General features: G+C 58.5%; 1 protein-coding gene across 2 annotated transcripts; it reads left to right on the top strand.

Annotated features, from left to right (window-relative positions):
• The first annotated feature begins 20721 nt into the window (after positions 1–20721).
• TSC22D3 (TSC22 domain family member 3) lies at positions 20722–37352 on the top strand. 2 transcript variants are annotated; one of them, XM_075106447.1, is made up of 3 exons: positions 20722–21189; positions 35421–35472; positions 36069–37352. In XM_075106447.1, the coding sequence occupies exons 1-3, from the start codon at positions 20867–20869 to the stop codon at positions 36312–36314; spliced, it is 621 nt and encodes a 206-aa protein (XP_074962548.1). In that variant the 5' UTR covers positions 20722–20866; the 3' UTR covers positions 36315–37352. The 2 variants fall into 2 exon arrangements, with proteins under 2 accessions (XP_074962548.1, XP_074962547.1); XM_075106446.1 differs by lacking the exon at positions 20722–21189 and adding an exon at positions 34873–35067.
• The last annotated feature ends 32104 nt before the right edge of the window (positions 37353–69456 follow it).

Raw genomic sequence — 69456 nt, forward strand, 5'->3', positions numbered from 1 at the left:
ATCAGTGTTGCCTGCTAGAGGGTAAAAGCCACCCATAACAAACCCGGTGTGTTGGGAACGGCCAGGCTGGTTTGCAGAGCCCCCAGGGGAGCCGTGCCCCGCAGCTGGACGCACTCGTCCCTGTGCCCAGCAGCACGTGAACGTCCCTGGCACCAGGCATGGTAGGTCACAGCACAAATCCTTGCGTGTGTGTGCATGTGTGTGTATGTGGGTGCAAATCCCTCCCTGCTCCCTGTTCTGGCTGGAGACTAAACCCCAGTATTAGCCTCAAAAGTGCCCAGTCATCCCCAGGGCAGCGACAAGAGCGGGGTTCTCCCCATCTCCCTCCTGGGATACAGATGGAGAGGTACCCTAGGCCCCAAGGAAGATTGGGTGGCAGTCCCTAGCTCTCACTGTGAACACTAGCAGGACTGAAGTGGCTCGGGGGTACCAGACAGGCCAATTTAATGGCATTTTGAAGATGACAGCCCGCACTGTCCATACCTCCCAGTGCCTGTGGGCTGAAGCCAGCAAAAGGTAGCATCCAGCCCAGCTCAGCAGGGCTGTGTCAGGACACTGGGCTGTGGGAAAGTGATCACAGCCTGGTTTGCTGCAGGAGAAGTAGGTAGCTGAGGGCCTAGCCTCTTAGCCAGCCCTCTCTAGAGCTTCTTCACTGATCCCCATGACTTGTACAGAGCTGAGAGTAGTTTGGTCACTCCACAACCTTCAAGCAATGATGGACACAATCACAACGGTGCATGGAGATGGGCCTCCTGCATCCTGATGGACTCCACAGGCCTCCTTTGTCCCGAAACAGGCTGGCATGGACAGGTTGTAAGGCAGTGAAACCCCTGCCTTGGTACGCTCTGAAAACCTGGATGGGGCCTTGGGACGACATCTACAGGTGGAAAAGCTGAGCTGGGGCGTATGTCCCACAATAGCTGTGCAGCAGTGCAAGCCTCCTCCACCGCCCGGGCTGTAAGCAGCTTCATCTGGCATCCCGGGGCAGGGGACAAACCATCCTTAATGATCATTTCTGCCGCGTTACTGCGTCCATTTTGCAGGTGTGATTGCTGAGTGCATTGCTGGTTGCTGCTCTGCTGGGCTATCTTGAAGATATGAGTGCAAATAAACCTGCTCTGAGAGGAGACTGAGGGGCAGGAGGTTCAGGGCTGGGTTTTCTTCCTCCCCATTGTAGGGACATTAACATCTGGCTCCAGCTGCAGTCTGCGGTATCTACTGCTCTGATCTGCTCCATGTTTCTTCCTTGCATTGCTCAGATGCTAAAGGCAGCTCTGAATATCTTTCTAGGTCAATACATTCCACTATTTGCCAGTGACTTCTCGCTCCTTTTTTGCAGGCTCTGTCAATGTTGACCCAAGGGTCGGTGGATGCAAGGTAACCCTCTGGGAACTCTCTGTAAATACCAGTGAGGCATTACGAGTAAATGGCACAAATATCACGATGTGGTTGCTCCCAGGAGCTGGGCAGGGCATCCAGAGCCCTGAGCAAGGCAAAGCCTTGGTGCTGGGGCGGGACTGCAGGAGCTCGATTCCCACCTGCTGGGGCAGGAGGAGCACACCCTGGGCAGCTTTACCTAGGGGAAATGCTTGTTGCTGATGTGACAAGGAGCAGCAACGGTGCCACAGCCGTGGTGACGTTAACAACCTGCCGTGGTCCTCCATCTCTCCCAATGCTCCGGAAAGGAATTTTCAAGTGGCGTTTGTGGGGATTTACTGTGATGTGCAAGTGCCCAGGCTCTTTGCAATCGGTGTGTTTCCACTACAACCCCCCAAGGACAGCACAAGTCCCAACCTTCCTTTGGTATACAAGGCATGGGGAAGAAGATAGATGGCTCATGGCCACAGCAAACCCAGATCTGGGCAGGATGGGGACTCAGGGATCCTGCATCCCACTCCTGAAGCCTGTGCTGTCCAGAGGACACCTAACCAACCTCGTTCCAGCACCCCATGCTTCAGAAGGGATACAAGCATTAACCTACACCTTGCCCAGACTGGTCCCAGCAGGAACCAGTGCACTACAGCGTGGAGCATTGAGTCTATTGATGTTTTGCTCTGCAAGGCCTGAAGCACAAACCAGCCCTCTGTGGCCTCTGTGTCTGCTCCTTTTCCCTCCCACCCAGCTGGCATGGTGGGGGAGCACCTGCTCCCCTCTGAAAGACTCTCTTTGCTGCCAGCCACCCCCCGAAGTGGCCCAGTCCCCACCTCCTGCTGTGCAAGGCTGGCCTTGGCAAGATTTTATGACAGCCAAAGCAAGCTCAGTTTACAGAATGATAATGCTACTCTTGTGGGTGTTTAGACATTTTCAGGCCTATAAATAAATATTTATTATTAATTTTATTCCCTCCCTGGTGCCATGGTGCACAGTATAAATCATTGCCGCCCTGTGATAAAGGGTCCAGGAGCCAATCTTTAGCCTTGCCTGAGATTTATGCCCCTTTAAAAACAAAGATCCTGACAAAGAGAGAGATTTCCTGGCACAGAGCAACTCTGTTTAATTAGAGAGATGATTCATGTTTTCAATCACAGTTTAATACCAGGCCTTTTACAGTCAGCAGTAAAGCAGGAGCCTGCAGGTCTGCCAGGCCTTTGAAAACAAGCCCATCTTGAGTTCCTCCGGTGCAGGCACCATTGGGCATGATGCACTGCAGGGAGAGGGTCGCAGTGCCGAGAAGCTCAGCTGGACCCCAACACCTGCAGACCCTCACCGGAGCCACCTGTAACCCCTTCCCAGCAGATCCGGTGCACAGGAGAGACAGACCCGACCCACCATGCCCCAGGGACGGTGTCAGCTCCAGCAGGGAAATATCCCTCTTCCCCAACCCCACCAACATGCTTCAGTCTGGGGCTGCTCCAGGCAAGGGCTTTGCTCTCCACGTCCCACACTTTAGTTGCCAGCATCCCTGCAGCAAGTGGCCAGGGGCTGTGCCAGGGGCCACTGCCCTCCCACGGCAGCCCCCAGCAACAGGGCTTAGCAGGCTGAGGGAGCGGGTGGAGGCTGGCTCCCACGCTGGTGCTCTCCAGACTGGGGCAAGCATTAGCAACACCCCGGGGATGGGAAAGTCAGGGTAGACTAGTCTGAGCATCCCCACCTGAGAAAATGCTGCTGAAAGAGCTCCGCCAAGCTTCCACAGCCGTGGGGGTCTTTGCAGTGGAGCTGGGTGTCTCGTGGAGGCCAGCACTGGAAAGCAAAGTTTCGGCCCTAACTCTGCTCCAAAGTGGGAGGAAAAAGTCCTTGCAAAGGAGACAAACTCATGATGAGGCAATGTCACAGGGAGCTGGTCCCTGAGAAACAGGGACACCACTGTGGAGCAGACCCCGTTCCTGGCACGTGGTACATGGACTTGGGTTCATCTGGTGCAGGACCAGGGCACAACCCAGCCAGGACAGGGGCCCAACCCAGCACCCTTCCCTTTTCCCACTTGCTCAACTGGGCATCTTGCTGGAGGAGTGACAGCGAGCCTGTTGAGAAGGTAAGCGAGCTACCAGCCTCGCACACAGCCACTAGATGCATTTATGAGCCGTGACTGTCTAGGCATTTTCCAAGAGTCGGTGGCTGCCTTGCTCACTGCGCTCCCTACCATCACATCCCAGGCATCAATTCAGAAATAAAACAGACGCGGCAAACGCCCATAAAATTAATTAGCTCTCACTTTAAATTAAGCATCTCAAATGGATGTTTCATGGAGATTTAATTAAAAGCCTGAAAGTTGTACTGTGAGCAATGGCTGGATCTGAAACGGAGAGGATGGGGTGCAGGCACGGGGCTGGAAACTGGCACCACGTCCCTGGCTGTGCCAAGCAGTCAGACAGGCAGCGTGCACAGCGGTGCCTGCTGGGTGTGATGGCTGTGGATGAGCTGGTACCTCCCTCGCAGTGTCACTGTCCCCACCCTCCTAAGCCTGTCCTTACGGGACATCTGCACCCAGAGCGGGTCACAGCTGGGTCACACGGGCACGCAGGAAGGAGACCTGAGGTGGGTGGCACCTAATAGGCTAATAGGGAGGGACTTCTCTGAGGCAGAGGGGATTTGGGGTCTGTCCCCATGCTTTTACATGGCCCTGGCAACCCTGCCTCAGCACCAGAGGATGTAGCACCTGGAGGAGCCGGGGAGGAGTCCCAGACAGGGCAGGGTACACCCAAAGCATGCACTAACATCACCAAGGTTGAGAGGGGTCAGGTTGGGTTCAGCTCGCGCTGTCAGCCAGCGCGAGACATCGGGCATCACCTGAGGTCCCCCTGTGTGGGACAGCTCATGCTGGGTGTGCCTTGGTTATGCACTGGCAATTAATGGTCAAAGCATCCCGTGCTGAACAAACATTGGCCAAGGGCAGCCCTCACCCCAGAGAGACGAGTGCTGTCACACCGTGTCCCTCTCCTCATGCTCTGCCAGCAGGTTCCCTCCAGCTTAGCCTTGGCAGGGCTCCATGTGGCCACAGTAGCATCCCAGACTGCAGCAGGATAATGTTCATGGTCCCAGAACATGGCTTAAGCTTGATGCTAATGAAGAGGAAGAACTGAAGAAAGAAAAGGTTATTTCCATCCATGAAGAGCCCTGCAGTTGCTTAGCAGTGTATCCAAGCAACACCCCTTTCTGATTATAGAGTTGACTTCTGCCCTTCTCCACCACTCCTGCCTCTAGATCCTTGGTGAATCCAGGACACGAGACTGGAGCACACGGCAGCAGGAACACACTGCAGGAAAAAACATCTTCACTTCCTAGGCAGGCACACTTCTCCCCAGGTACTCTACCCAGGTACCCCCCACCAAACACTCACAGAGGTGCTAAGGACTGGAGTGCCAAAGAATTTCCTTCTACTGGTGAATGGGCAGATCTTAAAACCCAGCAGCTCTGAAGCATGAGAGCAAAGGCTCCCTCTCTGAACCTCACCAGCTCTGCCACCTTTGCTGTAGCCTGGCAGTCCCCAGGGACAGGGGCCTTCTTGTTCAGCTTGCTCCTGTCGGCAATAGCGGTGCTAGGTCCAGACCAAACCCCAGGGCAACCACAGCCCTGCTACCAACCTGGGACTGAAGGCTTCATCATCCCGTGGAGGGCACCGCCCACCTACAAGACAGTCCTGTTCCGTGCTGTCCTTGGAGCCCACACTCCAGAGGAGACAGGCATGTTGCTGGATGGCTGCACGGCCGCTCAGCTGTGGTCTTTGCTTTGGTGCCATACTCTCATCAGAGGTCCCTCATTGTTTGCATTGAAGCCCTGCAAGATGTCAAGCAAAACCAGGGCTGCGGCAGGCAGCCAGGGCTATTTTTACCCAGGGGAGCAAGCAGGCACCGGGCGGGCTGTCCTTCCCTGGTTGTGCTGAGCACCACTGGCTCACGTGCCTCCCAAAGCAGTGCCCAAGGAAACCAGCCCTTTGGGGTAAGAAAGGGCCTCTCCCGGCTTCCCGAGGCTGCCCAGCTGGGTGCTGGCAGTACCTTGAGGGTGCACCGCCTTAACCAAGCATCCTCGCGTCACTCTGGCCAGCCTGGCAAACAGCAGCACAGAAGCAAGGGAGACTGTTACACCGAATCCCAAACAGAAAGGGGTGCTAGCTTTCATGATGTGCTGCTAACACTGAAACTGCCTCTCCAAGGCCTCCCAGCTCCCTCAGCTTCCAAGGGGCTCTTTCTGCCACCTGGGGTTTGTCTCCTTAGACAAAACCCTGCATTGGGTGAAGATATTTGGGCTGGGGGAGGGGAGAGGCACATTTGAAGTCTGCCTGGTGATGGTAGTCAAAGCACAAACAACCACAAGGCTTTCCTGTATTACCTAAATTTTATGCTTAAGATACCACTTTTAACATTTCTCCCAGGAGAGTGCTGGTGCTGGAGTCTTGCTGTTTCTTGACATACTGTTTTCTGGAGAGGGAAGAGGAGCTTGAATTTGAATTATCAGGCTTTGACAGGAAAGCATCCTGCCTTGCTTTTCTGCTTTGTGCCGAAGACTATTCCTTACCCCGAGGAGCAGGCAGACCCAGCCTGGCTGCCAGAGGGTGGAGAAGACAAGCTAGAGAGACCACGCTCAGGAACACAAGTCCAACAGGTCGCAGTGCAAGTGATCCCCCACTGCTGCCCACCTCCCTACACCCGCCTGCACTGTAGATGTGATCCCAGCAGCTCTTACTCATAAAGGCCACACACATAAGACAGGCCCAAAGGGCATTGGTAAATGTGCGTCTCACCATTATGTAATGGCTAATTTACCTTAAACTTAGAACAAACTTTTATTTTATCTCATTCGTAAACTATTAATGCTGGTTATTTTTTTGCTCTGCCCCAACTTTCTGATGAGCAATTCTCAGCTGTTCAAACAGAGGCCTGTTCACAGCACAGCCTGTTGCTACCTGGTTTATTTCACACTGGAAATCTTAATCCCCATACTGCTACTGATGTGCTGATGCTGCCAGTGCCCCGGTTACTTCGTCAGCATTTTGGGGGGATTTGTGAATCCTGCACAGCTGTAGCCAGGTGGGACTGCACCGGCTCTCCCACCCTCCCGCCTTCCCTCAGCCACTCGTGCATCTGGGATGCACGTGAGCTGTTAAAGGTGACATTCTCCCCAGCTTTCTCTAATCCCCTCAGACTTGCATTCAGTTCATGAGAGCCCATTAATTTGTGTCTGAAGCTTAGAGATATCCCCAGAGGAATACCACCAAAGCATCTACCCAAGCTCAAGCGGGTTGGGAGCATGAGGTTCTTTGCAAAGCTGTACTGGCATCAGGCTCCCGTGGCTCAGACAGCTCCTTCCTCCTGGATTTCCTCCCCCACCATCTCCCTGGGGTCTGGCTTCCTGACCCTAGAAATGTGGAAACAAGTGGCCCTGGCTTCAGGCAGGACCATGCTGCCCTAGATCCTCCTAGTCCTTGCAGTCCTCGGCTCTGACTGCCCTGCGTCGTCTCCCAACCCTTCTTCTTCCACTGGGTCTGGATAAGTGAGCAGCGTTGCAGGCTTTAAATCCCTCCCTGCCTGTGTGTGCTCAGTACCCTGTTCTCCCCTTGCCCCTCTCCTCATGTGTTGTACTGTGGAGCTAATACCCAGTACATCTTTGGGACATTTCACTGGATGCAAAGGCATTTGCAGACTTCATCCTCTCAGGACAAAGTCCTCTGGGTTTTGCCTCCTCTGCAACTGGAACAGCACATTCTGCATCCACTGGAAACGCTTCCAGAGAAGCTCTGGGTTCATCTGGGTTTCTGCAGCCAGTGGGCTGAGACCTGCTTTTCTCTTGCAAAGTCCAAAAGTGGCAGAGAGGGATGAAATGCCTGGGATCAGGTAAAGGTGTCATGCTAACACCTGTGCAAATACACATGTCAGTGCAAGGTGTACCTTTATGATGAGAAAGCATTTGCTGCCTGAAATATACTCGGTTTTAAGGGCTGTTCTCCCCACTATGTTTATACAAGCAGCCACTACAGGGACTGCAGCCAGTGTGCTTTCATTAGGTCTACAAAAATTATCATCAAAGGCTCGAGAGGATGCTTGACGGGCCAAACAGGAGCATCATTTTGCTCTACGGTATATTGACCACTTGCATTTCTGCAGGCTGCCACTGTGCCCACCACTCCTGGGGGAGCTTTTAGCACGGCTGGGCTGTCTGCAGCAGGATCTGCCCTGTCCCCTGCTGACCTGGCTTCACGGCTGCCCTCCATCTCTGCCATTTCATTTGCTCCCCAAGTAGTCATCCTTCATGTTAAGATCTGACTGGGCTCGGCAAAGGGCACCCTGGCTCCAGCCACCCTGTACCACAAGGAAACCCCTCCTCCCTGCCGGTGCATCCGCCTGCCCCCGGGGCACTCCAGGGAGCACGTCCCCTTGTCTGCTCCCCACAAGTTCCCCAGACCCTCTGCCCCTCTGCTTGGCACAAGGCAGCCCAGCTCCCCTCTCCTGGTGGCACTGGTGGCTCAGCACTGGGGACTTGCTGCCACCCAGTGGCTGCTGCAGACAGTGATGGGGACCCGCTCTCGCCCAGCACCGGGTGCCAGCCCCGCTCCTGCCTGCCCCAGCGTGAAAAGGACTCGCAGAACTGTATGTGAGTGTGTTCACACGTGTGTCAGTGTTTGCACACAGACAGGTGTCTGCCAGTGCGTGTGTTAGTGTGCGCCTGCATTCACAAGCATCTGCCCATGTGCACGCGTGGTCGGGGCACGTGTGTGAGCAAGGACACGGTCTAGTGCAGGAGGATGTGCAAGTGGCCAGTGCAGCCAGTGTGCATGCATGAGAGAGCATGTGATTGCGTGTGTGCACAGGCATGTGCGTGACTGGGTGGGCTGTGCATGTGTTGCAGCTCCGAGAGCTGATAGCATGAGCAGGTCGCTTGGCCCAGCCGCACTCATAGCATGTCCCTGTCCCTAGCTGTGTGGCTCAGCTCACAGGCTCACACAGAGCCCAGCAAACGAGAGCAGGCAGCAGGGCAGGCTCTGGAGAGAGCTGGCACCTCTGCTCCAGGCGGCAGAGCCAGCAGCAAGGAAAGGGCAGCCAGGACACACTCCCAGTGCGCTGGGCTGGATGTACAGCAGCATCCTCTCCTGGCTGGTGTAGCCTTTGGTTTTGGCTGTTTCCTGGGGCATCTCGGGGTGGTTCTTGCAAGGTCTGCAGAGCCAGAAGCAGCAGACTGTGGGGATGTGTGTTGCCTGGCCCAGCACATCACGCCGAGAAAAATGGGAGAGCCAGCTCTGCTCCAGCTGCTGCTGAACTGTGCACCTGCTCCCGAGCATATGGCTCTGCTGGTGCTGATAAATCTTCACTCACTCTCAAGGCTTCATGTAATTGATGGCAGAGCTGAACTGTATTTAATGAAAGCCTTTTCTATTTGGCAATGTGCATCTACCACCCAGCTGCAGGCACGTGAGATGGGGAAGAGGGAGGTCTCTCCAGCACAGCACTCCTCCTTGGGCACAGAAGAGCTCCGAGGTGCCCCACTCCAAACAGCTCTCCCTGACCTGCCGCAAGCTGCTAGTGTGCTGGGTGGCCTCCATCACCCAGGACAATCTGCCCCATCAGCAGCGAGTACAAGGCAGAAGGAGCCTTAACTTTGCCTGCCAACCCCAGCTGGGCATTAAAGGTCCCAGCTCATCCCACTGCCTGCAGCTGGGAGCCCCAAGTGAGATGCAGAGGCACGTGTCAGCCAAAGCAGCAGGACACCTTCTCCCAGAGGATCCGCAAGCATGTGCCAGGTGGGGGACAGAACACGGGTCAGCCATGTAGGTGTCACTGGACTGCAGCTGGTCCCACGGCAGCTGGATGCAGGGTTTTGGGGTGCAGCATCCCCATGGCACCCTCCAGAAAAGAACTCAGTGTGTCATGTTCCAGCCCCCCACTTCCTTTCCCTTTCCCAGGGCATGAACCCTGGTGTCACAGCCACGGGGGTGGCAGCAAGCTCCTGGTCCCAGCCATGACTGTGGGCATCGCCAAGGTGGGAGTCTCCCCCTGCACAAATCAGGGACACGGCAGCCCCTTTCCTCCCCAAAGGCAGTACATGGAGGTCCCTGCCACCAGAGTCATTAATTCGTACAACCCATTCCCTGCGTAACTTCTAATGGCTGTTCAACCTTGCTGCTGCTGTGACCTCCCCTGACCACCCCCTAATGCAGCCAGGCGAGGCCCCATGGCCCCGTTCCGCCAGCTGCGTGGTCCCACGGCACCCAGCCCGACGTGGAAGGACCCAGCGGCGACAGGTCTGCTTTCCCCAGGCAGTCTGTGAGCAGGACTGGCCCCATGGACCCTCATCACCTGGGGACATCTGAGTGGGCAGCTGGAGCCACAGGTCCCTATTTGATCCTCTGCACCCGGAACAGGCATAGCTTATTTCAGGAATGCCCACAATTTGGACAACCTTCATCTTCATCCTCTGACCATGGGAAAACTTGGCAAGAACGAGACTTTGTCCATCAGTTTTGGCACTGATTGGACAAGCATTGAGCATGATTAAATTAGTTTCCACACTCAACTGAACATAATGCAACTTCATTCATATTAATAAAGACCTGATTTCCATGGTCACTCAGATGAGTGTCTTAGGCAGGGATTTACTATGTGGCAGCTCCTGGCAGTGCCACAGCTGGGCAACCCATCACCAGTGTTAATTAAAGGAATAATTATAAATTATAACCACAGATGTGCTGTTTCTGTCTTTTTGGTAAGTTACAATACCTCCCATAAATTAACAAGGGTAGGGAAGAAACGATTCCATAACTGGAGGGGCTTTCCAGGGAAGTGAATTGCTTTGCCGGGCTGATTGTTTTTTAATATCTCAAATGACGTGTTTTCCGAAGTGCCGCTGCTCCGTCACGCCTCCTCCACCAGCGACTGTAAACAACAGTGGCCCTTTTGCCTTCATGGGAGAGACTAGCGAGGGACCAGGGCACTCACCAGTCCCAGGACAAGGGAGGTGGAGGATTCCTTGCGGGTGAGCTTGTCTGGAGCAAACACTGGTCTCTGGCTAGAGCCAGGCAGGTGGCTGGAGGAGAGGCCCCTTTGGCTGCCGGAGCGGCCAAGGCACCTGGCTCCCAACACCCCACGGCTGTGTCACAATGGCGAGCTGGAGAGCCATGGCATGGAGCTGGGATCGCTTGGGAATGACATCTGGGGGCATGAAGCCACGAGCAGGGGTCTCTGCCACCCAAGGGGCAAAGGACGTTGGATAGTGGGATGGGTCTTCCATGGGACTCGTGGCTGACTCAGGGTTTGGCCCAAGGCTCTGCTGCTGGGATGCCCCAAGCTGGGTGTGCAGGACCTGAAGTGGACCCAATACAAGCAGTCTGCACCCAGCCCAGATAGCCCAGCATCAGGAAAGCCTTCGTCCGGCCATGTCTGCCCTGAAAAGCCCCCGTTAGCCTCAGTGATGTGACCTCCTAAGGCAGAAGCAAGAGCTCGTCCATCCTTCACCCACCCAGCCCTCTCCTCACAGGCCAGTGCTGCAGGGAGGAAGGACTGGCTTACCTTCCCTGCATGCGGCTGACCTGCTGCCAGGTCTCAGATCTGTGCACAGGGAATTTACTGTCCTCAGCCTCTGAGCCATTCCTCCCTGTGCCCATCCCTGTTCCCGCTCCACAGGGCTTCCACATCCGTACCTGGGAAATCAAACACTTTTAACAGGCCATAACTCACCCTCCTTCCTCTTGTTTTGTGGCTGCAGGGAAACAGAACCGGAAAGCCTATGTTAAAAAATGCTAACACGACCCATGGGGCTGGGATAGGTGACAAGGGATGGGGTAAGTCCTCCTCCTTGGTCAGGTTGGGGGGATCATTCCCCAGGCGCTGCCCAGGGCTCTCGCAGTATCCCTAAGGCAACTGAGTGATTTTGTACGGGGCTGGCACCGCTGAAGACGGGGTGAGTCCATGGGATCCCAGCAGGTTCCTGGGCTCAGTGCGGTGGCTGTGGCTTTTTCAGCTGTCCCCGAAGAGGTGATGGCCCCAAGCCACAGTCACCCATTTCATCAGAACCAGGGGATGCTGCCATTGCCAGCTGCCTGCTCATCAGCTCCCTGCAAAAACTGGCCATGCCATGGGCAGGGCAGGTCCTTATGCAGGAGGATTAACTCCCTCGCATGCACTGGCATGCAGAGCCCTTTTCTCATGTGCAATCCCAACAAGGTCGAGTAGCTCCTACCACTTCACAGCTGTGCAAACAAGAGCCTCCCTGGGGAGGATTAGCCTTGCTGCAGGAGACAGCAACTGCTCAGATTGGCATTGGGTGCAGTCGCCTACAATTCACCTCACAGAAACTTATTGAGCTTTGGAAATAGAGACTGTTGCCTCCTGCACCTTGCCCCACTCCTCAGGGCCCCGAAGGCAAGGCCTGTTCCCCCCACACTGGCATTGGCTCTGTACAGAAGGCAGGGAGCCCCTTAAGCTAATTTTGTGCACACTGCAATCACCCCAGCACTGTGTGCCTTCGTTAGACGGGAGTCACCCAGCCCTGCTCAGCTTGGCACCGGCGCTGGCACCTCCCTTCTGATTAGGGACAGGGAAGACAAGGGACATTAGGAGCATGGAGGAAGGAGATATCCAGGAGCTAGCATCATTCTCTGTTGCCTGAGCTGAACTAGCAAAGCACTGAGCTGGGCTTTGGGGGTTGGAGAGGATGGGAAATAAGGCTGCGATGCCTGAAAGGAACAGAGAAGCTGGATCACCTTTTACTTCTGAAGTCTGGGCTCCAGGGTGGGAGAAATCCTCATCAGGCACTCTGGAGAGGACATGCTGGGGGCAGGGTGCCCAAGGCTCCCGAAACAGCTCTTGTCTCTTCCGCCAGGTACTCTGTGCCAAGTCTTCCTCTTTTGCATGTACTGATGCACAGGGACCCTGGGCACACGTGCAGCTCCTCTTCCTACAGAGCTGGTGTGTGCATCTGGGCTGGCTGAGAAGGGTCAGCTGGACTTTCCCAGTGGTCCCTCACCCTCTGCCAGCTGCCCGACCCCATGGGTGAGGGCCAAATCAGGACACTGCTCCTTGGGACACTGCAAGAGATACTGCAGCAAGGAGGTCTTCAAGGCTGCCTGCCTGCTGCACGCCCACAGCAGGGATTTAAAGGCAGGTGTAGGAGGCTAGGCAGAGGAAATGTGCTGGGGAAGGTGCCTGAATGGGGTGGTACCCCCAAAAAACCTCTCTGGACAAGGCTCAGAGAATGAGGACCTGCTTTGTACCCAGCCAGGATGAGGCAGGAGACCCCCCAATATGCTCTTGGGCCACTCCAGACATAATACATCTGCAACCCCCCGTGTTCCTACCAGATGAACATTCAGCCCCCAGAGATGAGCCTGGAGGGGAATATATCTCCTGTATCTCCAGCAGCACCCCAGAGGGCCCTGCCAGAGGACTGGGACATCAGCATCAGGTCTGCAGTGACACCCGTTATTTATCACCAGGATCTATCTGCAACACCAGAAGTTGCTAGGCAATAGGATGTCAGGCTAATGCCACCACTGCTGCTCCAAGCTGGCGAAGGAGATGGCAGCGTGGGCGTGCGGGCATCCCCTGGGGCAGCACCCGCACATCCTGCTCCCTCTTCCCAAGGAGTATTTGGTGTGATGGCCTCCCTCCAGCCCCAGAGAATTTTCTGAGATTATTTCCCTGTAAAGGGAGGCCATTACCTGGCACGTCCTTAGGAGCCAAGGTCAGGGCACTTGTCTGCTTCCCTCAGACGGGTCCTGCAAGACCTTGGCTCTCCTGGTGCTCCCAAGGGGTGGATTTCCAAACGGCAAGCTCACATCAGCCACAGAGACTGAAGGGGATGTCCAGTCACACTCCACACCTTCATTGTCCACATAGGGACCATAAAATCCCAGTCCAGGTGCTGGGACTTGCTGCCCTGTAAATGAGCAGGTGCTTTCGAATCAAGGGTACGTAACGAAGAGCCTTTGGCCGTCTCCTCCCTTGCATCAACATGTTGCATTGAACTACAAAGTCAGGATGGTCCTGGCGGGCCTGGTTTATCCTCCACCAGCGGAGAGGAGGAGAAACAACAGCACTGATGGGGCTGTCCCATAGGTTATTACAAAGCTGCCTCTCAGTGTGTACAAACCTTCTACTTGGGCCTTTCTACCTAGAAAAGGGTTTTCCTCCAAAAGGGCTGGAAAGATGGATTCACAGCCAAAAGCATTGCTCATAATTCAAAATGCTCAAAACTGGAGTTTATTGCCATGGGGAAACAGCTAGCAAGTCCCAAGAGAAAGACATAAATGTCTTGTTGAATATTTGTACTTTCTTCCAAATGCAACCAAAAATAAGACATTCCTGGTACTTGCTGTGGCTGCCAAAATGACTGGAGAATAGAGAAGACCCACAGAGAGGATGAGGATGAGGAGGGGAAGTGCACACAAGCGTGTGCATGTGTGGAGGCACACACGTGCCTGGGAGAAGCCTGGGGCTTGCAGTGTTTGCATTCCCCTCCAAACCACTGCCTGCCGCTGCCACGCTGATGTGGGGAGATGGGACGGCTCCTACCGTCTTCTGTGTCCCCTGCAACACCTCAGCTGCCCCGTGTCCCCTCCTAACCTAGGACAATCCTGGCGTGGTCTAGCGTCACCTGTGTTGCGTGTCCCGCCGTGCCCACCGTCTCCCCAGCCCCCAGCGATGCCCCAAGTCCTCTTTGTTCCACCTGCCAGCTGGGCAAGAGCCACCATCTCCTGCATGTTGCACCAGGGTCTGTTTCACCTGGAGCCGGCCGAGGGGGAATGGGGTGGCACTCCTAAAGCATGGAAATGCCAGCAGGTGAGAGGGAGGGAATAACCTCCCCAGGCGCATGGGAGCAAGGCAGGAGCTGCAGGTGCCGTGGTTCAGCCCCGGTCAGAAACTCAGCCCCAAGCAGCTGCTTACTCGCTCCCCCCCAGTGGGATGGGGGAGAGAATCAGAAGATTAAAAGTGAGAAAACTCGTGGGTTGAGATAAAGACAGTTTAATAGGTAAAGCAAAAGCCGCATGTGCAAGCAAAGCAAAGCAAGGAACTTATTCCCTCCTTCCCCCAGGAGGCTCAGCCGTCTCCAGGAAAGCAGAGCTCCATCACGCATAATGGTGACTCGGGAAGGCAAACGCCATCACTTTGCACATCCCTCCCTTCCTCCTTCTCCCACCAGCTTTATATACTGACCATGACCCCATATGGTGTGGGACATCCCTGGGGTCAGCTGGGATCAGCCGTCCCAGCTGTGTCCCCTCCCAGCTCCTCGTGCCCCTGGCAGAGCTGAAAAAGTCCTTGACTAGTGTAAGCACTACGTAGCTACAACTAATACATCAGTTATCAACATTATTCGCATACCAAATCCAAAACACAGCACTATACCAGCTACAGTGAAGAAAATTAACTCTATCCCAGCTGAAACCAGCTGGAAATTAAGGCAGAGGAGAGAATAAGTGAGAAACTCTGGGCAGAGGAGAGAGGGGCACCTGCCTGTGGTGTGGCGCTGCTGGGTGACTTGTCACCCACATCTACTCTGAGAAGGAGCAGGCACCCTGGGAAGTGTTTTTCACTGTGGTATGATGTGTCTAATTGCAGCCACTACCTTTATACCCCTGGCGAAACCAATTCTTTCTCACCAGAGGAAAGTGCAGACTATTTTACATTTTTTTAAAAAAAAAAAAAAACCAAAACACAAAACACCACCACTGAAAACTGCCAAAACCACCACTGTGGCTTCATCACTCCTCAGCCTCTAGGCAAAAACTCACCTGGGGTTTTCAGAAGCTTTCCTCAGGTTCAGGCCATGGGCAGTAGTCAGTCAACTCCAAAACCTGATTTCTAGACTGGAGGAGCAGCACAGAACTGTGCCCTGCTGCCTGCCCTCGGCTTGCTCCGTGCTCTGCCAGACTGGCCAGCAGCAAACCCACACCCCTGGGTGGCCATAATTATTTCAAGACCCCACCCCTCAGTGCATCCCTGAAGCTCCCACCACCCTTTTGCTGTGCCCCTCACAGATCCTGAGGGTAGTTTATTGATGCCAGTGGGTGCTCGCCCCAGCAGATGCAGCACGAAGTCGCTGTGCTGTAGTTTTACCCCTTCACTGACAAACTTCATTCCCAGGCTTGCACCGACCCTGTGGGAAAGCCAATTTGACTTTAACCCCTTCCAAATGAGCTGAAAAGTCTTGCATTGAAATAACGCATCACCCTCTGGCCCAGCTGGGAGAACCCTTCCACGACCGGCATTCAGCCCAGGAGTCGCTCCCCGGGGCTGCCCAAGTCCTCACGCCGGAGGATGGGCAGCACATGGAAACCCACGTGCCAAGAAGCTCCTCGGCCGGGGCCTGTCAGGGCATTCTAAATGATTTGCTGGAGTGTTACACAAAGAGAAAAACATCCGAGACTCGCGGCAGGCTGCATGACTCACCATCGCCTGGGGAGGAAGGGCTCCGTTGCCGCTTATGCAAGTGCTGGCAGCTGCTGGGGCTGTGTTAGCCCTTGGTGAAAGCGTTCTGTCCCAGCAAAACCCACACATTTTAGGGCACGGTCTGGGTGCTGTTCTGCTTTCTGCTGGCCCAGCCTTGGGAACGGCAGGGCTGTGCCATGGTTGCCACGCCATGGGCACCCAAACTGGGTGTGGGGCAGGTGGTCCCCTAGCCAGACCCGGGAGAGGAGGAGGTGTCTGGATAAGGAGTTTGCAGGGTGGGGGCAGAAGAGATGACCTGGGCTGGGTGTGGGAAAAGCTTGGGAAAAGCTTGGCAAGGGGAAGGATTGGGGATTTTTTTTCCCCCCTGCAAAGTCCTGTTTTCTCACCATCTGGATTGCTGCCTTCAGGAGAGCAGGCATGAGGACGGCCACACCGAGGTGAGACCCTCTCACTCGGTGCAACTGGGAGAGAAGCAGCTGGCAAGTAGGCAGGGCAGAGCTGGGCAGAGCTCTGGGGAGTAGTCTGTCCCCCCCAGCACAAGGGAAGGCAGAGCAAGAGGCTGGGGAGGGGGGCATCACGCCCATATTTGCAGTCAGTGGGGCAGGGTCCTCTCTCTTGACTTGCCCCATCCCTGTCTGACCCCATCCCTAGGGCAGCTGGGTTTCAGGAGAGCATGGGCTTGATGGCACCCTCCAAAACAGGGTGGCAGCAGCTGGGGCCACCCACAGCCCCACTCCTCTGCCAGCTGCAGAGCTGGGGTTCAGGCAGACATGAAGCCCAGAGGAAAGCTGCATCAGTCCATGCAAAGGGCTGCTCAGGTATCCAGGGAAGCTGCCCCACACACCACCCTGAACCACAATGAGCAGCTCCAGGATGTCTCATCGCCCTGGACGGAGGAGACCCCTTGCCAGGAAACAGAGCCCAGCTGGGTTCCCATCCCCCTGCAATTCTCTGGCTCTGTTGGCAGCTGTGAAGCAGGGCCCAGGCAGGAAAGCAGAGCTATGGTCACCCAGCCCTGGAGGCTTCTCTCATCTCCTGGGGGTCCTGCAGAGCTCAGGATAAGGCATCTGTTTGTGGGACACCAGGAAAAGCAGGACAAGGTGGGCCAGCAGCTCACCAGGTCCCCATGAGGAGTACAAGGATGCAGGCAGCAATCCCCATGTCCCACCATAGCATTCATGCTCCTGCTTAGGCAGGAAGGGGGATGAGGCCCCCTCTCACCAGCCACACGTGGTCCCCCCCAGACTGCCCACCTCGTCCCCCCCCGCGTGGCTGGCGGCTGACGTCAGGCAGCAGATGCATCCTGTGCCCAGCAGGCTGGAGTGGGGGTGGCACCGGCGGGCGCCTGCAAATATCACGGCTGCTGACGGCTCTGGTTATTCTTAGCACCCCGCGGAGGCGCAGGGGGTCTGCCTGGCAGCGTGGCCAGGAACCAGCGGGCTCCCCTGGAGCAGATGGCCCGGCTACATAAACCGGCTCCCTCCAAGGCACCAACAGGGAAGGGATGGGGAAAGCGGCATGGCCCTGCCTGGCACTGACCCAGCTGCAGCAGGCATCTGCAAGAGGAGGGGGTGGCTCTAGAGACAACCCAAGATCAGGACAGGGTGCAATCTCCTCTCCCAGACCCCCCCAGGGAGGGTTGTCCCAAAGTGTGCAAGGGAAAGATGGGCTGTGCCTGCAAAATCTGGACAGAGCCTGCAGCTTGCAGCTCCCAGACAGGCAGCACATGGCATGGGTCTCCCTGCAAAGAGAGGAGTAAGCCGCTCAGCCCACGACTGGCACGGAGCTAGCTGAGCCCAGGTCCCTCCCACAGCCCCACACATTTCCCCCTGTGCTCTCCTTCCCAGCCCATCACCCCCTCCAGCCAGGGGAGGCTGCAGGAGAAGCAGGGGCAGGCTGGGGTCCCTGCACTGAGCTGGGAGCAGAGCACCCCACATTTCAGCCAGGAGAAGGGACTCCCATTTAGAGCCAAGAGAGTGACGTGGAGCCTATCTCCATGCAATGCACCGGCTGAATCGTGCCCTGCTCTCCCAGTCTGCACCAGCCATGAGTCCTCACTCCCTCTGGCTTGCTGGCCTGTGCTGGCCATGCCTTAGTGCTGGCAGTGCCTCTCCCTGTGTCCGGGGTGCAGGCTGTCTTGCCTGGGGCACAGAGCAGCTGGGTGCCCTTGAGGAAAGCGGGTGTGCGGAGCTGCGGGCAGAAATCAGCACTGTCCCAGTCCTGAGAACAGCAGGACCCAAAAAGGCCAGAGCTAAACATAGGAAACCTACTTTTCAGCTGTCGCTGCCAGCAGCGGGGCTGGATGCCTGCTCCCGGCTGATAGCCTTGTCCCATCACGTGGCTCCAGGATCTGGGGCTTTAGGGAGCCCGTCGTGGCTTGCAAGGCTTGCAAGCAAGAATGTGGCAGCCCATGACATGTGCTGGTTGCAGATAAGGAGCGAGGAGCTGGTGGCCGGGGAGTAGCAGGGCTGGAGGGTGGCAGCCCTCCCCATGGCAAGCGTGCTGGCTTTGGGGGTGCCCCAAGGCGCACCTCCCGGGGTTGCTGGTGGGGCTGCGGGCCAGCGGCCGGAGGGTGGAAGGAGCCTGCAGGAGCCGCCGACCTGCACCCCGGGCTCCTTCCAGCAGGAAGGAGGTGATGCGAAAACAGCGGCAGCCCTGAAACGCTCCAGGACAGGCTGCGGGGACGGCAGCCACGCGAAGGAGCCGCGGCCTCCCGCAAGCGCCGGGAGGCACCGTGCGCGGCCCGGTGGGGCACCGGCGCGGGGGCGAGCGGGACCCCGGGCCTTGGGGGCGGTGGAACGGCAGAGCCGGGGCGCGGGAGGGGCGCGGAGGGGCGGCCGTGTCCTACCCCCTGTGCCCACGAGGTGGCAGCAGCCTCCCGCGGCTCCCGCCGGGCACCCGCCCCACAGCCCGCCCCACGGAGCCCGCCGTGGGGCACAGCTCCGCCCGGGGCCACCGCCCGCAGCCTGCCGGGGGCACCAGGCAGGAGCCCCCTCCCCAGCTTACGGGGCCGTTTTCCAGCCAGAGGGGCGGAAGAAAGGAAAGGTCAGAGCCCTGCTGCTCCCGTGGGCCCTGGCAGCAGTGGGGTCACCCAGGGACCCCCTTGCCAGCCCCCTGCCAGGCTGAGCCGATGCTGCCGGCACACCCTGCGCGGGGCAGATCGGCAAGGGTCGGCTCCCCTTCCCTCCCGTGGGGCTCAGACCCTCAGCGACCACAGTAAAGGGTGAGGAAGCACCTCGAAAACAGTCCTCAGCATCCACCGGTGCCACAGAGAGAGGGGACACCCCTGTAGCAGCCTGTGGGTTGCCTCTCCTTCAGGAACTCGCCTGGTTCCAGCACCATCCTAGGGCTGCCAGTGACCCCCACCCCATGCCTGGACCCCCTGCTAGTGCCACCTCGGCTGGCAGGGCCAAATCCTGGCCTGTCCCTGGGACTGCTGGATTGACACGAAATTAAAAGTGCTGCCCGGACGTCTCCTTGGCAGCTTTTACAGCTGTTTATCCATGGTAGATGTTGTCTTCTGCCTTCCTTGGTTACTAATGGACTGGAAAGTACTTCATCCTCATGTGACGCGAATGCATCTTCCTCCTTCTTGCCAAATAGGGAACAGAAATGTTTATTGAACACTTCTGCCTTCTCTTCAGCGGCATTAGCTGCCCTATTAACAGCTCGTGCAAGCGCCGCTCTGCCGCCAGGATCCCTGCTGTCCTGGTGGTTTTGGTGGTTTTGCCCTGCTGGATTTTGACCTGGTTTATCTCTTCTTATCAATTCTGTGCACTTCAGACCCGCTGCTGTCCTCCGATTGCTGCTTCCTGCAAGTCCTTCTGCCTATCAAGCCATTTGCAGTTCCTCTGTACAGACCTCCTCCTGCTGCCTTCACCTCTCCTCCTGCCCATGGTGGGCTTTTAAAAGCCCACCACTGCCTTCACCTCTCCTCATGCCCACTCCTGACCTCGAGCAGCTCTTTCAGATCCTTGGCCAACCCTTCTTCAGCAGCTCCCTGTTGTTCTGTCCAGATGTTTTCCTCTCCGAGGGGGTGAGGGATCTCCCAGCTGGCTCGGAGGGTGATGGCAGCCCAGCCCAGCTTCCACCCTGCACATTGTCCACCCTCTCTCACCCTGTTTCTGCATGTGATCCTTAGCTGGCACCTCAGCACCCTCTTGTTCCTCATCCCGGGTGTCACAGCCCAGCCATCCCCATGTCTCTGCCAGTTTTGTCCCGTGTCCCAGCACGATTTGCCCCAACCGCTCTTCACCAGCCCACAGAGATCAGCGTGGCTCACTGACAGCAGAGGTGCTCCCACTGGGGTGCAGGAGTGGCAGGGAAGTCACTTTTCCCCCTCTGCAGAAATTTCCTTTCCCCCTTGCGTACCCCCAGAGCCCCCAGCACTCTGCAGGCAAATCGAAACTGCCCCGCGTCCTTGGCCGCCCTGGCTCTATACGCACGCATTCCACCTGTGCCTTTTTTTGGCTCTGGGTTAAGCAGCTCCCAGCCACAGCGGTGCTGTGGGTCACTTCAGGCCTCTCGGCCACCATGGGGGCTTTTCTCCCCCCCTTCCCCTCTTTTCTGCCTCTGCTCCGGAGCCACACGGGCTTTTGCGTGCCCCTGCTGTGAAGCCTCAAGGGTTGATATCGTGGCCACGCTCCAGCCTCCCTGAGCCCCTCTGCCCCCCCGCCGGAGGCACAGAGAGGGGCAGGGGTGTCCCCGCCAGCGAAGGCAGCCCCTTGCCACCCCTCGCCACCCTCTCCAGGGCCACCTCGAGGGTCGCCAGGTGGGGTCCGCGCACCCCCCCCAGCTCAAGGCTGCCGGGGGGGGGGCAGAAGGCACCTCGGGGACCCACGCGCGGCGTGTGCCGGGGGCAGGACCGGCGAGGGGGCGGGTGCCGGGGGGGCGGGCGGCGGAGCCGGGGCGGGGCGGGCGGCGGGGCCGGGGCGGGCGGGCGGCCGTACGCGGCGCTCGGCAGCCGGGCGCGTCCTGCCGCCGCTCGCCCTCCGCGGCCCCGGGAGCGGCCCCGGTTGCGCCGCCGTGGCAACGCGCGGGGGGATCCCGGGATGTCCTCGTCGCCCGTGGAGGAGTGCCGGTCGCCCGTGGGGCTGGACTGCTGCAGCTGCTGCCTGGACTTGGCCAACCGGAGCGGGCTGGAGGAGGGGGCTGGGGGCGAGAACAACAACCTGGGCAGCCCCACCGTCAGCAGCTTCCGGCAGCTGCAGGAGCAGCTGGTCGGCAAGAACCTCAACACCGACAAGCTGAGCTCCATCATGCGCCAGGACTCGCTGGAGCCCGTCGTGCGGGACCCCTGCTACCTCTTCAACCAGGGCATCTGCAACAGAAACATCGACCAGACCCTGCTCTCCATCCTCCTGCTCTTCCACAGGTGGGTGTCACCGATGGATGCCGAGGGGCTCCCGTGCGCTGGACGGCCCTGGAGCTGGACCCGGGTTGGCTGTGTGCTCGGAAGCTGGCCGCTGGCAGTGTGGGGACAAGACGTGGGGCCTGCAGACCCTCTGGGCTGGCAGGGGCAGGGGGACCCACGGGACCCTGGGGCTGGGTAGGGTGGCAGTGTTGGGGGTTTCTAGGTGGGGAGAAGCACTCAGCCGCGCATGGCAGGGAGCCCGGTCTGCCCGCCATGGGTGGTGCCAGCCCAGTCCTGGGTGCAGGTCTGGGTGGCTCTGCCCCATGATGGACAGCGGTGCCCCTCTGTTGGTGCCCTGTTCTGTCTGGGCAGCGACAACCACCTCCAGCTGTGTGTCTTGGCCCCTGGATTCTGTGTTCATCTCCCTGGCTACATCTTGCCCACAGACATTGCCTGCAGGGGCATGGGCAGTGTCCAGCTTCAAACAGGCATCGTCCTCCTAGTCCTGCATGGAGAGGGGCAGCTCATTACTTGGGAAACAGCTGTGGTGCCTCTAAAGCCACCTTTAAAGTTAGTGAGCAACTGGGTAGGGAGTCAGAGAGTCCTTTTGCCAGGTCCTGCTCTTTCAGCAGCTTACCTGTCCTTCCCTGGAGTAAACTGAGTGGAAACAGATTTGGCCTGGGTGGTGTTTCCCATCCCTGGAAAGCGTCTCTGCCCCTGACCAAGCTGCTCCCCCTTGGCTCAGAGCAGGCTGCTCTGGGACGGGGCCATCTGCACCCAAGCAGCGGGATGTGCTTGGGGCTGGTCCCATCCACTTGCCAGAGGGCTGGGCTTTACCCTGTCAAGGCTGGGGAAGTCAGGAGTACGGGGTCCCTCCCTGCTCCCCTGCTCTGGCATTGAAGGCCGAGGAGACTGAATGGGGGGTCGTGGGGTTGCCGCCCCACAGGGTCTCCAGCCCTCATGAGGGGGACCTCAGGGGCGGGGAGGGGACAGAGCTGTCTCAGGTCCTGCTCTGGTGCCTCCAGCTCTGCAGTGGGGCTGACCCTGGTGCCCGGCCACCCTGGAGGGCTGGTGAGGCAGCCTGTGCTGTTGGCTGGCAGGCCCTGGGCTCTCCAGCTCGGCCTTGGGCAAGCCGAGCTGGACCAGGGGGTGCCGCAGGGAGCCGGAGAGTGGTAGCACCCAGAGCTGTCTGTGCCTTCAGCAGGTGGGAGATATCCCCCCCACTCCCAGGGCTGAGGGGACATGTGGCCCATCAGCATGTATGTGGCAGGCATCCATCTGCACGACTGGCAGAGCAGGCAGCGGCTCTGGGGCTCGCTCCTCTGCCATGAGTGGGGTAGCATGCAGGTGGGGCATGCGGCAGCACCCACACATTTGCAGACACCTCACAATCGCCTCCCCTCCCTGCATGCGCATGCACCTGTGGGCATGCTCCTGGGCTGTGCACGGGTGTGCAAGCCACCCTCCACTGCCTTCTCCTGATGCGGGGAAGCAGGTGGACTCACACGTGGCTGCCCCACGCGTGCAAGCCACCCAGGCGATGCACGCACGCCTCCTCGCCCCAGCCAGCGTCTCACACTGAGCAGGCTGCTCCCACTGAGCCATCCTCAGCGGAGACGCTCTTCCTGCACTTACATAACTCTGAGCTGCCGCTCAGGTGGGAAAGGAGGAGCTGGGACATCCGCCAAGGCACCCGGCACCCGGCACCCGGCCTGGGCTCCTGGCTGCACGACGAGCAGCAAACCCACCCAACCGGGAGGAAAACGGGAGTGAGAGATTTCCGTTTGCTCCAGGAGGCTGCAGCCAGTTGGCATCATGGTTGGAGAGGGGAAGCGAGGCACCTTCCCCAGTGCGGGCTGCCGGGGCTGCGTGTCAGAGCCAAGCATCCAGGCTGCTCGCCCGGGGAGGCGGTGACAGTGCCCGTGGGCGAGAGGCGGGCAATGTGGGCATGGCTTGCTGCTTTCAAACTCGTCCCTGCTGGGGCAGGAGCCACAGTGCTCCTGGCAAGCATCGGTCCACCCTGCTGAGGTAGGGAGCGAGCAGAGGTGCCGGGGGACCTCGGTTTCTCCCTCTCTGTGCCCCTCAGTGCCCCTTGCTGCAGTGCCCAAGCCTGTCCTCCGTGCACTGGTGTGAGTTGTGTCCCGAGAGGCTCCGAGCATACCTGTTTATGACAGGCTGTGCCACAGTGTGGTGCGAAGCCCTGGTGTCCCTCCATCACACCCTGCTTCCAGGCACCCAGCTGCCAGCCTGTTCTGGAGACTCCTTGGGTGATCCCCCTTTGCCCTTGGGTGGCACGGCGCGTGGGAGCCGAGGGGCACAGCCCCTCGCACTGATGGCAGGTGTGCCTACACCTGTGTTTGCTGTTGTTTTGCTCCAGCCTGAACTTTCTCCTCCTGGGGAATGAGCCAAGATACCCAAGAAATGATAGCATACAAAGCAGGGGATTGTGGGTGCCAGAGTACACCCCGATAACAGGCCTGATAAGGGCACCCTTGCAGCTGGCACCAGGGAACCTGAGCAGGTTTGTGCCCCTTGTTCTAGATGATGTGCTCCTATACTGGCATGGGAAGAGGGAGAGGTTGTGTGGATGCGCACACTTGTGTGTGGCTGAAGTCCAGCATGGCACAGGAGGACCAAGCAGCTGCATCTGGAATCCAGGTCTGGCTCTGGGGCTGTTGGAGATAGTTCATCCCATGATGGATCAAGCCCTGGTCTCTGCAAGTCAGGGTCAGATTAGTGCTGGGGGTCTTAGATAACCTACATTCAGCATTTCCAGCCTGTCTCTTGGGGCTTCCCCTGGCTGGGTGGTCCCTGCCAGGGTCTCCATGCTCTTTGCTCACTGCAGGGATGCTGTGAGGGATGCACAAGGTAGGGATGCTCTGGACCAATTTTCTCCAGGGCTGACACTCCTGCAGAAAACCTTCCTGCTCGGGATCCTATTTAAAAAGGGCTTCTCCTCTCTGTGCCCTCACATTGGGCATCAGGAACTGCTCTCCAAGGAGACCTGGACAGCTCCAAGGGGCCAAGCTTGCACGGAAACACCAGGTAGAGGGAGGCCAGTTACCTCCATGCTGGCTGGGTGACGCATCTCCGCACAGAGGCCAGCACTGTGGGCAGAAACGTCTCCACCGTCCCTCCACAATGCCAGTGTTACCCCAGGATTGCTCATCCAAGACTCAGGTGTGAGCCTGACCAAGCGTGGGCTGGGGAGAGCAGCCCCATGACTGTGTGGCACCTCTCCTGGGGCTGTGGGGGCTAAGGGGAGCTGGTGACATGGGAGGGGGTCAGTGCTGCAGGGGGAGAGCACCTCCCAGCTGCATACTGGCATGTGATTCAAGCAGGGCCCCGCCTGCCTCTGAGGTGGGGAGAGGAGATACGTGTCAAACCGCTCGCCCACATCAACCAGCCCGTGCCAGCTCTCCTTGCCCAGGCTCTCCTGGATAAGATCTGGCAGCCTGGTCAGCCTGTGCCCCGTCCCGTTCCAGGCAGCAATGGGATATCTCTGCCCAGCCGGACTCTCTCAGGGCACTGCAGGACCTTCTGCTCCACCGAACAGGGTGAGCAATGACCCATCCTTGGGTCTGAGCTGTGAAAGGGAATGGGGACCACCTTCCCCCAGGTCCTGCGCAAGCCAAGGAAATTGCAAGGAGGTGGGGGAGCACTGTGCTGCACCAAGAGGCTGGGGGAAGGATGAATCAGGGCGGGAGAAGCTGGGCAACACTGCCTTTCCCACCATAAGGTCAGGCCAGTGAGCAAGAGATGCCCAGGCAGCTGTGCCAGGGTGGCATTTGTGGCATGGCACCATTTGTTCCCATCCATCGGGTGTCACTTTGTGGCAGCGATGCAGGAGGAGGAGATGGAGCCAGGGCTTAAAGGACATCCCAGGGCGGTGGGGCTGGGGAGCACATTCCTCCTGCTGACCGAGTGGGCTGGAGCAACAAGGAGGCATTGACAGGGAGAGGGGCCGCGCGGGAGCACGTGTGAGCGTGAGAGAGGTGTGGGTGTGAGACTGGAGAGCCATCCCGCCGGCCGCTCTGCCCTCCCCAGCCCTGCGGGGCAGGTCTGCCCGGGGAGGTGGCTGTGAGAGCCACCCTTCCCACCCGGGACTGGTGCACCGGGTATTTGTTTGCTATGCTCTCGTGGGACAGCGTTGCACGTGGCCTGACTCGTGTCTTGTAGCGTGGTTTGCAGACTGGCAAGGTGCTGGGGAGCTTTTGCTTTTGTAGCAAGAGCCTTGGCTCCGGGGAGTAGCTGACCTTGGCGTGCCCAAATCCTCCCACTGCCTGGAGGGTGCCAGGCAGCCAGTCTGCTGTGCCCGCCTTGGTTTCCATCACAGGCATCCTGCCACCCTGGGACCCCACCCCGTGACCCAGCAGGCTTCAGGGCGATGTCCCTGCAGGCCAGGCTTGCCGGGGCTCCTGGCTGGGGAAGCCCAGCAGCACTGGGCTCAGCCGTGGCACACCACACTTGGCACCATGCACCATACCTGTCCCTGCCTGATTCTGTGAGACCCAGCTCCCTCCAGCAAGGAGAAGTCCCAGCATGCCCTGGAACACAGGAGAGTCCTGCTCAGCACCTCCAGCCTGAAGGATTAAACCATTTGCCCCATGCCACATGTCTGTGGCCAAGGGGGCCTGGCACAGCTGAGCTGAAGTCTAACGATGATAACGCCAGCTACGCAGAAACCCATCACCTCGGCCTCCTGTGGATGCTGCAGCACTGCCTGTGTGCCAGGGCATGTGCCCTGCTCCGAGCAGGCAGGGTGTACGTGTCCCAAGGGCGGGCAGGGATGGGCAGCGCTGCCCCATGGGGAAAATGCTGGCCAGGTTTTATTTCAAGCTTTGAACTTTAGGTGTGGAAAAGGTTGGAGTTGGAGCAGGCTACAAGGGTCTGCCCTGGTCCCAGCATTGTGCTCCCCCCTTCCCTGGGGCCGCATGGCCCTATTCTGGATGGTGTTGAGGCCACTAATGCTGAGCTCATTTGTGAGTTGGGGCTGGGACTGCACACAGGGGAAGCCTCTTACAGCCTGGCCGGCATCTCCGCTCCCACCGGGGCACACGGCACAGACACAGGTGCTGTGCGCAATGTCTTTGCAGGCGTGCTGTGCCCCTGGTGTGCTCCTCTGTGCTGGGACCCAGTGCTACCTCCCAGCACAGAGAGGGTTAAAGCCGACCCTGTATTTTGGGGGAGCACCATGACCTGTGCGGGACAGAGGGGTTCAGGGCACTTATCGGCAGAAACTGGCAGATGCATGTGTGCACAGGGGATGTGACAGTGGCGTGTGTATACGCACTGTAAGGTGGCTGCCAAGGGGAGAGAGGGTCCGGACGGTTCCTGCCCTTGGGAAGTGACGGAGACCCCATTTGCAGAAGGCAGAGGATACCCCGGGCTGTGTGGCGGGGCAGGGTGAGGGCTGGAGAGATGTTAAAGGCCGCAACCTGTCCTGAAGCCATGCTTTGCTGATGAGCTCCAAGTTATATTTATCCAGGTGCTGCACATTACTGGCTTCAGGATAGGAGTTCATCATCCTCTCTGTGTGCTTAGAGAGAGAGAGATAGATTTGAGGGGCTTTTGCTGCAGGATGATTCCAATGGCAGAGCAGAAGCCCTGGGCCACTCCCTGCCCTGCTGACCCCCTGGCCCAGGGGTTAGGTGTGAGCCAGTCCTCACCACCCCCTGCCTGCGACTCCCCTGGGGATCGCAGCCCTGCCTAGGTGGGCAGTGGGGTGGCTGATGCCATGGGGCAGGACAAGACATCCCCGTGGCCTCAAGTGAAACCATCCCTGTGATCCCCCCATGGCATGGAGCAGATCTGCTCCAGGCAGTTTGGAGGCAGGGGACAGTCTCAGGTTGTCCCAAGGGTTGGCACGAGCCAGGTGACGGCTGGCAGCCAAGGCCAGGCACACAGAGGGCCGTGGAAGTGCCACAGGTACATGTCTCGCCGGCAGCTTATTGTCTTTCATGTTGTTATTGTTCTGAAATGTCAGCAAGGGAAGGGTTTTAACAAAGTGTCCCTCGTTCAAAATGCCCAGGATTCTTCGCAAAGGCCAGGCAGGGTATTAATAACCAGCTCTGCTGAAACTGTGCAGTCCCAGTGCGCGTCCTTGCCTGACCTCCTGCGGAGCGGCTGGCTCACACACCGGCAGAGTTCGGCTCCTTTCCCACTCCTGACCCATACCAGGTTGTGTCTGGCTGGGCTTTGCACCCCCCTGCTGGGTCCAGCCAGCCGGCTGTGGGGAAGGTGCGTCGAGGGGTGGCTGGGGCTCGCCCTGAGCATGCCTGTCGGGCCAGGCAGGAGAGCACAAAGCTCAGGCACCTTTGAAAGGGGAAGGTGAAGGAGTCAAGGGTTTCCTTGAATGTGGGTTAGTCTGGGCTGGAAAAGCAGCTTTTGGTTGCACAGGGTGCCAACACACTGCTCTCTCACAGCTTCCCAGCCTCTGTCCTCTCATTATATAATGAGCTGCCTTCCAATTAGTGATCCAGGCCCTCCCGCACGCCGCAGGGCAGCAGCTGCCAGTGCTGAGCGTGGCTCCGGAGCGCCCGCTCCTGCCTGTAAACTGGCCTGGGATTTCTTTTGGTGGATGCTGGAGGCCCTGCCTTGGGGTTCCTCTCTCTGGCTGGGGATCTCCAGAAAAGCCAGCTCCATGCCAGGCAGGGGCTCAGGGATCCCCTGCCTGCCACGCATTCTGGGGTTCAAGGTTACTGGGTGGCCCTGGTGTTGCAGGGGGTCCCTTCAGCATCACAGCCACCTCTGCTCTGTCCCCAGTTCCCTGAAACCTGGCCGGAGAAGGGCAGCTAGGATCTGGGGACGATACACCTGGGACTGTCTGAGATGATACAGTGGCCTATGAAACAAGGACAGGCCTGAAGTTCACAGCCTGGGCTGGCAGGAGACCTGCGGGATAGGTCATGGCTAACCAAGGGAGGTAATAACATGGAGTTCAGTTACAGGACTCCACCCCACAGGGCCCGTGGGTGTGAAATGCTTGCTCTGCAGAGAGATTTGTGGATGAAAACTCTGCTGAGGGTTCAGTACGCCCATCCTCCCTGGGGCTGGGCATCCCTAACCCGCCAGAGGCAGGGAGTGTGGCCAGGGACCAGCTCTGCTCCCCTCCCTACTGCAGCCAGTCACAATGCTTGTGGCAACACCACAGGTTTTTTGCTGGGCTGTGCCACACCTGACACCTTCCCCTCCGGCATGCTGTGGTTGTGGGACCCTGCACAGGCCAGGTGGGCAGCAGGGCGGCGAGGTTTGCTGCATGGCCCCTGGCAGGGCGCCTGCTGGGGCGGCCCAAGCTGTGCAGGCAGTAGCGTGGGGCTGGTGTCAACAACACAGGCAAGGCAGGAGGATGGGCTGCACAGTCCGGGGCTTGTAATAAGCAGATCAGCCCTTTTTCCTCTTCCCCTCCTACCCCAGCATGCCTGGGGAAGCCATGGCTTCGGGGGCTTCCTATGTACAGCATCGCAGACAGGGCTGTGCCAGAGCCGGGTCATCTCTGACCTCCCTCCTCGCAATGCTGCTGGGGGCTACCAGCTGCTACCAGGGCGTGCTGGGTGGGGGGCACGGGAGGAAGAAGGGGGGCTGGTGAAAAAGTTAGAGAAAGAAAAATTGCAGCTCTCAGCAGGCCGGCTCTGGGGTGTGCACTCGCATGCCAGAAAACACAGAACTGGGAGTACAGCCAAGTACCTTTATCAGAGGAAGCAGGCAGCCCAACAGCTGGACAAGGGAGCCTGCCAGGGCTCCCTCCTCCCACCCCACACTGCCTCCAGCCCAACAGGTTGGAGGAGTCCCCGCTCCGCAATCCCTGCCAGTGCCCCGCTGCCCTGTGGGGGTGTTAGCCGTGTCCCCTGCCCACAGCTCCTGGCACTCCTCAGGTCCCTGCTGCCCATGGGAGCTTGCTCTGCCTCTGTCAGTGGTGAAGAAAGGGAGTACAGGTTCCCCATCGGCCTTCCCTGATTGCAAATCCTTCCTGGGCTTCCCCAGCATTGCAGAAGCCATGACCGCCCTGTACAGGTTTCCCCATTGCTCTGGTGTTCCCTAGCCCTGGGGCTGGGACTAGGTCTAGCAAAGCCAGCAGCACTGACTCTGCAGGGAGGGGCTTGCCTTACGGATGTACCCAGGAGGGGTTGCCCTCTGCTCTGGAGCAGCGCATGCCTTGCATGAAGGGATTTATAAGCCCTCCAAGCTTCTGGTGAGCACGAACCAGATTCCCATGTCACAGGGATCCTGGCTGCATGAGGCCTGCATGGTGCCACGCAGGCCCTGGAAGGCACTGTCTGAGCCAGGGGTAGTGCCAAGTCTGCAGTTAACAGCTTGGCCAGGACACCGTCGGGATGAGGAAGCCAAGAGCTGGCCAACTGGTGTGCTCCGGCAGCCGGCAGCTCTGGTCCCACAGCCCTTGGGACTGGCACAGCAGCCCCATGCCAGCACTGTAGGGCAGTCAGGTGCAGTTTCGGATGCTGGGAGTGGGACTGCAGAGTGGGACAGCAGATGACACAGCTGCTTGTTTGCCTGTGTGCAGCCCCCTGGCATTACCTCTCCCTCCCCAGCACCAGGATTGGGCTACCGGGCAAGACTGGGGGCTCCACAGACCTGTCCCACACGCAGACCTTCCCACCATGGCTTCCCACAAGCCTCAAACATCACCGTGGTCCCTGGCCACCCCTCCTTCAGTTCCTGCAGGGCACGGCTGGCCCTGGTGCTGGCACCCCCAGTCCCCTTGGCTTTCACAGCCCCAGCTGCAGGATTTCAGGCTGTGAAAGGCAGAGTTTTTCTAGCTGCGTGTTTGCAAGAAGTGGCTTTTCCTCTCCCCCTCTGCTCTGACCCTTTGAGCTGGAGATCTGGCTCCGCAGAGCAGCCTGGGCAGCTTTGGCTCTGCGCCTTTCCCGTATTGCTCTCCAGTGTCTCCGAGGCCAGGCAATACACATTTCCCACGCCTTAGAGCTTCTGAAGGGCCTTCCTCCCATTGAACGCAGTCCTTGGGAGAGAGCAAGCCAGGAATGCTGCCACAGAGCAGCAAGAATGGCCTGGAACTGGGGGAGAGCAGAGGCTGAGGAGCCAGGACTGCTCCTGCAGCACTGGCTGTTCCTCCAGCTCCCACCAGCAGCTGGCAGGGCGAGGGCATCCTTTCGTGTGTGGCACCACAGTACCTTGCATGGGCTCAGTGCACAAGGCTCAGTGTGATAGCACATCTCGTCCCTGGGGTTGTGGGCATGGGGCCGTGTCCTCTGACCCACAACACAGTGTGGGTGTGGGGTGCCAGGAGGCGAGAGATGATCCCATCATCCTGCTCCTTGTCATCCCTTGCTCCAGCCAGGCTTAGCCCTGTGGGAGGCTGCAGCCCAACTGCATTCATGCTTCTGTGTCCTGTTGCAGAGGAGGGGATGGTCACTAAAAGTCATCCCGGTGATCAGGGCTGGCATCTCTGGGCTGGGGCACAGGCTGTGTGTGGGCTCACCGAGAGGTTGCTAGCAGGTTTGGGGTATCCTGCAGGGCCATTGATAGGGGTGACACCAGCAAATAGCCATTTCACCACATTTCACCACATCTCCTAGACGCTCAGTGACAGCCACGGGTTTTTTTTTCCCCCCAGAAAGTGCAACAATTACTGTCACAATTACACTGTATCGTGGCTGCTGTTATTGTTCCCAAAATAACCACAGGCACGAGCCAGAGCCCTGCCTGACGAGCCTCCCATAGCTGCACGCATGAGGCAAGACCTGCCATGCTGCTGCCCCAAGGATGTAGCTCGCACCACTGGCCCCTCTTGCCCAGCTTACTCCAAGGCACCCATCACCACGACCTCTGGTGCCGCAGGGTAGCAGCAAGTCCGTGGTCCCCTGCGCTTTAGGAAGAGCAAGGAGGGATATTGCCCACCCTGCTCTGCTGCTGCCTGGCGCTGAAGGAGCTGGAGTGGGGCGGTGGGAGAGGAAGCAGATCCCAGCAGCCCTGCTGGAATAGAGCCAGCAGCCCAGCAAGGCTGTCTGCTGGGGCCACGGGGGGCTGGGAAAGGGCCCCCCACTGCTCGGGGCACAGCTGGAGCCCCACGCAGAACTCTGCTGCTCTGGGAGGCATTTGGACAGCCCACAGGGGCTCCCATACAGATCCCTGGGGAGAGCCAAGCACAAACCGGGGGTCCAGCAGAGAGCTGCGAGCTGCTGCTCCCGCCTCTGAGGTGCCAGTTGGGCTGCACTGGGGCCGTGCCGTGGGCTGGAGGTGCCTCCCCCCTGCACAAGGGGACAGCTGGGCTGCCCCCACGCCGCACTGCCGACACCATGTGTGTATGCACGGGTGTGTGTCTGCGTCAGCTGTGAGTCAGGGCAGCATGTGCATGTGCAGGGGGAGGTATCTGCAGTGCACATGCAGGATGCATTGGCATGCATGCAGGAGGGCGTGCTTGTAGGGTGTGCATGTGCAAGTCCACGTGCATGTGTGTGCAGGACTCGCACGTGTGTGCATGAGTGTACGGGTTGCAAGGTGTGCCCGTGTTTGCGTGCACCCAGCAACATATCCAGGGTGCCTGCAGCAGAAGCCTCATCCCCCAAGTGGATGTGCAGGTGAGGGGCTGCAGGGGGTGGGCTGCCTCCCTGCTGAGGCTGTGCCAGGGAGAGGAGGCAGGCCCTGTTCCCAGCATCACCTGCCCCCGCCGAGAAGGCTGCCTTAGGATTCCTCATTAATTAAGTGCCAGGAAGGAAAAAGAAAGCAGAGTCTTCTGCACTTCCATCCCTAAAAAGCATTCCTCTCCTGGGGGTCTTATGGAGGAGGGCAGCATCCTTCCCAGCCTCACAGCTGGGAAGCCTGCACCCCAAGCAGTGATGGCCATGGTCAGGGCTGTGCAGGGCTGGGAAAGACCCCAGGAGGGGCAGCAGGGAAGTCAGCGACTTACTTTTGTTTATTTTTGCAATAGTCCAAGCTCCATGGGAAAAATACTGGAGGTGACAGAGCTGAAGCAATTTCCTTCCAAAGTACTGTGCTGCTGCACTTCCCCACTTTGCTCCAGCAGCTGTGGAACTCGCCAGCTTTTCCTCAGAACTTGGTACTTGAGTGCAGTGTTGGGAAGGGTCCGGGCAGGGCCAAGGACCCTGGAGACATGGGGGCAAGAGCCTTGAGCCAGGCTCCGGTCTGTCTGTCCTGAAGCCTGTGGTCCCTGGCACTAACAATTTAGGGCTTTCCTTTGGGAAGGGGGCTGGGCCAGGTCTGCAGGTGCTGTAGCACAGTAGATGGGGAGGTGGGGAAACTGAGGCATGGCTGCCAGGGCTAGGGGCAGGCTGAGGTCTGCCCACCCTACCTCCATGCTGCTCCCCATCTCTGTGCAGGAGACAGAAGGTGGCACAACCAGTGATGAGCCCAACTGTGGGAGAGAAAATGCCTCTCCCCTTTTCCCCTCTACCCTCTCCACACTGAGATGGGCACCTTCCCTGAACTGCGATGGGAAAACGAGTCACAGGACCCCCGGTGTGGGTGGCCTGGGCTTGTCCTGGCCAAGGGGACAGAGCTGTGCCCCGTGTCCCGGGTGCTGCCACCCTGCCCACCACCAGCCACCCTGGGGACAAGCGCACACAGAGCGCCTTTCATCCGTCCGTGGAGGGGGGCAGCTGCCCGCTCCCCGCTCAGCACCCGCGCGGCTCAGGGTGGCACGCTGGCCCGCCAGCCCCTGAAAGGGATGATTGAGCGTGGCTGAGGTCATCTGCCCCGCGTGTTTACCCCATGCCCGTGGCCCCGAGATGCGGCCAGCACCCAGGCTGTCCCTGCCACCCGGCGGGCCAGGGGGACGTGGCTGCGGGCAGAGCTGGCATTGCTGCTGGAGCGCTGGGCTGCCACCGGGGAGCAGAGGGGCTGGAGAGGGGTGGCAGGCGCTGGCATGGCCTTCCGGCCGCCATACTCCCCAAGCCTCTTCAGGAGGAGGGACTGGTGAGTAAGCTCTGGGCGCAGGGAGGGTGGGGGGGACATGTGCCATCCCTGGGGCTTGCAGGGGAACAACCCCTGCTCAGCCCCTGCCCAACAGCTTTGCATGGGCCAGGCTGGTGCTGGCACGGGGGTATGTGCAGCATCCCTCCCATAGACGGAGGGACCAACAGGTCCCACATGTCCCCCTGCAGGGAGAAGCACCCTTCCCGTGTGCAATCCCCCCACTGGGGAGGAGAAGATGCTTTCAAACCTGTGTGTCTTGGGGCACCTGCACATGCCCAGCCATGGTTCATGGGCAGCACAGTGTGTGACACAGGGTGCCCGTGTCCTTTGCCGCTCAGGTCCTCATCCTGCCTGGGGAGGTAGGGGTGTAATTTTCTGGGGAGTAAACTGGCAGGGCCTTGCTCTAAGGAGCAGCCATGCTGCACTGTGCTACAGTTTGCCCTTCTGATGGGGAAATATCCCTCTGCTTACCCTCAGCCCTTTCCCCAAGGAAGGGGCATGGCAGCATGCCCACCAGCCAGGGGCCTTTGGGCCGCTCCCCATGCTGGCACCCACCAGCCAGGTGCCGGGCACCGTCAGCATCCCCTGGTTCAGGGTGTTTGGGGTCCTCTGTAGAATCTCTGGGGTGCACATGCCCATACCAGCACTAATGCTTTCTCACTTGCTGCGCAGTGGCACGGACTTTCTCGTGGGCTCTCGGTCAGCATCAGCACCCACCCTGGCTTGCAAAGGACAAGCCCTGCGGGGCCGGCGACAGTGGGGGGACTGCCCGGGTGCTGGGCAAAGTCCACCAGGTCCCGGTCCGAGAGCAGGGATAAGCCCTGGAGCTTAGGGCAGCCGAGCCCAGGGGGAGCATCACCCACGGTGGGCAATGCCAGCCCCAGCCCCCCCATGTCGGTAGGGGCGTCCTGGGGGAGACCTTGCCTCCGCCCACGGTGCTTGCACACGCGTGTGCACACGCGGGGAGGCCGCTCCGCGCAAACTCAGCGCAGAGCGGCCTGTGCACCCCCAGCATCCCCCCGACACCATGGCGCGCCCCAAGCTCCCTCCCCGCGCAGCTCGGAAGGCAGCACGGAGGGGCTGCAATGCCGGCCGTGCCCGCGGGGCGGCGGCCCCCCCCGGCCGGAGCGCGGGCCCGGTGCGGCGGAGGCTTATGCAAGGGCGGGGCGGGGCCGGCGGGCGGCCCCGCGCTTGTTTTGCACCCCGGCGTTTGTTTTGCACCCCGGCGTTTGTTTTTTTGCACGCCGGTATTGTTGTTCTCTCCCGGGTTTGTTTTGCACTCCCGGTTTTGCTTTGCGCGCCCATGGCTGCCCCTGTTCCTTCGCCCCCCTCTTGCCCCCCGGCGGATCGTGCTGTGCGGCGTCCTGCAGGGGTGCACCCCAAATGCAAAGCGTGTGTCCTGTTTTTCCCAGTCCCCACAAGCACAGGGATGGGGTGCTGAGGCATGTGGGCTGCGGGTGAATGTGGGGTGGTGGGACGGATGCGGTGCCAGGGCGCTGGGTGCAGAAGGCAGGGGTGTGCAGGAGTGAGTGTACAGATTAGAGGTGCAGACTCGCGAAGACACAGTACTGGGGGGGCAGCCGTCCTGTACTGGGAAGGGGCCATGCTGTGCTGGGGTGAAACTGGGAGGCGCAGAGGGGCAGCAGTGGGGTGCAAGGGTGCTGTGCCGGGGGGTGCAGTACCGAGGGACCGAGGCGCAGCACCGGAGCAGCCCCGGGCGCGGCGCTGTGGGGCGGGGGGCGGTCCCGGCCGCGCTGGCACCTCCCGACGGGGCGGGCGCCGCCGATATAAGTGGGGGCGGCGGGGGGGGAGCTGCAGTGTTCCCTGTTCTGTCTGGTGTGGTCGCATCGCTCTCGTAGCCGTAGCCATGAGCACCGGCATGTACCAGTCCCCCATGGAGGTGGCTGTCTACCAACTCCATAACTTCTCCATCTCCTTTTTCTCCTCCCTGCTTGGGGGGGACGTGGTTTCCGTGAAGCTCGACAACAGGTAGGGGTAGCCCCGGTACCGGCCGCGATCCGTCCCGCCGTTTTTCGCCGCGGCCCGGGGCGGACCAGCGCGTTGCTGCTCGGGGGGGCCGGGTGCTTTGCCCTGGGTGAAGAGGCGTCGCGGTGCATCGGTGCCCCGGGAGAGCCCGCTGCATTGCCCCTGCTGAGGGGGGTCCATGTGCATTGTTGCTCTGGAGGGGAGGGGACGGATGGACCGGTGCCCTGATACCCAGTGAAGGGGGAAGCCCCGGTGCATTGCAGCCTGGGGTGGGGAGGTGTCCTGGTGCATGGATCCCTGGGGAAGGAGGGGCTCGGGGGCTCGCTGCTAACGCTCTGCTTTCTGCTCTCTTCCAGTGCCTCCGGAGCCAGCGTGGTGGCCATCGACAACAAGATCGAGCAGGCAATGGTGAGCCGCAGTGCTGCTCCCCCCGTGCCCCTCGATCCGTGACACCCCCTCCCCGGGTGGGGTGCTCTTGCTTAGGGGGGTCCCCACACCCCGGGTGGGTGCTCTGCCCGGAGAGGGGCATCTCTGCTCCCCAGCCTATTGCTGGGCAGAGCAGCTCCTTTGTCTGGCTGCTGCAGCTGGCTGAGCTCATTGGCTCCAGCAGCGCCGCAGTGCGCAGGGAGCCTGCCGAGGGGGGATCTGGGAAGGACCCTCCGGGGACATGGGGGTGACCAAGCCAGGCCCCATGGGTGATAGGAAGCTGCAGCCTGCCAAACCGCCAAGGGAGGGGGGATGTGGAGCTGGAGAGTGCCTCTAGAGGCAGCGAGACCTGGGAGATGGGCATCCTGAGGGATGCTATGGATGCTGGGGGGACTACACTGGGTAAGCACCGAGCCCTGGCATGGGTGCTGAGGGTGGTGTGGAGAGGGACGGCCCTTAGGAAAACAGCTTTTGTGGCACTTGGCGAGTGGCAGGGGGCAGAGCTGTGTGAGGCAGGGTGGGAGCAACCCCCAGGGCATAACCGTTAATTGACCAGTCTCTTCAACCATCTTTTGCAGGATCTTGTGAAAAATCACCTGATGTATGCAGTGAGGGAGGAGGTCGAGGTCTTAAAAGAGCAAATCAAAGAACTGTTGGAGAAAAACTCTCAGCTGGAGCGTGAAAACAGCCTCCTGAAGACCCTCGCCAGCCCTGAGCAGCTGGAGAAGTTCCAGTCCCGGCTCCCCACGGAGGTCTTGTGCCTGGAGGAGCAGAGCCCTGGGGCAGCTGCCCCGGCCCAGCACTCCGGGGGCTCTGCGGTGTAAGGTGGCTCTGTCCTTGGGGTGGGCAGAGCCACAGAACTCTTTCTACTTAATCTCCTGCAAAATCGTTTCCGCCTTCATCTCACACGAAGGACTGCCAGACCCCGGCGCTGAGCCGCGCCCGCCCTGGGCAACCCTGGCCAGCCAGCAGAGCCAGTGGCTGTCTCCTGCATGAGGATGCTCTTTTGCGAGGGAGACGCGGGCAGCTGACACCTCCCCATCCAACCCGCCATGTGCCAGGAGTAAATCTGCAGCCTGCCCGTCCCAGGCTCTGCTGAAACCTGGGCGTCTGCAACACCCTGCCAGCGCCAGGTGGCCTTTGGCACTTTAATGGGAATCCACGGTTGGAAGGAGCGTTTGCTGAGTCCTGTGCCTTTGCTGCGCTGTGCTGGGGGGGTCTCTTTCTGGCAAAGCCTGATGTTGGAGGAACACCGTCGTTTAGTGAGCAATGCAGATTTGTACCACTCGCCACCCAGGAGCATGCTGGAATCCAAACCTGACTGAGCAGCACCGGTGGTGGCAGTTGTGGTCTAGTGCATGGCTGTATGCACATCAGTGTGGGGATTACAAGGAAAAAAAGCTTGTTTTATTAGTTTGGGCATCTTCTGTAGCTGTATCTATGTATAAATACATGCATGAGCAGTGCCCACAAGGCTGTGGGGTGCCCTGCTCTGGGCCAGCCGTGCCCATCTCTGTACAGCTGAGGGATTCAAGGCAAGACTGGAACAGCAAGCGGCTGTAACTAGGTGGCCAGCACTGTGAGCAGCCTGAAGGAGGGGATGGATTCACCCCTCTCTGACATGCACCGTGACAGAGCTGTGCGGCAGCGCTGGGAGGATCTGGACTGACTGGTGGGCAGAGCCATGACAGGGGCTGTGCTCCAGCCTGCTGGCTTGGGGGGAGCTGGCCCATGCTCCTGGGCTCCCCACCTTCCCTGGCCAGCTCTGAGAAGTGACGGGACGTCCCTTTTGACGTCGGAAGCGGTGATACAGTTGTGTAAATCTAGGTAGAAATGGCAATAAACTCTACTTTTTATATGAATGTGTGCCCCAAGCTGTGTGTCTTTGCCTGGGAAGGGTGAGATGCTGGGGAGAGGGGGGTGGCGGGGTGGGGCAGATGGGTCGCTAGGTAAGGGGCTGGGGCTTGCTGGTATGGGACTGGTGAGGACACTGTGCTGCAGACCTGCTGGGGGCTGGGCTGGTGCTATTTCCTAGCTGGGAAAACCTGGCAGCTCCCCACCTTTGGGAGAGGGGGGTGGGGGGTGTCAGTTCCCCCTAAACCACCCCGGTTGAGCCAAGATGGGATTTTGGAACTGTGAGAAGGCATCCTCTGGGGGGCTGGGTGTGTTGTAGGGAAAGGTGCCCTGAGCCTGCAGGTGTTTGTCCTCTGTGTCATGCTTGTGACCAGAAGTGTGTGCAGGGCAAGCAGGGAGGAGGCTCTTCCCAGGCTGTGTGGAGTTGTATGCATCCACAGCACAGCTCTGGTCTTCCTCTGGTGTTTTTTTCTCTTGCTTTATACAGACATTATTGATTTTTTTTAAAACCATCTTGAAACACAGAGTGAGGGTCAGAGGATGGGTCAGCTAAATTGGACAGTGCTGGATGGGGGCTGAGGGTGCCGCAACCCTATCTTATAGTACAGCCAGCCTTGGATTCAACCCCATGGGGTAGGTGGGAAAGGGCAAAAAAAACCCCACAACCCTGGAATCATAGAATCATTAAGGTTGGAAAAGACCTCTAGGATCATCAAGTCCAACCCTCCACCTCTGGGGTTGCTGGATGGCTATGACATTTGGGTGAGGGTCAAAGGCTGGTGGGTACCTGGAGAGCCAGGAGGTATGTGGCAGAGCCCTGGGCTGGCATGATATTTGAAGCTAGGTGCAGTATTAGCCCTTGGGGTTTTATACCCCAGACACAACTCCTCAGCCAGCTGGAGACATCCCCAGCCCAGTGCAGGGGGCCGGCAGTGCCACAGGCCCAGGGTAGCTGGAAGGTGGCCTTACCCTGTGTTGCCAGCAGCACTGCTTTAGAGGTCTGCTGTAGTGGGGCCGCTCAGCCCCAGTCTGATGTGAGTCACAACCATGCTGGGGAACTGAGGGTGGTTGGCTCCCTGGAAACGCTGGGTAAACAGCAAAACACACGCCACAGGGGCTCGAAACCGTTACAGGGTGTCTGTCCCCTCCCTGTCCTGTCAGACCCAGGGCTGGGACCCAACCGCAGCCTTACGCAGGCAGCTTTACAGACATTAGTGCAAGGGCTCAGCGTGCCCATGAGTGTGTAAGTACCAGGTGTGTGATTGCTTTCCCTGCTGAGTGCGTGTGCAAACAGGTTCAGGCACCCCCATACCATGCAAATACGCATCCTTTGCACATACAGGCATTGCAGCAAGCTGGGGGCACACATGCAGCGCACCCACAGTGCTGCCAGTCTCTTGGGTGGTGCAGCTTCTCCAGGAAGGGCTGTCCCCCAGGGCAGCTGGATGCCACCTGTGTTTGCAGTGGCTGTTTCGCTATAGTAGGTGTTAGGGGTGCTACTGGGCTCCCAGTTGCTGGGAAACTGTCTGCCCATCCTTCTGCACCTCTCCAGCTGGGGCAGGTTTGGGCTGCAGTGATGAGCTCTGTGGCCCATCTAGCCTTGCTGCACTGCACACACTGGCTGCATCTGAGGGATGCAGTGATGGTGTTTGGAGTATGGAGCCCTGTTAGCTACCTTTCCCAGCCCTCTGTCCTGTCCCCATGGCCCTGGGATTCCCCACAGCCCTCGCATGCTTTTGTGCAGGGGAGACAGGCAGACCCTGCTCATCGCAACCACTCGGCAAAACCCACTCATCCCAAACCACTTGCTCCAGCTCATCCTTCCTCCCACGGGTGGGCAGAGCCTCTTCCCGTCCCCACGGCAGCGTGGTGTGACACAGTGCCAGCCAATGGCACAGGGTAGCCCCACCAGAAACCCCTCCCTGTGGCTGGCACATGCCACCGCAGAGCTGTGCATGGCTGAGCCCAGCCCCGGTGGTGTCCCCGGGGTCTCCTGGGAGCAGCAGGAAAGGAGCTGAACCCTTGGGCTGAGCACCCAGCAAGCCTGTGGGTGCAGCGGCCAAGGGAAAGGGGTGTCATCTCCCCCACGGGGTGCACAGGGCCTGCTCCCCAGCTCCTGCTGCACTGCAGGGGGGACTGGAGGAGGTCTACAAAAACCCCCTACAACACCCAAAGGCACCCTATGCCCTTCCCAGGCAGTCTGGTTATGGAAAAGGCTTGGGAACACCCTTCCCAGACTGCCTGTTCCTTCTGGACACAAGGTCCCCTTGCGCTGTGTCACCGGCCCTGAAGGAAGGAGTACACTTTGTGCAGCACCCAAGATGAGATAAGGGCCTCTCCCTTCCTGCTGGCACTGCACGCTGTGGCTCTCTGCTCCCACCAGCCCCTGGGCTCAAAAGCGTTAATCCCTGGTGTGGCGATGGTGTGGGGTAGTGTAGCATGCCAGCCCTCTCTGTCAGCCCCCTTCCCTCAGCCGCAAGGATGCACCTTGCATGAGGAGGCAAATCATGGGCAGCAGAATGAGGGGAAGCACAGCCAGGCCCTAAGGCAAGGCAGGCAGGGCTGACCTGAGCTCCCCCCTGCGCAGTTCATCGTACCCCGCTTTCCGGGGACAGACAAGCTCAGCAAGTCCCTATGGTGGGGACATGAGTGACTGCACCAGTCCGGGCAGCGCAGGGTTAACGCTGCATCGTGGCCATCACGGGCTGCCCTCCCGTCCTGCGGCTCAGTGGTGCCTCAAGGGTTAACACGTCGCCGCAGGAAGTTTCTAAGAAACGGCTGATTTGTAAGAAAAACAAGAAGCTGCTGCTTCGCCGAGCGGTGCTTTCCCGGCCGAGCGTGATGCTGCCCGGCCCCGGCCCCGGCCCCGCGCAGCACCCAGGCACCCCCGCACCCCGGCACCCCCGGCCGGGGGGGTGCAAATGTGGCACGGGGCTGGGGGACACTGTACACCCACTCCCCTCCCCCGTCCTTGGGCCAGGGCGCGTCTGGGGTGGGGAAGGGGTTGGGGGGTGGAGCTGAGGGTGAGGATGGGGATGGGGGTGTGATGGAGATGGGGTAGGGTGGGGATAGAGAAGGGGATGGAATTGAGGATGGAGTGGGTATGTGTGGATGAGGATGGGAGTGGGGGTGGGGGTGAGGTGGGATGGGGAAGGGGATGAGGACAGACATGGGAATGAGGATAGGGATGGGGATGAGGTGGGGAGGGGGGAGAGATAGGGGAGTTGGGATGAGGATGCACCCCTCTTCTCCCACCCTGCTGGGGTGGCTTAGCTCAGGGGCAGGCTGGAAAAAAAAGGTTGGGGACTTTTTGTTGCAGAGTGAGGGGATGCATGCATAGCTGATGCTACAGCATATATAGGGCAACCAGCTGCCTGGGAGGATGTCTGGAGCAGCATGGGGAGAGCAGAAGGGTTTGGAGGTCCAAGGGTCAGGCGTATGTGGGGCGTCACCCCCCCCCAACTCTGCATGCTCCTGCTCTCTCCTCACTGTGCTCCGCTGGGCCCTGCATTCCGGCAGCCCATCTGGGAAGACTCAGCTGCAGCCAAAGCAGTCGGCCTTATGCAAGCGTCCCTCCCTGCTCCTCGAACACCATGTCCCAGCCAGCCCAGCCCCAAGGGAGCCTCACAGATAAATACATGGCTGGGATTTTCCACATAGTCCTCGGAGCGCAGTTCCCTCTGTGAATCCAGATCAGCTCTCACCTGTGTTAGCTAGTGTTAGCCCACTGGTGTTAGCCCACCTTGGGCTACCTGGGACCTCTCCCAGGCCCAGGGACCCTTTGGGAAGGGAAAGCTGTGCTACAAAATGGAGGTTCCTACTGGAGAGCAGCATGAGTCATGGCTGCCAGGCCTGAGCAAGCAGTGGCTCAGTGTGGTGGAGATCTGTGCATGGCAGGAGTGAGAGCTGGCCAGAGCCTGCACACAGGCAACAAGGGTTGCTTGGGCTCTGCCTGCAGCAGCCCCCTGAGGATACATGCACAAGCATTACATAGGCACTGGCACCCCCCTCCCCAGCTGGGCACTGCCCTGCAGGAGAAGCCAGAGAAGGGGAGAGATGCAGCCAGAGGATGAGCCAGCAACACAACTAGGGCATGCAGGAATCGTCACCCAGGGACCCCTGGAGCAGAGGGACCACCCCCCATATTTGGGGCTGCATCTGGGCCCGGGGCGTGCTGAGGGTTGGGAAGGTGCTCAGAGCCTGGGGCCCTACTCTAGCCTGCCTCCTTCCCCACAGCTCAGCAGTAACCGCCCTTCTGCTGTGCCTCAGTTTCCCCTCTGCAGTGTTTCGTGTCCCCTGGGAAAGGGGTTTCTCCAGGGGAGGTCCAGGCTTGAGACCCCAGCACTCCTCCAGATAGTACCCAGCTGGGTATGAGGTTGCAGGAGCCACGTGGCAGTCAGGATCAGACATATAGCTCAGGCTATGTGGAGGTGGAAGGGAGCTGTTTCCAGTGCTAATGTGTGCCAGGACCAGGCTCCGGCAGAGTTGCTGGCAAGCCTGCCCACTGCAGGCACGCTGCAGCTGTGCCCTTCGCCAGCTCTGCCTGCCCATGGGCTCTGGGCATCTGTGGGGTGCAGGCAGCACCTCCCAAAATGGCACAGGCAGTCCTTGCGGAGAAGCTGTTGCTGTCCTGGCATGTACCATGCCGCCGTCATACAACCACCAAGAGCCAGCCCAGACCTGCACCTCCCGCACAGCGCTGGGGTGGGACGACGCAGTGCCAGCCTCCAGTCCCATCAGGGTTTTCGGCCCCCTGCTAGATCATGGGGTTGTTTCCCCCTCCCAGGTGCACTGCCATCCCCACAGCCCTGATGGGATGGAGACCTGTCAGAGCAAGAGCCCAGCCTGCTGCAGAGGGCAGGGACTGCATGCTGCAGGAACAGGGCTTGGTGTCAGGGTGGAGGCCACAGGCAGGGGCGCTCAGGTGGTTACACCGTGTTCCTTGGCAGTCTGTGGTCCCCAGCACCCTGCCCTGACACCCAGCCACAGAGGTTTGCCCATGTCAGGAAGTGAAATTGACAGTGGGGCAGTCGCCTGGCAGCGCAACCACAGGCAGCCCCAGTGCGCTGAGCGTGCGGGGTGCACCGCACGCCTGGCTGAGACACCACCACCGCCGCCCCCCCACCCTTGGCATGGCACTGCTCCCTGACTCCCTAGGTACTGCTGGGGACACCTGAAGGGAGCAGGCTTTCTACCCCAGCCACCTCCTCCTCTCCAACCTCAGGTGTCCTCCCTGCATCCTCATGGACCACAGGATGAGTTTTCCCACTGGGGAAAACAAAATGCCCTGAAAACCTACATGGTTTGTGGCCTGTGGGCTGCAGCTGTGCCCTCAGCTTGGTCAAATGCTATGGTCTGGCAAGATGATGTGTCCCGCTGTCCCTCAAGGTCCCTGCATGTGGCACAGGAGTGTCATGTTTTGGGGAGCTGGAAGCATTGGCTGCCCTTTCATCCTCAGCTACCCGGAGAAAGGGGAGCCCAAAGAGGAGCCATCTGCCCACAGTCTGCTATCAGCCAGCTCATGGAGAGCCACGGCTTTGTCCCCATGGTGAGGTGGCTTGGTGTGCTAGGGCAATCCTCTGCATAGATGCCTCCCAGGGCTGGGATGGTGGTGGGAGCTGCTGTGCACAGCTACAAGAGGGTTTCAGCTTCCCAGATAGAAACACAGTCAAACAGCCCCAAGGAGCTGAGCTTAGAGGAGCAGCAAGAGAGGAGAGGGAAGAAGATGGCACATGAGGGTTGTGTTAAAGAAAAGTAGGAGACAATGTCGAACGACAGCATCAATTACAAGAGGAGCTGAAGAAGGTGGAAACCAGCTGGGTCACACGGGAGGGTGAATTGAGTGCACAAGACACACAAACAGCCTGAGATTCCTCCTGCCTGCCTGTGCCAGAGGCAGCATGACTGCTCTGCAAGGTTAATGGGATCTATTAGAGGCTATAAGGAGGCTGCTAAGCAGCAAAATGTTCCCGAGAAAGTGAACTTCCTCATTCCTGCCAAGAAAGGGAGATTCATTCAGAGCAAACAGCACTAGAACAAATAAATCAATTAGAAACAGAAAGTTCTCAAACCCAGACAAACACCCCAGGGACCCAGAAGGCTTTCGTGTAGGAAGAGCCATGCTTGGAGCAAACACTTCCACCCAGGGGACTGCCACATAATGAATGAGCAATGGCAGTTAAAGAAGGTGCCAGGGATTAGCCAGGATTTAGGGGCCGGGGGGACCTGGCCAATTTGCTTTAATTGATCATTAGAAACAGCATAATCCCCAGGAAAATCAGTGTGGGAAATCCAGGCGTCCAGGCTCTGGGAGGACTTTGCTGGGGCTTACAACAGGGCACAAGTCACAGAGCGGTTGTCTCCATCTCAGAAGGGGGCACAGAGGCTCCTGAGCATAAGTTGGTCAGCTTGTTCCATGAACCCCCCCACGGGGGCTGCCCATAGCCTGGCTCTGACTCCGGCCTGGCTGCCCGGCGCTCTGCCTGCACAGGCAAGCTGCCCACACTGTTCTGCCCCAGCGGCAACACTCGCAAAGCCGCCCAGGGGCAGAACAGAGGGACACGGGATGAACTGCACCCTGGAGAAGTCTGACCTCTCTATCCTGTCCCTCTACATCCTGCTGCCACCCCAAACCCAGGACCGCCTACGGGCCATGCCTGGGGAAGGGGCAGACGTCTGGTGACCTCGGTATGGATGATACTGGGGGCAGCTCTGTGCCAGGTTTACACTACCCCCAAACACTGCCATGGAAATTTCCCCTGAGCTCAGCACTCAGGTTTCCCTGGCCAGTGTTTAATGTCTGTCTTGCCAGCCTTCCCAACCCCATCAATGATTACCTGGGAGGGAGGTTGCCCAAGAGCCACTGGGACAGGAACGGGTCAGGCATGACGTCCCTGAACAAACACAAACAGCCCTGGCTGGGGCAGGTTGCCAGCTCCTGCAACAGCCCTTTGCTGACTCAGCTGGTGGCATGCAAGGCCACCCTCCTACCTTGTCACCCAAGGGTGAACTGCTGCAGTGGGACAGACAAGACACCCCAGAGGAGCCCAACCCTCCTTCCTGCCCCTGCAAAGCCAATATCCCATCGTGATGGCGGATCTGCTGTGATAGCCCCCTCTGTTCCTGGAGGAGATGCTTGTCCCGCAGAGGTGGCGGCATGGCGGTGCTGCCCCGTGGCTGCCACTATTGCTTCCTGCATGACATGCATGTTTGCCAAGGCAGGCGTGGAGGGGAGGAGGGCACCCGCTGGCTGCTCAGGTTCTTACTATACAAGGAGAGGAATGTGGGCACAGGGCACACCGCACTCCCGTTGCCTGCCCTCTGCCCTGGCATCACCCTGGCACACTCATGGCTGCTTCCACCCATTCCCAGGCAGCTCTGGGAGTGGCCGTGGCTCAGCCCTTGCTTGGGGCTGGCTCCTGGCATGGTGGTCAACTCCGCACCACAGCCGGTCCATGACCTCTGTCCTATTTGGGAACTCGGAGGAAGTGGTGTCGGCACCAATAAACCCCGGCAGGTTTAGGCAGCTGATCATCCACTGTGAATTGCCTTTCCTATCATCAGCCCCCATTATGGGGAAATAGCCGCCCAGCTCACATGCACCAGATTTCTGGGACTCTGCATGGTGGGGATGGCCTCTGTGAAGGGGAAGAGATCCCTGGATCTCCCACCAGTACTTGAGCAGCTGCCTTGGGAACCTGCTTCTAACCCCATCTCTGCTGCCCCTAGGCTGGGCTAGGACCAGCCAGGGCTCTGATCTCCCCTTTTGCACCCCACAGAGCCTCTGGGAAATCCTCCCACTCACAGAGTGGGTGCCCTGGCTGAAGAAGGACGTGGTGTGTGAGTCTCCTCCCCTTTGCACCTTAAGGTGGGGGATAGCACAGAAACCAGCTGCCTCATCACCATGATGCTCACAGGGAAGACCTTTCCCCCATGTCCCTAGGGAAGGGACCTGCCCGCCAAGCACAGGGGGTAGAGGGAGCTTCCATGCCCCAACACCCTCAACCCATTGGAGCTCAGCAGACCCCATGCAGGCAGTGCCCAGGCAGGGCCCACCCAGGGCTCCTGCCCCAAACTGGGCAGAAGGGACCCTGCAAAGGAGATGAGGTCAGGGCTGCAGTGGCACCTCCAGCAAGCAGCCTCCCCTTCAGCCAGTGGGGCCACGGGCTGCTGCTGTGCCGGTGGAGATAAGGGGCCTGGAGCTGGCTGGTGATGCAGTGCAGAGTTCAAGCCTGCTTGTTTTCTCTGAGCCCTCCTCCACCCCACACGACTGCATGCAGCAGGTGAAGCTGTCAGCTGCTGCCCCGGCTTTGCCTGCTGAAGCTGGCTGCTGCAACCCTAGCAGGGTTAAGGATTGACGTTGAAGCAGGAGATCTCCTGGGCTGTGGGATCTCCTGGGCTGTGGGATCACATGCTGAAGTCCCCACCAGGGTTTTTGGCCTTTGTTGCTGCAGAACCTCCCTGGAGTTTTGGAGAAGGTATTCCCATGCAAAAGGTCCCACCAGCCCCGCTCACTGCAGTGAGCACCAGGCGTACCCAAGGCTCAGAGGAGGTGGCAAGAGATGGTCTGCAAGAAGCCACCACCCTCCTAGAGGATGTCTGGGCTCTGTTTGTACTTGCAGCAGTGCAAAGCAGCACAACATTTCCAGCCTTTCCTCTCTGCCCCCAGAGAAACTTTCCCTGAACCTGTCTGTACTCTCCCCTCAATCATTTCGGTAATTCTTTCATGCCTACTGCAGAAACACTGGCAAGGCCAAAGATAGTTCTTGGCTACCTTTGAGCCAAACACAGCTAAACATCCTCTCTCAGAGATCCCAGAGTCATGAAATGGTGCTCCTAACCCACCAGGAGCATCCTGGTGCTCTGGAGCATGAAACATCAGTGTGGTCCCATTTTTAAGTAGTAAACTCTAGCACAGCATCACTGCCTGCCCACAGCCATGCTGCTTCTGCTGCCTGAACAGCCACTGCAGCCCGACCCTTTCGGGAGAAGGCCCACAAGGATGCTTGCCAGCACCCTGTTACTCATTCTCCAGGAAGGAGACTGTGGACTGTGGAAAGTTCAAGGCTCAGGAAGGGCAGGGGCAAAGGCAGAGTCCAGGCTTGGATCCACCTGTCTAAACTCCCTCGGCTGGGTGACTGCCAAGCTGGGGACACCCATTTGCATGGCTGGGGCAAATGCCTAAGCAGGTGCATCATCTCCAGCAGCAGAACCCATACATCAGGAGGCCCTTTTTGGCTCCCCTGTCCATTCACATTCCCCCTCAGTCTGGGCTAAGCCAAGCGGGAGCTGGAGGGGGTCAGACCCCTGCAACCCGTGTGCAGGATGAGTAAGTGTAAGCATGGAGCATACAGAGCCCTGGCTTTGTCTTGGGAAAGTTTGCTCTGTGGTGCAATCCTGTTGTGGTGTAAAGGGGCTCCTTGGACAACAGCTGGCAGCTTGAGGCCTGCTGCAGAGAACTTGTCCTGGGCAGAGCAGCTGGGTCCCTCCAGGCTGTCTCCACCCCAGTGTCAACCCCACACCAGTGCTGCTGGCTGACTCCTGCACCACAGGCTGTGCACAGCCACAGCAGCAGCCCCTGCCCTGTGCTTGGCACTGGGGATGGACCACTGGGCACTGTGGCTGCTTGTCAGCTGCCTCAGCTCCCAGATGGGACCGGCTTCCTCCCATGGAGGCTCCCAATTAAACCAATTTCTTGGACGGCTCCAGCGATGCAGGAGTCAGAGGCTTTGTAGTTTTGCAGCCCCTCAGGCCACTCCCGGGGTCTCCCTGTCCCCCTGGCGCCCTCCCTATCCCCGGGGCAGCACCTGCTCTCTTGTATAACACGTGGCCCCGATCCCCTGGGGCAGTGCCGCCGCCGGTCCTGCTGCTCTCCATGAGCCTTATTGGGAACATATCCCAGCAGGGGCTAAACAGAAGGGACTGTCCCAGCCTCACCAGGCAAAAACAAGGCAGCGCCATGCTGGGATGTGAGCCGGAGGCGTCTCTGAAGCTGCCGCCCAGCCCGGGTCTGGCTGGTGCCAGCCTGCTGTGCCCAGGAGCCGTGGCGCTGAGCAAAGTGGCACATCAAAGCTCTTCTTGCCTCAGCTTCCCACCACCCCCAGCCAGGCACAAAGAGAGGATTTGGCTGGGGAGTGGCAGGGAAGATGGGGAGGCAGGGCCAGGGTCCACACAGGGCTGGGGTACATGCCAGCCCTGGCTGTGCTGGGGAAACGGGCATCTTCTTGCTCCAAGCACTCCATTCCACTTGCCAGAGCTCAGTCCCAGCATATAACAAATACTCAGAGTCACTGGGGTGGAGTAGGGATGGGAGCATCCACGTGGGAACGCAGCAGGTGACAGAGCAAGTCTTGCAGGGACAGCCTGTGCTGACAGCTGGGGGCACATGGGACAAAAAGCAGGTGGGCTGAGCTGTTCATCCCAAGGAACAGGAACTGCACTCCTGTAAGCCCAGGACAGACAGATAGATGGCACAGTGGCAGGGACCTGTGCTGTCTAACAGGAGGATGATCCAAGGCCCCAATGCAACAAACTCCTGGGGCTGTTACTCCAGGAAGACAGACCCAAAGGAGTCCCACACTGGTTGGGACAGCGGATGGACACATGCCTGGGTCCTTCTGTCTGCCTGTGGCACGCAGGCAGTGCTGAGGGCAGGAGGGACATAGGCTGGGGCCGTCTGGCAGACAGAGCCTGTTTGTTGGTGGCAGTGCTGCTGTTGGCCCTGGTGTCACCAGCACCGTGGGACACTGCGCCCACACAGGGACTTGCACACAGCCCTGCACCCATCTGCACCAGCACACACACACACACACACGCGTGCCTCCAGGCACATGCACAGCTCCGTGCTCAGAGGGACCAAAGACTCATCATCCCCCTGGGCAGCCTCTGGGATGGCTAAAGGCTCCAGAGATGCAAGTGAGACACTGCTGCAAGGGAGCAGGATATGAGAAGCTCAGCTGCCCATGATGGCATTTGGGAATTCAGGTCCAGCAGCAGATACGGGGTGGAAATCACTGGTGCTGATAACGCCCAGAGCCCTGGACCCCCATGCAGCCTGGGGGCCCTGGGACTGAAGGCAGCAGGGCCAGGGACTGATGGCAGCAGTGCTGCAAACATCTTGAATGGCAAAACACTGAGCAACCGCTGCCTGCAGGCTCTGGCGGAGAGGGTAATTATTGTTATTATTGTTTTTACAATAAGAATAACAATAATAGTAACAATAACAGCTACTGCTTGCTACAGTTGCATCATTGCTGGCATCACTGCCATTATAATTTCACTTAGAAACTGCTGCCCCAAGGGCAGGAAGCGCAGTGGGGAGAGGAACCTACCCTGTGCAAGTGCTTGTCCTGCTGTCTGCCCCCTCTCCCTAGGGGCCTGGCAGCCCAGGACTCTGCTTTATTGCCTGCAGGTGCCTTCGTGTCTGCATTGAACAGGACAGACAAACGGGGCTGGAGGCAGACTGACAGCTCTAAAGCACCCTGCTGATCCAGGGGCTGTGCCTCTTCCCTGGGTCACTCCTGAACGCCCTGTCAGGAGCTCACCCCATCCCCAGGGGCCTGGCAGCATGTCATTTGGAGGACAGCCAGGGCCAGTGTCACTGCCTCTGCCAGGGAGGATGCCCCACTTATGGGAAGGGGCAGCTTGGCTTTCCAGCTCTCCTCCCACCCCAGCAAACATTGCAATTAATGGACAGATTATTAGGGAATTAAGGGTTTGTGCAGTAAGCAGGTCTGGTCTGTGGGCTGCTGAGGGACAGGGATTACCCTGGGGCAGTGGCTTAGTGCTAGCACCTCTCCAGCCAGAGCTGGTACTGCTGTACAGCTGAGCCCCATGAGTGCTGGCGCCCAGCCCAGCTGGCAGTGCCTGGGCTCTGCTCCCTTCAGGAAGCTGAAGCAGGGATGCGGCATGCCTCTCTCCCTCCATGTCACCTGCCTGTCCTCAACCTCCAGGTCCTGGAGGGGTCCTGCTGGATGGCTGGGGCTCCCAGCTCTACTAGAGACAGAGGGTGTCAAATATCCTGGTGTGGTGGAGCAGTGCCTGGGAACCGATATTGCCCCAAAGATTACCGGCTGCCCTAGGCAAAGGGAAACAATCCCCAGCTTCCTGTAACTGCTTACTCTTCCCTAATTTCACATTTACAAGAAACACACGGACACTCAGTACAGGCAGCCTGCATCCAGCAAAGGCCATCCATCCCTCCTGCTCCGCCCTCTCTGCCTTTGGCCCTGGCTGTCTGCTTCCATTGGGGTGCCATTCGGGGAGCAAGCAGGCAGAACCCAGGGGCAGGCAACCACTGTCCCTTGCAGGGCTGAGGCCCAGGAGCACCCTGGAGCATTTCTGGCCAGCTCCAGCTTCACCCTGCTGCATGCCACACAGCTGTGACAGTGCTCACACGTCTTCTGCTAAACACCACCACATCACCGTGCAGAGGGGAGGAAGGTCCTTCTCAGCCCAGAGAGCAAATCCCTCCTCTGAGCCGGGCCTGGATTACACTAAGGGGATTGCTGCAGCAGTGGGTCTGCCCAGGAGCCCTCCTGGCCACCCTGCAGCTGCAGCATCATGCCGAGGAGAGAAGGAACGCACATGCGGGGATGTGTGAGCATTCACAGAGACCCTCCACCAAGGTCTTGGATTGGGCATCCCACCAGTACCTGAATCACTGAGGCTGTAATCTCTCAGCATTTTTATATTGGGGAAACAGAGAAGCAGCTTTTAACAGTTCTGACACAGCTTCTCTGTTTCCCCAGTACAAAAATGCCAGCACTGCCAATGCTCTCCTGATACAACCCAGCCCTGTACAAAATATGCTTGCTATCAGAAGACAAGCCCTGTTGGAAAGTTTCTATCCAGCTACACTCTGACCTCCCAAGTCCTGAATCCCAGCATCTCCCAGTACACCCCAGTCACTTCTGCCAGCTCCCCTCCCCTCTATCTGCCCAGCACAAAAGCTTTGCTTGCTGGTGATCCATGGGCACCACCAGCAGAGCAGAACAGAGGCAGGCTGTGAGCAGGGCCTGACTCTGCACACATGCTGGATGTGATTAGGCAGCCAGAGGCTGCTCAGAATAGCACGGCCACACCATGGGAAAGCTGTAATACTAATTAATCTAGGCACTGGCTAGGGGCCGGGTTAGCTCTTCCAGGGCTGGCGGGGATTCAGGCAAGAGGAGAAAATGCCCCTGCAGTATGTGGGTGCCTAACTAACACTTGGGTCTGGCAGCCAGACTGCCTGTCCCTGGGCTGCATCCCTGCCCCATGGCTTGGGGTGACCCGCTTCTGTCCAGGGCTGCAAGAACCATCCCTTGCTCACTTCAGCTCAGACCCCAGCAGACAAGAGGGGCCAGAAGCCTGGAGTGGGAGTGGGAAGGTGATGGGATTGCTTCATGGCCCAGAGGGTGCTTTGAGGTCCCCGGCCATCTGATTCCCACCCAGCTGTGGGCCAGCCGCTTAGTGTGCTCATCCCTGCGGCATCTGGGGCAGATGGGTGCCAGGAGCCAGGCACAGCGCTCTATATAAGTCCAGCACATCTGCTCCCTGCCTGCTGCTCCCATCACAGTGGCAAGTGGGCGGCAGGCCAAAAATGCCATTCCCTTCCTACCTCCCCAGGACAGCAGGACTGATGGAGCTGGAATGCTGGGGAGAGACACTGAACCCCAAGGCTGGCCTGGTCCCCCTACCCAGCCTGTCCTACTGCACCCCATCACTGGTTTGTTTCCCATCACTGACAGGTTGTCCACTGCTGTGGCTCAGCCAGCTCTGCAGGCTTGCCTTCATCCTCCCCCTCCTCCCATGAGCTTGCAAGCTGCTCTGAGCAGCCTTGCTCTGCCCAACAGCTCTCACACCTTCTGCCACCCTCTACCAGCCCAAGAGTTGTCAGGCAGCACAGGGTGGTCTCCTCCAGGGCAGCTTCCAGAGATGGGTCCTTAGCACTGGGGTAGGAGCCAGCCCTTGAAAGCATACAGGCACCCTGAACCCCCACTCATCCCATCCAGATGTCTTGATTAGAGACAATTTGGAAGTGGGGAACACATGTACCCACACGTACCAACCAAGGCAGTTGTGTCCGGGTGGGCTGAGGAAGAAGCTGAAGTTACTTTCCAGCTCAAACCACTTCCAAGAGGGATCAGTTCCCAGTCACATCAAAAACAGAACATTTTCTTCCTGTTTCAAGCTTAACTTTTACATCAGGACCAATTATTTTTAACTGAAGCCATAAACCTGGAAACAGGCACTGTGCTTCTGCTAACTTTGTTTCTTTTGGGAATCCCCCAATTCTCAGGTCTAAAAGATCCCACAGATGATGCTTGACTAGCATGAAGGAAGCCTGGTGGGGAGGACGTCTGGGCTGAAAAGTGAGATGTGCTGTGCCTTGTATTTTTCGAAGCTGGAGCTAGCCAGCTGGATCCCACTCTGGATCCTCCCCTACCTTGCTTTGACCCTCTAAACTCTGGATGTCCAGATCAAGATGCCTTGAGGCACCCAACAAGCTTCTGCTCCGAGCAGTGTTGTGCTGCTGATGAATAAAGTCGTGCAGAATAGGGCTTATTTTTTGGTTAAAGCTGGTCTCTTCAGGTGTTTGCCATGTAGATAATATTCACCATGTCTGTTGTACCCCGCCCTGGAGAGGGAACGTATTTTGCAGTTGCCGCTCGTATTGCAGGGACTGATGCAAGATGCATGCCCAAGGCTCTGTGTGTACAGCAGCGCTGGCAGGATCAGGCCATCCTGGTCTGTACCCAGCTGGGAACATTACAGCACTGTGACGCAGGAGTGCCCCGAGGCACCCGCGCTGTGCCACCGGATGACTCTGCCTGAACATGCCCGCGGGAAGGGCTGCTACCTCCCCCCAGTGCAGGGTCCCACAAAACCCTGGCTGTGCATGGACACTGCACACCTGTGCCCCAACCGCTTCCATGCCTCGACTGCCGCCAAGCTCCGGTCCAGCCTTGCGGAATTGCTGCTCGGCCTGTTACCATATTTGGGTGTTTTTGAGCCGGTGGATGACTCAGATCTTCATTCCCGGGAGTTGTTTACACAGCCGGGGCAGGAGGAGCGTGTGCGAGCGTGGCTGGCAGCATGGCAGCCATGCAGTGCCCGGCGTGCCCCCTGCGTGCAGCTGGCCCTGCCGCCCGGTCCTGTGTTCATGCCAGGGCAGGAAAGGGACAGCTTCTCCTTTTGGAGCAGGAGCTCACTGGACTCCCACCGAGCACAGGAGAGCCCTGGGGAGGGACGTGCCCATGCTCACAAGGGGAGGCAGAGGCAGTCCCACATGTGCTGTTCCAAAGCAGGTTGTTTCAGGTTGCTTCACCCCCTCTAGCAGGATCAGCCCAGCAGCTTCTTTTTTCCTTACTTAATTTTGATCCTATGCAGTACCTTTCCCTTTGCCAGCTGTGCCCGTGGCACAGCTATGCCCCCATTCTGCCACCGGCTGTCTCAGCCAGCAGCTGGCACACATCCCCTTGCATGCCTGGCCAGTGGAGCTCATGCCATTGGGGCTTCCTGGAAACCAAGCCACTTCTTGGTCTGCCTGGAATAGCAGCTCAGCAAACACAGTGCAAAAATCCCCAGGGCTGAGAAACCAGTCACTGCTCTCCTTCATCGCCCCCAGCATCTGGTGATGCCCATAGCCTCCAGCACAGCCCCTGGCACCACGCCCACCATGAGGGAGAGGAGATGGATGTCTCTGGGCTTCTCCAGGGGGATGGTTTCATCCAGGTGCCACCAAGAAGCCTGTAGCAGGGCAGGCAGAGACACAGACGGACGGAGGGGAAGGCTGTTGCAGGCATGGGCACAGGGTTTCCCCAGCCTTCAGTTTTGCGATGCTGGAACAGGACCCCAGTGGCTTGTTCACAGCCCGTGCACTGGGGCTGGTGCTTGCAGACCCCGCGGGATATTTCTCGCTCCACAGCCTTCATCATAGCAGACTTCTTTGCCATTAAGTGTTGACTTTGTGCTGAAAAGAGAAATTTTTTTTATTACTTGATCTCAGCCATTAAAACATCTGGCTTGACAATTAAAATGAGAGAGGGAGAGAGAAAAATTCATCAAAGCAGGCTCCTCCACCTCTATTTTTCCTTCCCTGCATGGCCTGATCAATGGGCCTTCCCCTAGCAAAGCTCTGCTGGGAAGCTGTGCCCAGCCCACGCTGGCACAGATCTGGCACAGCCTGCCTGGCCATGTATACCTGCTTGGGGAGCCGAGCTCTGGGAGGTCTGGCCAGGAGGGAAACCCTGCAGCCTCACAGAGGGTGCTTTGGGACCAGGCAACTCACCTCCTTATGCCCGGCGCCAAGGCAGCACGTAGCAGGAGAGGAGAGCCATGCCATGTGGCCTGGCTGCTCCATCCTTGCAGGCACTGGTGGGACAGAGGCGATGTCACCTCCCCTTCCTCCACGGTGGCTTTAAACCCTGCCTGGAGCTGAGCAGGCAAACCGCGGCTTTTCTGCCAGACCGAAAGTGAAAACTGCATGTTTCCTGAACGCGGAAAGAGTTGAGTAGAGGAAGAAAGTGGCTGAGCAAAGCAGCCACCCATGTCCCAGCACCCAGGGGAATCACTTGGGTGGAAGCAGTTGAGCAACAGCAAACAGCGTCTGCAGCAAGGCAGCACATCAGCCCTGGCACCGTGCAGCTGCGCAGCACCATGCACAGCAGTGGGCTGCAGCCATGGGACCATGGGATAAATTAAGCACCAATAGTGATGGCAAGCACTTGTCAAGGAGCTCTGTGGGTGTTGTGGGTGCTAGAGCCGGGTGGGTGCTCGCAGGGTGGGAGAGCAGGCAGCTCCAGCTGTGTGTGGGAAACTCTGCCTGCTCAGGAGACATGAGAGGGCTCTTCAGAGGCTTGCTGCTCCCTGCTCAGCCCCAGGGCTCTGGGGACAGAAGTGTCACCAGTGCCACCACAAGCCCACCAGAGTGAGGGAGGCTGAGAACAAACCCTCTGAGCAACCTCTGCCCCCCGCTCTGCCTCGGAGCTCCCAGTCTGCACCCTCATCCTCACACGGTACATGGATAGGGGTAGGACTGGTGGGGAAACTGAGGCATGGGTGAGTCCGGGTGGCACATTGGCGTGGTATCCACAGCACAAATCCCCCCGCTGTCTGGCCAGGCACTGTAGCTGTGTTCAACTACATCCCCCTTTGATACCCAGGCTGCAGGAAGGGAAGGGTCTATAAAATGACCCCAAGCCCTTGCAAGGACTTTCTCCACAGCACCACAGTCCCTTGTTGGCAGGATGGCTGCTGGATCTGGCCAGGGAGCAGCCAACATTGCTGGTCTGCTGCAGCTGATCCTGCAGCCCTTGCCTCTGGGACAGTGTTCCTGGGGGATTCAGGAGCCTCCCCAGCACTCCCCTGCAGCTCCCTGCCATGCTACAGAGCCATGCACCTCCTCCCAGCCTGCCTGGCCACAGCAGCTCCCTAGGCTCGCCTTTGGCTGCTCTCTGTGGATAGACAAGGGCTTTCCTCCACCCTGCCCTGCCCCGGCCGTCCTCATCCCTAACCTGACTGCTGCTCTGACAGTGGAAACCAAAGCCTGGCTCTTCCCGTCTGCCCACGGTGTTTCACAACCACTGCTCAAAATAGCCCAAAAAGCCCTAAAATAACCCACCACTGCCCACTCAGACCACTTGGTATCCTGAGGAAGACATAGAAGTGCATGCAAGGGTAGGGTTGGGCAAGCAGAGGGACCAGCCCAACGAAAATACATCCCGTGGGAGCATGATTTCCCCGGGGCTGTACAGGAAAACAGCTGTTGCTGTGGCAACAGCTCAGCGCTTTCTGCTTGCTTCTGCAAAATGGGGCAAGCACGTCAGCAGCCCGCGATCTGCTGGCCAGCACAGCTCCAGCCTCTCCCGGCCATGACTCAGTGCTGGCCACCAGCCCCAGCCCTGCCTGGACCCCCCTCTGCAGCCGCTTCAGAGCTCTACGCTGGCCAGGGCAAGCCCAGAAGGTCCATGTGCTGGGTGTACCACCAATTCTGCTTAGTAACTGCCCCCCTCTGCTCCTTTTTTTTGTCTCAAATTTGTGCACAAGAAAAAACAGCCTTGTTCTGCAGCCCAGACCTGTGGCAGAGCCACAGTACAGCCAGGCATGGGGTGCTGGTGAGGCAGTTATGGTGGAGGGCAGGGGGATGCTCAGTGGTGCACAGCCACCTCCTGTGCCACAGGACTGCCACCCCCTTCTATAAGCAATCACCACCTGGTCACTAAAGCCTTTGCTACCCTCTTTTCTTTCGGTCCTCTGGCATCTTCCCTGCCCACAGCCCAGTAGCAGGTGCAGGGGAGTGCCCAGGACCCCTCTCCACATAGTTCCCAGGGTTGAAACTCGCTAAAGGTGTTTTGCAAGCTAATCTGTTTGTGCACAGAGGGCTCTTGGAGAAGACAAGGCCGGGGCTGTGGTGTGATGTTTTTCAGGAGCAGTTTTCCTGGGAAGGCAGGGAAAGGACCAAATGTCACAGCTGCCCAATTCCTGCCCATTGTCACCCACTGAAAACACCCAACCAAAGGAACAGCAGAGAAACTGCACCCAAAAGCCCAGCCTCTCCCCGTGGCTGCAACATCTCAGCTGGAAAAGCCAGGGACTGTCCCAGGGAAGCTCCACTCTGCCCACACCAGGACATGGCAGCAGCTGGCTCCTGAAAGCCTTCGCCTTGCTCCCCTGAGGTCTTCTTCTCAGGGTTTCTCAAATAGACTCTGGACCCCCACCCATCTCTGAGCAGAGCCCAAGGATGGATACTTAGACACCCCAAGTCTCTCCTTATCCCTGTGCTCACCCCTAACAAGGGGGCAGGGAACCAGAACAAGTCCCCCTGGGTCCTCACGACCTCTACTGGCCCCGGTCCAGCTGGGATCCCCTCACCCCCGGTGTGCTCATCGATGCCTGTTTGTTTGCATGCTGCCCTGGTTACCAGCCACTGAGTCACCACGAAACCTCCCTGCGCGGGCAGGGAAGCCCAGGCTCATATTTTCCATAGGAACCCTACAATCCATTCAAACTTTCAAGGTGGGGAGAGATGTTGACAGGGTGTGACACAGAGCAGGGCCCTCCCAGGAACCAGGACTGCCTGCACAGGCAGAAGCCAAGGACACATCCAAGCCCTGCAGGGACACTGGGGTCCCTTTGGAGCAGTGCAGCCATGGGCTGTCTAAGTGGATGCGTGAGCACAGTTGTGGGATGGTTTGCTCCATCACCCACGCAGCTGCACCTTCATCCCCAAGTCCTTGCCCATGCTGCCCTGCACTTGGACCCCTCAGCCCCACGCACAGGGTCTCTGCCAGCCCCATGCCCTGGCCAGCCTCAGAGACATGGGGTTTCCAGGCAGACCTGGTCTGGCTGCAGAGCAGGGAGTTGTGGGAAGTGAGGTCAGGTGCCAGTGAGATGAGGCAAAGCTTGGGCAACAGGGGCTGGCAGAGAGGCCGTGGTGTGACGAGCAGCACCCGTCACTTCGCAGCTGCAGCCTTACACCAACTTCTTCTGGGGAAGGTGGAAGACGTCAGCTGTCAAGTGGCTCTGCAGCATCCCAGCGTGGACTCACGCCTTGGCTCAGCTGTTCTGCTGCGTGGCACTGATGGGTCCCAACCGCCCCAGGGCTGACTGGTGCCAGAGCTACGGTGAAAGCCCCTTCGGGATGGCCGTACCATTCAGTGAGGATCCAAGCCCGTGTCTGTGCTGCAATGCCCCCCCACCCCCCGCAAGTCTCTGGAGGAGATGGGGGCAGTGTATGTAGCCTGGCTGAACCAGCTGGGGACAGGATCGAGCCCTCTCCACTCAGCCCCAGCATGACCTGCAGGCCCTTCAGAGCCAGGAAAGCAGATGGCAAGTGCCTCCAGCACAAAGCTCAGTGTGCCTGTCCCCTGTCTGTAGCACAGCCGGGCAGCCCCAGCTGCATGGGGTCGGGCAGGGTGGTGTTTGCAAGGCTCCACGTTTGCCTATGTGCGGGAGGCAGCATTCATGCCAGGCTGCCCCAGGAGGCATTCGGTCCCTGGGCAGGCAGAGCTGCCCGTGGGAAGAGCGGCTCAGTGGGGGCGGTTCGTAGAACCAGGGCTTGTGCCAAGCTGGGTTCTTGCCATCCTCAGAGAAATTTGGGGGCACTCAGGCAACCAGGATCCCAGGCTCTGCAGATGTAACTCATCCTGACATGCTGTTCCACTCTGATAGTAAAGCCATTCTTCTGCCAGTTGGCCAAATCCCTGCCCCCTTAAGGGCCAGTGGAGCCAAATGGCTCTCAAACAAACAGCAACAAAAGCTTTCGCTGTCCAGAAAGGAGCTCCAGGGCAGATGAGGATACAGGGAAGGGTGCTGTGATGCAGGGATGTAGGGTAGTTGCTGTAGGGGAAGAGGATTCCTTCATCCTTTTGGGGATGCTGCTTGGTCCCGTCTACTCTGAACACCCGTCCTTCACACTTGCTGCCTCCCAGGCTCCCAACGCCCCTCATTTGCAAATCTCTCACTTGGGTTGGAAAGAGGAGAGGACAGGAGGTGTGCCAGGACCAGGACGGGGAATGGGCACCAGCCAGGGAAGGCACAGACCCAGCCACGGCAGAGTGGCAATCCTGCACCAGCTGCTGCACACGGGAGCTTGTCGCTACGGGCGGGACGTGGGGGACCATCACGACCCCAGCTTACATGAAAGCCCTGATGTGGTGCCAGAGGTGAGCGGGTTCACTGCTGCCAGGCAGACAGTGGGGCAAGCAGACTTCCTGCAGGCACCACGTCACCTCCAGTCCTTCCTCTCACCCAGACAGATGGACAGAGAGCCAGCGGCACCCCCGTGACCAGCCTCAGCACCCACTTGCGGGTTCGCTCCCCATGCTACTCTGCATGTGTGGGGAGCAAACCCACAAACGGGTGCTGAGGCTGCGCACCCCTTCCTGCCTGCACGCCTGCCCGCAGGGGGATTGCAGCCCAGGGTGGGATGGAGAGCAGAGATGCTGCCTGTGGGCACTGAGGGCAAACTTGAGTGCAGCTGGGGTGCCCATGCTCTGCCATGGGGCTTGGGGGATCCCCACCCCAGGGATAACCCAGCTCCCCCAGCTGGTTCATCAGCAGGCAGGGACAGGCAACCCAGGCAGCCTCAGCCCCCATTTCTGGCAGCGTTTAGACCAAAGGGGATGGGTCAGGCCAGCAGCCATGGGGCAGAGCTGGTGGTCATCCCTCCACCCCACATCTGGCCCCTGTGCCTCCCTGAGGAGGGATCAGGTCTACCAGACAGCCCCCCTCTGCAGGCAGGACATGGGGCTGCCTGGGAAGGGCCTGGGGCTCTGGAGGGAGCTCTTCAGCCTCCATCAACTGGGAGCTGGCAAAGGTAAAACAGCTCTCAAAAAACATCGTAGCAAGAAATGTTGTTGCTTGCTAATCCAAGCCTGGGCTCCCTGGTCATCCTTTACGGCTTCCTGAGGAGTTGGGAGTCCCCAGATCCCAGTGCGGACACATCGCTGGCATTTTGCTCCCCCAGTGCTGCAAAATCCCCCCATCTTGCAATGCTGCAAAATTCTTCCCAGCTCCCCAAAGGTCAGCGGTATCACAGGGGGCTCCGTCCCCTCCTAGGGCTGGCTCTTAGTGGGGGCCAGCACTGTTGGAGCTCCTCCCTGAGTCCCAGCCCACTCCCTACCATGCCAGCCAGCCCTGCAGACCCCCCAGCCCCGCCAGCACAGGCTGCAGTCTTGTTAGGAACCAGCATCTGGAAGGGATCAGCGCTGCTAACCACTGCGGGGAAAGGGGAGGGCTATAAATAGCAGCAAGTTTCCAAATCAAAGATTAAAAACAACAACAAATGAAGAACACAGGCTGAAGCACTGGCTTTTCTGCCCAGCATGTTTATATATATAGCTATTTTTTTTATTCCTAGCTTGTTTTCAATCTTTCCTCATTGCTGTGATGTTCTGGGTCTGTCCTCTTTCCCACTGGGCAGCTTCCCAGAGACACATTTCTTGGAAGGTTGTAACCTCTTTAGTAGCTTTAAAATTAATCCCAGGCAGGAATGTCCCAGGACCCGTTTTCTGCTAGTTTAGCAAAACAGCTCATGGGCTTGTCCCTGGCCAGGCAGGGCTGCCGAGCTGGCCGTGGTGGGCCCAGGGGTGTGGTGGACACTGCAGGGAAGCAGCCGAGGGGGTGCCAATGTTTCATCTGAGTGGATGGATGATGTTTTCTGGGGGAGCTCTTTGGCCCAATGGCATGTCTAACACGACATCTGTTCTGTAGGGCAGTGGCCCCCAGCTCCCCCTGAGCATGCTGCCAGCTCCTGGCGGGGCAACTCAGATGTTGCAAGACAAGGGATTGAGGAGAACTCACACCTTTTCTCCAGCAAATTGCTCCCCAGCTTGAAATCCCCAACCACAGCTCAAAATCCCCAAATCCTAGGTGAGTCCCTACCATCTCCCCTCTACCCAGTGCACCACAAACGATTGCAAATAACGGACAGCCTGACCCTGGGAAGCACGCAAGCGTGGCCTCATGCACAGACCTGCCTGCTCCAAAGCCGGTGCTGCTGTGTTTATCCATTTTATTGCCCACTGAAGTTGTTTTCCTGGAAGGGCTGAGGTTTGGCAGGCCTTCTGCCGGCAGCGGTGCGGTGATGCAGCCCAGGCCAGGATGGCATGACACACACACTTAGCTTTCGTTTGAGAAATAGCCTCATAAATCTGCTTAATATGGCCGATGAATCATTCCGTTTTCCTGTGGGCTCCCTATCCGTGAGCTGAGCCTCACTGCCCTGCTCTGGGAAAAAAACACAGATAAAAAAATACTGAAGCAGCATCCCTTGAGCAACAGCAGCAGCACTGCCTGCCTGCACCTTTCCCAGAACGCTTGCCACCCTTCCCAGCACACCCAGCCTCCCCACAGAGGGCCAGGGAGCTGCCTGGCATTTCGGTGCCAGGCTCCCTGACTTGGGTTTCACAAGCACCGCAGCCAGACAGCCTCCAGCTCCCCTCTCCCAGCCTCCCCAAGCCAAGCAGGGAAGAGGACAGAGGGCACTGGAAGCAGCTACAACTGAAAAATGCCAGGACAGCTTTTGCAGCCACCTCTTGGGATGCTGGCTGCTGCTGGTTAAAACCAGGCAAGAGTGGGGTCAGATCCTGGGACCTGAAGGCACCCGAGGTCACAGTGATGGCTGCAAACAGCACATGGCTGATACCAGCAGCAGCAGCAGCAGGGATGTGGGCAGCTGAAGGGGGAATAACAGAGCAGCCACTTGCAGCAACCGTGAGAGAAAATACCATGTCAGGCAGTTCACAGATGGTGCTTCATCACCCTGGGCTCCCTGGTGGGAACATCACCCGTCATCAGGAACTAGATGCTCGCTATGTGCTCTTGGGGCTGCCTGGGGTTTTTGGACACTGTCAAGACCTGGAACAAGGTCTTCAGGAGCTAGAGCACAGCCATGGCAGGACTGGACATTGCCCTTCAACACAGGCCCGGGGCAGGTCCCGTGTGATCTGTGAGGTTTTGGTCCTCCTTACGGCAGGGGGAAGCAGGCTCTAAACTCCTTTTTGACAGCAGATGGACATGGAAACTCATTATGTTGCTGAAATAGCAATGAACACTGCAAACCTTATGGAGCTGGGTGGGGTGTGTTTCTTGAAGGCTTTGGCTGCAGGAGTCCCATGATCATGTGACAATCTCAGTTTTCCTTTTAAAGACAATGACACAAAAACAGTGAGTTTCCTGCATTCCCAATTATGGTGGGGAAAACTTTGAAACTTTGCTAAGTATATGCTAAAATGTCCACAAAGGAAATGTTACTAGAGAGACGGTGAAAATACGTGACTTGAAAGGACAAAAAAAACCCAAAATCCCATGACGTCTTGGGGACTTGAACTCCTGGGACAACACACCGCCTGGCTCCCCTGTGCCCATATGGCACGTCTTACCCCTCTTACACGAGCAGCTTGCAGCACGGCTCACAGCTGATGCCAGACCAACCGGCATCCAATGCTGTGCCCCCAAGGGAAAGGACTTGCAGAGATGTGAGGAAAACCCAGGATGAGCCATTGAGCGCTTTGCTGACACAGCACAAAGCGGGAGCACTGCGCTTGGCCGAGTTCAAGGTCGAAGGCTGTAAATTCCTTGTTATTTTTAGCTCCAGGATAGTAGCTGGCTGAAAACAAGAAGAAGAACAGCTGGGATCTGGAGAAGGAGGGGAGGTGCAAGGAAGGTGGTTGCTTTTGCCTGCTGAAATAAGGGTAAAACCTTAAGAAATAGGCAGGAGTGGAGAGAGAAAATGGGTGCTGCGGGTGCAGCAGGGTGCCCCCAGAGAGGAGCCCATGGGCATGAGCAGGGTGCATGTTTGTGCCCCCACTGCCGTGGAGCTGCAGCTGGACACATCCTGGTGGCTGGGGTGACCTGTGAGGACATGCAAGGTGCTGCTGCAGCCTGGGGGTGTGGGAGGATCCTGGAGCACAGGGGCATGGGGCGAGCTGGACCGTGGGTGTGTGCAGTATGTGGCTGGTGTTGGGAAAGGTCCTTTTCTCCTCTTTGGTGCAACTGTCTGAGGCAGGGCAGGCATGCTGGCTCCCTCCCTGCAATATGCCCACCTTTGTCCTGCTCTGCCCGGGGCCAAGGATGAGCAGGGGTGCCGCATTTGGGGCTCCTCACTGGCCACAACAAAGTCACAGTGCCCGCTGGCATGGTGTCCCTTGGCCCAGCCAAAGGGAGATGGGACACACTGGGCAGGAAGCATACAGCAAGGGGAAACAGCCTGACAATGAAGGGACCGCGTGCCTGCAGCTCCTCTCATCCCCCCATCCCACACAGGGCATCAGTTTAGCTGCTGAGAGAAAGCAGTGATGTTCCTGGGGTGTCAAATGATTACATGCAGGGTTTTGAGGAGAAAAAAAGTCAAGGAATAATAGAAGAGAGAACAGTTTTGCAGCAATTGCTGCCGCCTGCGCTGGGGGCTGAGCTGCGTACAGGGAGCATGCCTGCACAAACACCCACACCCACTCTCACACTGGTATTCAGGTCCTGTGGGATCCAGCTATGTACACAGGGCATGTGTGCTCCCATGTGCATACGCACACTCTCACATGGGTGCGTGGATTCCCTGGGATCCAGCTACAGGGGGCATGTGTGTGTAAACAGATGCATGCATGGGTTCAGAGTCCCCAGACCCAGACCCACACCTGCTGGGGGTCCCGCTCTGCCCCCAGCCCTGCAGCGGTTTGCTCCCAGGAAGGACAGCACATAGTGGAGCTGGTTATTGTGCTCCAGGGGTGTCCTCAGATCCTTGTCCCTGAACCCAGCAAGAATGAACCAGGCGATAAAAGAGTGGATTTCCTTGCTCATAGCCCTCAGCATGCTGCTAGCACAAATCTGTCTCTTGGCCTCCTCCCAAGCCTGCCCTTCTGTCTTTGCCTTATGCCCCTGCCTTCCCTTGCCATCATCCCTGATTGCATCTGGTCCTGCTTTCTTGCTTTTCCACACATCCCACTGAGGCACCAGGGATAATCCTAGCCCCTGAGATGCTGCTGGGGAGGTGGGTTAATTCTGCATCTCCTGGTTCAGGACAAATCCTCCCTTGAGAAATCCAAGGTCTGACTTCAAAGACAGCCAGGGCTGATGCTCTCTAGACTCCCCAGGAAAGCCCCATAGGTGGTCTTTGGGCAGCCTGGGGTCTGAGATGGCCGCCACCCATGGCCCCGGCTCCATCTCAGCTCTGGGTTGATGGTGCTTTCCTCATCCCCTATCCTGGGGTGTTGGATGGCAGAGTCCCGCCAGTCCCTCCATGCTTAGGAAGCCCAAGTGGCAGAGGCAAAGTTCACACTGCCTTGCCCCTGCCTTTCCCACTGTGCCACTGTCAGGGGACACCCGAGCTGCCCAGAGCATCACCTCTCCCGAGGGCTGCATCCCTGAGCAGCTCAGGCAACACACACTGCCCCACCACTGCTGCGGGGATGCAGGCAGAGGCACTGCTGGGCAGCACTGACCAGCCAGAGAGCATCTGTCCCTGCCTGGCAGTGCCAGGCCTGGCAGCTCCGGTGGGAGGATGGATGCACGTGAGAAGATACTTCACGCTCCGGTCAAAACCAGCACAAACAAAGCAGCGTGACCCAAGGAGCGAGGGAAGGACCCTGTGTGGGGAGAGAACCACTTTTGTTGACACACAAAGGCCTTCTTCACTGACCTAGAAAGACGAGCAGTGTGTGCAGCCGGCACTGAAACTAGGACAGGGGACAATAGCAGTGCAAGTCCTCCACAGACAGAAAAGTCTTTGTGAGCCTCTAAGCATCCCCAGCTCTGCAACAACCGTGGGTCCCCAAGCACAGCTCAGGCCATGGGGTTGAGCTCCCCTGGAGCCAGGTCACCCCAGACCCATGCCAGACAAGGCCTGCATGGATGTCCCAGTGTGTGGGAAGTGCTGGGAGCACTGGCTCACCTCTGGCAAGGCTGGATGGTGCCCAGGAGGCTGAGGTGTCAGGAGCCAGCTGCTATCCACAGCTCTGCTGGATCACCAAATCCCTGCTCCATCCCAAAAGCCCTGCTCTGCCCTGTCTCTCCATCGGTGAGACTCATGCCTTGTGGCCGCACGAGCTACACATAGGAAGGGCCTCACCACCCCACAGCCAGCCTGGTGCCTCCCAGCACTGCTTGAAAGCAGGCATAAGCAGCACCCACTGAATCACGACGGCTGCCAGCAGCACACGCCTCCCCGCCACAGCAGTCAGACTCAGACCTCACCTCCCCGCCGTGCAGACTCCCGGGCTGGGAGCACTGCTGGGGATTCCCTTGCTGATGGGAGATGGCACATGGGGTTTCTCCATAGTGCCACCCACCAGACATCACCCCAGCACAGTTGGTTGTGATCAGAGCTGGGCAAGCAGGGTGCAAGACAACCAACAAGCAGAAGGCAGTGCCTTGCTCACACCATTGATCCAGATTCATGGTGCAGGAGGGACAGCAGAGCCCCAAGCACCCCCCACAAGCTGCAAGAGGAGGTTTCTGCCGACTCCCTGGCCCCTGGAGCAGTGTGAAACATGAAAAGCAACACAGTGAAACTGGAGGTGCTTGACCCAGGGCTTCCTCCCCAGGGAAGACAGGTGCAAAACACAGACAGCTTTTCTGACAGGGGCAGAACACAGCCGCTGTGGGGAACAACAGCATGGGCAAGTATTCTTCACCAAAAGCACCAGCCACATGTCATGCTTTCTATAAAAATGAAGGGCTGAGTTCACAACCCTTCTTGTACCTCCTGGTGGTCACATACACTTCCATGAGTTTAGGACGGATTGCAAGGATGCTACACATGCCAGAGAGCCCAGATGCACGCACACGTGTGCAGAGACCCTTGGCCATTCCAGGGAAGAGTCCTAGAGAAGAGCTAGTCTTGCTAAAGGGCAGCGTTTTCCCCTCTCCTAAGCCCCAGCAGATCACAACATCCTGAACCTGGGAGATGCAGCAAGCCTCCTGAGACAGCAGGTTGGTGCCTCCGTCCCCAGAGTTTTAAACAAAGAGGCCTCAGGTTTCCAACCTCCTGCGTCACTGGAATCTCCATCAACAGTGTGCAGTCTGCTCAGCTCCTCCCATGGCTTCTTCTCCTACCAACACCTCAACCACAGAAGACGTCCCACCAGTGAGGCCACCTGCTTCCACTGGCCCAGGGAGAGGCATCCGACATCGCTGCAGCTCTGCACCTGCATCGCCACATCTTCTCCCTGCAACACCAACTGTGTTGAGACTCTGATGTACTGGGGCACCGTATTCAGCTGGCACCAGAGGTTATGCTCCACAGCAAGTCAGTGCATGGCTGCACAGTCCCAAGCACCATTTCTGAGACCGTCGGCACCCCTGGGGTGCTGACAGCTCCTGCCTCTCTGCAGCGCCCCAGCTGCAGTCCTGCCTCCAGTTCAGTTACTGATCCCCAGGCACCCAGGCCAGCAGGCAGCTGAGGCAATAGATGTCAGCAGTCACTAAGCTACAAACAGCCAACAGGAGCTCAGTGCTAGAGCTGGCAGAAGAAAAGCTTCCATGGGCTCACCCTCACTGGCTGTGGGAAGAAGCTCCCTGACCTTCCCTGAAGAAAATTGGAAACTGCTGTGACAATTGCTTCCATTAGTAGCCTCTGACTGGTGTCTTAGAGGATCTTTGCAGGCCTGGCTGAACCTAACATCAGCCCCTGTACCCTTCCAGCCTTGTGCTCTGGGGTAGCTCCTCTCCCAACCCCATCCCCTGCAGAGCAGTAGGAGGACTGAGGTTTCCTCAAAACACGATCCATCTTCCAAGGGGGAGGTGCATGAGTGCTGAGTTCATGGAGAGAGGTGTCATATAGGGATGGCAGGGAGCCATGCAGAACACCAGACAGCTCCAGACCCTCAACAGAGCTGCTGGCTCAGATGAAAGCCTGTCCCAAGTGAGTCACCAGCACCCAGCCTCTGAGCAGTGTAACATCTTCTGCAACAATCCCTCTTCCTGGAGGCAGGATTTCTGAAAGGACCACGGTGTCTCTGTAAACTCAAGTAAACACAAGTGGATGCTGCCAGATTGTGACCTGGGGAAGGGCAAGTTCTCCTCTCTGTGTCTGTGCTGGGCAGGCAACAAGCAGGCAGGCTCATGTAGCAGCCTTGCTTGACAGTGGTGAACCCAATAGCTGGCATATGCAATGCCAGCTCCCAGAGCTAGCCCTTCCCCAAGTCCAAGCCCTGTACGTCAGAGGGCTGCCCTCAGGCTGCCAGCTGCAGGCAGGAGATAGGCAGCCTTGCCTTGCTCTTCCCCAGGCCAGGACAGTGCAGTGGGAGGAAGCAGCAGTCTGCGTGTCAGCAAAGTTCTATTTGCAAACAGTACAGTGCACGCCTGGGGCCATGTGCAACACTACAGCTGTACTTAGCTGAGCCAGTCCTGTCTGCACGCGAAGCCGGGGCCCCATCCCTGTGGGCAGGCTGACGCCCAGCCGAGCAGGGTTGCTCATGCGCAAACCACGATGCCGGAGTTGCAACCCAAGGAAAGAGGTTGAGGGATTGGGCTGCCGGGTCCCTAATAGAGTATTGGCTGTCTCCAGGGGTACCGGCACTGCCTGCCGGTACAGAGCTAGCAGAGCATCCCTACCACCACCACGAGTCTCAGCTGGCTCCTTCCAACACGAGGGTGAGCATCAGGGTATCACCATGGCTGGGGAGGACCACCTTTGCCCACTGACACTGCCAGACTGGGAAAGAGCCAGCGCTGCAGCTTCTGCAGAAAACTGTAGACTCTAGCCCCCGGCCTAGAGTGCACTGAACTGGGCTTGAAGCAGCTCTGTTTGACCTGAGCTGCACAACACCAGCTCTATCCAGACTGGTTAGGTCCCCGTGCAGGTCCCTGAGCAGGTGGGATTGGGTGGCAATTTACCCACCACCCTCCATATAACCCCACCCAGGACACAATGGAGTTTGACTGGGACATCTCAGTGGCAGCCTCTAGCTAAAGGTGCTTGTAAGGGTTTAAGGCACTCTATCTTTGGGCACACCCCTAGTGAATTCCCTAGGGCTACCCTCTTGCCCTGGGCATAAACTTCTCCAACTCTAGGGCAGATCCCGCCTACATAGTCCAGAGCCCTGGGTTCTCACCCAGTACTGCAGCTATCCTCAGTCCTGGCTCCTCAGAGAGCTAGGGGGAGCTACCCCAAAAGATGTGGCTGTTGGGGTCAGAGGAGTGGGAAGCACAGGAAAGTACCTGCCTTTGCCCTCGACGTTGCTGGAGAGATGGGCAGGCTGATGTCTCCTCCAGCACACGAACTCGGGTGGCTGTTGGGTGCAGGGGAAGCATGTCTCCCTCCAAGGTCCCCACGCACAGCTGGGGGCTGCTGCATCCCCTACTCCTTGATCTGCCACTTGTGCCACAGCCCCGTTGCTGCTGCTTGATTCCCACCAGCCAGGTGACACTGCTCCTCTGAGAGGACTCACACTACAGCCCAGCAGGTGCTAGGAGATGGCTGAGACAGAAGACAAACCAGATGCAAAAAGCCTGAAGCCTTTTCAAAACAGGCTTGCTGCTTCTCCTTTGGGACATGTCTAGCTGCCAGCGCAATTGGCACAGCCAGGCCATCCTAGCTCCATGGTGCCTTCTCCCATCATGCTGTACTGCTGCAGTGCACAGAGAATAGGCACTGCAGAACCAGAGTAGAGGGGAGACCCAGGGCTTGCAGTGGCGAAATGTGGCACTGCAGGAATCCCACTGGAAAGCGCACCCAAGTGCTACCCTTTACCCAACCCCCATAGCTGGCCCTCCCCCCACTAATCCACTGCAGGGTCTGATTTGAGCAGGAAGGATGTGGGCACTTGTGGCACCAGAGACCTCCAAGCAAGGGTCTGCCCCAGGAGAAGTGACCCAGAGCCCAAGGGAAGGGGGTAGGAGAAGTGTCAGCAGCATGGTGTCCACAGTTGGCCAGCCCAGGGCTCAGCCTGAGCCAGGGGCTGGCAAAGTGCATAGCCCAGCCGTGGCTTTCTAGCTCTGTTTGGGTCCCTGCTGCACCAACAGGGGTGTTCCCCAGTCTTTCATTCCCTGAAGAAGGACCACAGGTCTCAGGCACCTGCAAAAGCCAAGCCTGGAAACTGATCCATGCTCTGAGGGCATTGAAGAGTGGACAGGCTCTCCTGCCAACAGCCAGCGTCTCACCCCTTGTTTTCAACTTTATGTAAGCAGGGAACCCAGCCCTGCTCCGGGATGTGGTGAAATTAGATCCATAAGGAAACAATCAGAAAGGGGAGGGATAAGGAAGAAGCTTTGCTTTGTTGGCACAACTCTCTGCCCAAGGAAGAAAACAGAGCCCATGAGCCAGTCCAGATGTATTTGTGCAGGGATAAAATAACCCACGAGTGAAGGAAAGGCACAGAGCTGGGATTTGCCCCCAAGCAGGCTGGGTTTTGGGGGCAGCCAACCCCACACCCAGCCCCTCTGCGATGGGCTTTGGTTGACAGTAAAATGGACAGGTCCTGCTGCATGAGGACTGGGAGGCTCTTGAGGACGAGTTTGTGTCTCACCAGGGAAGCTCTTCTTACCAGGTTGGAGGCAACCCGCCCTTAAGCCAAGGCCAAGGCAGTCGCCCAATGACCGTAAAACACCTGCTGGGATCCCCACTGCCTAGGCCACCTGTGGGTCCCCACTCTGCCCCCAGCCCCAGTGCCATGCTCCAGAGCCAGCGCCGCCCACACAAACAGGAGATCACCTCTGCTCTGGGAACCTGTCCTCTCCACAGGGCAAGGGAGAGGACAAATGCTTCATTGCAGCTCTGGATTATGTTAAATACCCTACCACACATGGTCCTGGCTCAGGATCAGTCTTGCTGCTCAGCCTGGTGCCTGGCAAAGCAACAATCCCTCCAGCCTCCTTGCATGGTCCAAGCTGGATGGAGCTGCTGTAAAAAAATTTTGCCACTGTCCACAGTTTTCGCTGTTTCTCCTTTTTTCCTGTAGCCCCACAAGGAGATTTATGTAAAGCTGTGGTCAGCACGTCATGCTGGGAGGAGGCTGGTGGGGAGGCACAGCAGGGACACAGGGTCACAGGCATGCGAAGAGCCCAGCACAACCGCCTGTGTGCCCAGTGCGCTCCCAGCTGCTTGGCAAACACCCAGCAGGCTCTACTGCTCTTTTCGGGATGTTTTATAACTTCAGGGCTTGTTGACAGGGAGCGCTCGCCACCAGAGCTGCTTGAGAAAAGCACCCTGTGGGCATGATGTGTTCCAAAATTAAAACACTTTTATCTCCCAAACTGTGAGTCAGCTTGCAAAGTGGAGTCTGGATGAGCATCTTCAGGGTAATTTCAGGATTACACCACTGCAGTGGGCGAGTTTCACCCTCTGCTTGTGCCCATGGAAGAGAAGTACTTGATCGACCTGTGTGGGTAGGTGTCTGCCTGGACACAGGAACCAGTGCTGGTGCTGCAGGGTGTTACCTCTGCCTGCAGCACAGTACCCCTCAGACCCGCAGAGCCACACCAGCTCCCACATCAGCTTCAGCATCCTCCCCTCTTGCTCACCCCCTTACCCTCCAGCCACAGGTCCTGCATCAGACCTGGGCCAAAACCCATCCCTGCTCCAGCTGTTCCCAGGGCAGCCATGTGGAGAAGAGGACCAACGCAAACAACCTGTTTCTAGGGTACCCATGCAGATGTAGCCATACTCTCCAGCTCCCCTGCCAGTATCCCCAG

Source organism: Phalacrocorax aristotelis, chromosome 11, assembly GCF_949628215.1.
Source record: "Phalacrocorax aristotelis chromosome 11, bGulAri2.1, whole genome shotgun sequence".
Taxonomy (NCBI): domain Eukaryota; kingdom Metazoa; phylum Chordata; class Aves; order Suliformes; family Phalacrocoracidae; genus Phalacrocorax; species Phalacrocorax aristotelis.

Excerpts from the sequence above, each read along its gene's own strand:
- TSC22D3 (XM_075106447.1), top strand. The coding sequence starts at position 20,867 with ATGTCCTCGTCGCCCGTGGAGGAGTGCCGGTCGCCCGTGGGGCTGGAC. Across the intron at positions 21,190-35,420 it reads ATCCTCCTGCTCTTCCACAG|TGCCTCCGGAGCCAGCGTGG; the intron begins GTGGGTGTCACC and ends GCTCTCTTCCAG. Across the intron at positions 35,473-36,068 it reads ACAAGATCGAGCAGGCAATG|GATCTTGTGAAAAATCACCT; the intron begins GTGAGCCGCAGT and ends CATCTTTTGCAG.